Source organism: Macrotis lagotis, chromosome 1 (genome assembly GCF_037893015.1).
Source record: "Macrotis lagotis isolate mMagLag1 chromosome 1, bilby.v1.9.chrom.fasta, whole genome shotgun sequence".
In the NCBI taxonomy this organism is placed as follows: domain Eukaryota; kingdom Metazoa; phylum Chordata; class Mammalia; order Peramelemorphia; family Peramelidae; genus Macrotis; species Macrotis lagotis.
In genome coordinates this window covers 842,025,473-842,089,444 of record NC_133658.1, presented here as the reverse complement: position 1 = coordinate 842,089,444, position 63,972 = coordinate 842,025,473, and the positions used below count along the sequence as shown (strand labels likewise).

The 63,972-nt window shown below is 34.3% G+C and overlaps 2 protein-coding genes across 2 annotated transcripts; both read left to right on the top strand.

Annotated features, from left to right (window-relative positions):
* The first annotated feature begins 18,769 nt into the window (after positions 1–18,769).
* On the top strand, positions 18,770–63,587 carry LOC141507858 (olfactory receptor 52B2-like). The gene is made up of 5 exons (XM_074215925.1): positions 18,770–18,838; positions 51,300–51,446; positions 52,616–52,694; positions 59,853–59,990; positions 62,578–63,587. Exon 5 carries the CDS (start codon positions 62,637–62,639, stop codon positions 63,585–63,587), a length of 951 nt encoding a protein of 316 aa, XP_074072026.1. The 5' UTR covers positions 18,770–18,838; positions 51,300–51,446; positions 52,616–52,694; positions 59,853–59,990; positions 62,578–62,636.
* Positions 35,038–35,991, top strand: LOC141507863 (olfactory receptor 52Z1P-like). The gene has a single exon (XM_074215937.1). It carries the CDS (start codon positions 35,038–35,040, stop codon positions 35,989–35,991), a length of 954 nt encoding a protein of 317 aa, XP_074072038.1.
* Positions 63,588–63,972: the final 385 nt, after the last annotated feature.

The following is a 63,972-nucleotide window of genomic DNA, read 5'->3' as shown; positions in this document are numbered from 1 at the left end:
TCTGAATGTGTATTTTGGTCCTCCATAGAACCAAAGGATGTTTGGATTTTTTGCTCTTGCTTGCTTATTTCTCCAGTCCATGACTTAATTTTAACTCTTTGTTTCTAGGGTGGAGGATGCACTGTTCCAAACTTTTGAGGGTTTTTGCAGGTGGGACAATCCCTGGGGAGCTCAGTTCCTCCAAGATCTTAGGAGAAGCTCTGTTATCCACACTTGTGCTCTGGTCTGTGGAGGACCACAAGCACTCTACTCAACCCTGGAACCATGAGGAGAGTCTTTACTCTGACATAGTAGTAAAGCTCCTCTTCCTGAATCTGGGGACTCTGACTGCTGGATAAATCTGAGTACGAGCAAAGCAAAAGAGTTCTCCCTCAGGGAGAACAAAGAGATCATAGCAATCTCCACCATCCCATTATTGTCCATGGACTGAGCATTCTTTTAGCAACTGCTGGTGGTTCCCCAGACCTGTTCCTGGGTCCCTGGGGCCAAGTCTGCACTAAGGCCTGTGCTGAACTGGGCTCCCCTCTCACTCTATTGTGGAAGAGTTTTTTCTGCTGACTTTATAAATTTTCCTTGGGAATCCCTGAGCTGGCAGGTCTGGGAACTGCCACCATCACCATGAGTCCATGTGCCCCCAGGGACTCAGGAGCCCTTTGGGTTGTTCTTGGATGTTTGGAGTTGGTTCCCTCCTGTGTGGCCCTCACTGTCCTAGGGTGCCTTTCTAACTCCATTGTAACAGATCCTTCCTGTGGATTTCTAAGTTGACTTGGATTGGAAAATGTTTCACTCAGTCTTTTTGTAGATTCTGTCACTCTAGAATTTGTTTATAATCATTATTTAAAGGTATTTGAAGGGCTCTGGGGAGACCTTGACAGAGATTCTATCTCCATTTGCTATCTTGGCTCTGCCTCCCTGGAAGGTTCTCTTAAATAGTACTCATTGATAGGAAATAATGCCTTAAATCTAATCTTGTATCCCAGCATGATAGTAACCTTTCATTTTTCTTCTGAATTCAAAAGGATGGTACCTGAGTTTTATTATTCTCTGCTCAAGGAGTTGGGGACAGGGGTAGCTAGCTGGTACAGTAGATAGAGCAATGGCCCTGGAATCAGGAGTACCTGAGTTCAGATCTGGCCTCAGACACTTAGTAATTGCCTAGCTGTGTGACCTTGGGCAAATAACTTAACCCCACTGTCTTGCAAAAAAAAAAAGTTGGGGACAGTGAACAAATGCAAAGGTATTGTGATGTGAGAAGCATTGAAAGTTTCTCCCTTTCCCATACTCCATCATGATCACAAGTCTGAATTTGACCCCTTTGTAGTGCTTTGAAACTGCTTTTCTGTGTTAATCACAGCTTTTTTCAGGTCAGGGTAATAAATGATTAGGATAATATATTCTCTGGAGGATCTCTGTGAAAATAAATGGTACCTAGAAAAGGAGGAATGGAGAGAACCCTCTGGCTATTTCTTATAGTATTTCTCCATCAATATAGTCTGCTCTATTACTATATAGAGGCAGAAAAACCCAAGAGACCATCTGTCTAGTCCCAAACCTTCACTTTAAAGATGAAGATCCAAAAGAAGTGATATAGTCAAATAATCAATTAGTGTCAAAATGAAATAAAATTATGATCTGTGTCTCTTTGTCAAGAATGTTTTTCTGCATTTGATGAATTAGTTTATTATGAAATCTGAGAATCTTGGTGTTTCAGGGAACTGTAAGGGTCATTTACTTCATTAAGTTCCTGAACAAAAATCCCATTTACTAAATACTCAATAACTGGCAGATTATTGAGATAGTCTAGATAGTGATTGAGGGGATTTTTTAGAGTGGAACCTTTGGACCAGAGTGAGGAGATGGAAGAGCATATTGCTAAGGGGCATAGAATGAACAGAACTCACTGTTTCAGCATCACTCTTTATTTTTCATAACTCTGGTTCATTTGGCTACAGTAGATCCACCCAGACACCTTTCCACTATATAGGTATCTTTCTTTTACTTCCCTAAGTCAATGAAACTCACATCAGGAAATTTCTTCAAGAACAAAAGGACATAGAAACCTGAGGATTCTGGAAAACAAATGTAAATGCATTAATTAGCTTTACTGACTCTCCTGCTTTTGCATCACTTCTTAAAGGAGTTGAAAAAAGACTGGTTACATTGGGAAAACTTAACAAACTAAATCCAGAACTTCTGGTCAAGATGGCAAAAAGAAGCCAGTGCTAAGGTCTCCTGGTTTTCCCTCAGAACTAATATGAATCAAGCCTTTTAACAAAATTCAAATACATGAAATATAGAGAGGAACAAAGGAGAGGCACAGATACCAGCAAGGTCTGTCTCAGGGGAAATTGGGTAGACCAGGGGCAGAGAGCAGAAAGCCAGCACAGGAGCAGCAGGGTGAGACCTGGGACTAACCTGAGAACAGCCTCAGAAATGTTGGCTTTGTGAACAGGCAGGAGAGCTCCAGAAAGATTAGAGGAAGAGTTCCAGTGCAGCAGTTAGACATCAATCAACTCAGCTCCACTGGTCTGGAAGAACAGGGGAGCCCGGTATTTTCAGTGGAGGCCCCTGTTCCAGTTGAATCTCCTCCCCTATCATTGAGGGAAAAAGGGTCTCTTCCCAGAATAAGCACAGCAACAACCCCCCAACCTCAGCCCTCAGGCTCAGATGTGGTCAGCAGATCTCTCTCAGGACTGAGTAAATAATGAGATGACTATACAGCCAGAGGGCCCAGCACAGATTGTTTCAGGTTAATACAGACCCTGCTGCTCCCAACACTCCCTCAGATCTAGGGAGTGGTTTGCAAATCAAGGTCACAGACACTTCAGAGAAAGCCTCTAGCACTCCCCCCCAACTGGAAGGCCCACTTGGAATGTCTAAGCCCAGTGACTTAAACCTCTAGGCATTTCAACTCAAAAGTTCTGTGAACCAGCCCGCCCCCCACAACACAAGATCCTAGGAAAATGAAGAAATGTAAGGAGAAGGGGGGTCCATTGAAAGCTACCTCAAAGACAAAGACCTTAACTCAGAGAGAGAAAGAACTTCTGAGGAGAATATGAATTGTTCTCCAGCCAGAAAAAATTCTTAGAAGAGATCAGGAAGAAGTTTAAAAAATCAATTGGGAAAATTGGGAAAAGCAACCCAAGAGAAAATTAACAGTTTGCAACAAGAAAATAAATCTTTGAAAAATAAAATTGGGCAAATGGAAAACTTCAAAAAAATAGAACTGACCAATTGGAAAAGGAGTTGAAAAAGGTAAATAAAGAAAATTCTTCTCTACAAAAATGAATGTAATCCACAGAAGCTAATGACTTCATAAGACAACAATAATCTGTTAAACAAATCCAAAGAATAGAAAAAAATAGAAGAAAACATAGAATACTTCAATGGCAAGACTACTGACCTAGAGAATAAATACAGGAGAAAAAACTTAAGAATCATTGGGTTTGTGGCGGCTAAGTGGTACAGTGGATGGAGCACTGGCCCTGGAGTCAGGAGGACCTGAGTTCAATTCCGGACTCAGACACATAATGATTACATAGCTGTGTGGCCTTGGACAAGTCACTTTATCCCTTTGCCTTGCAAAAGCCTAAAAAAAAGAATCATTGGACTTCCCGAACACATTGAGAATTTAAAAAAGCTTGGACTCAATATTTCAGGATCTTTTGAAAGAAAATTGCCCTGATATAATGGAATCAGAGAGCAAAATAGTTATTGAAGGAATACATCAATCCCCTCCTGAAATGATTCCCAAAGTGAAAACACAAAGGAATATTGTAGAAAAATTCCAGTATCCTCAGACCAGGTGGAAAATTCTGGAAGTGGCCAGAAAGAAACCATTCAATATCATGTTAGGATATCACAGAACCTGGCTGCATCAACATTAAGGGATTGAAGGACCTGGAATATGGTTTTCCAAAGAGCAAGGGAGCTTTGAATGCAGCCATAATTCACTACCCTGCAAAACTGAGCCTTTTCTTCAGGGGGAAAAAAGATGAATATTTAATGAAATAGGAGATTTCCAAATTTTGGTAACAAAAAGACAAGAGCTAAATAGAAAATTTGGATATCAAATGGGATTCAAGAGACACATAAAAAAGGTAAAAATAGGAAAAGAAAAACAATTGCTATCCAATAAGATGAAACTGGCTATACACCTACCTGGGTGAAAGATTCTCATAACTCTTGAGAATTGTAACTATGTTATAAAGAATACACTTAGCCAGAAGTAATGGACATTCATGACTTGTTTGTCACTCCTGTAGAATGATTTAAAAGCAATATCTCCTTAAGAGGGGACGGTAAAGAGGGGACAGTAAAGATATGGGAGGATGGAGGAGACTCAATGAGGCAAATCACATTACATGAAGAGGTACAAACAACCTATTGCAATAGAGGAGAAGGGAGGAGGTGAGAACTGCCTGAATCTTACTCTTATCATATTTAGCTCAAGGAAGGATAACATATACACACTCAGATGAGTTAAGAAATTTATCTTACCTTTCAAATATTAAAAGGGGGGGGGGGGGGGGCGGCTAGGTGACAGTGGATAAAGCACTGGCCTTGGAGTCAGGAGTACCTGGGTTCAAATCCGGTCTCAGACATTTATTAATTACCTAGCTGTGTGGCCTTGGGCAAGCCACTTAACCCCATCTGCCTTGTAAAAAAAAAAAACCTAAAAAACATATTAAAAGGGGAAAGGAGGAAAAGGGAGGAGAGGAACTAACAAAAGGAAGGGAGGGAAGAAGTGGCAAATGGAAATGGGAAAGATAGGGAAGGGGTGGATATAAGGGGAAAACACACTGAGGGAAGAGGTATTCAGAATTAAAATACTGGGGAATATGGATAAAATGAAAAAAGGGGAAAAATACAGAGGGAAGATAGCATGGAAGGCAATAAAGATTTAGTAATTTTAACTTTGAATGGGAATGGGATGAACTCCTCCATAAAATGAATAGCAGAATGAAATAAAAACAAGAATCCTATAATATGCTGCTTACAAGAAATCCATTTGAAGCAGTAAAGGTAAAAGATTGGAGCAGAATATATTTTGCTTTAGTCAAAGTGAAAAAGGCAGGGATAGCTATCCTTATCTAAGATAAAGCATCAGCTAAAATAGATCTCATTAAAAGAGGTAAGAAAGGAAATGACATCCTCTTTAAAAAACTACATTCATAGACAAAAAATCAATTTCAATACTAAATATGTATGCACTATGTGGTACAGCATCCAAATTCTTAGAAGAGAAGCTGAATGAGTTGCAGGAAGACATAGACAGTAAAACTCTACTGGTGGAAGATCTCAACCTTCCTCTCTCATATTTAAATAAATATAACCATAAATTAAACAAAAAGAAAGTTAAGGAAACCTAGACATGATAGACCTTTGGAGAAAATTGAATGGAGGGGGTAGAAAGGAATATATCTTTTTTTTCTGCAGTGCATGACACTTACACCAAAAAACTGACTACATATTAGGACATAGAAAACCTCATAATCAAATGCAGAAAAGCAGAAATAGTGAATGCATCCTTATCAGATCATAATGCAATAAAAATAACATGCAATAATAGGCCATGGAGAAAGAGAGACCTAAAACTAATTGGAAACTAAATAACCTCATTTTAAAGAAGGAGTGGATCAAACAACAAATTATAGACAGAATTAATGATTTTATCCTAGATAATGACAATAATGAGGCAACATAATAATGATACAGCCAAGGCTTTTATTACGAGATATATCTTTAACTGCTTACATGAATAAATTAGAGAAAGAGGAAATCAATGAATTAAGCATGCAACTAAAAAATTAAAGAATAAATTAAAACCCCCAATTAAATACCAAATTTTACATTATAAAAATGAAAGGAGAAATTAATAAAATTGAAAGCAAGGAAACTACTGAACTAATAAATCAAACCAAGTATTGGTTTTATGAAAAAACCAATGAAATTGACAAATTTTTGGCTAACACGATAGAAAAGAAAGAAGGAAATCAAATTACTAGCATCATAAATGAAAAAGGTGAACTAACCACCAATGAGGAGGAAAATAAAATAATAATTAAGAATTATTTTGCCCAACTGTATGCCAATAAATTTGATAATCTAAGTCAAATGGATGAATATTTACAAAAAAATAAAAGTTGCCTGGGTGAAATGAAGAGGAAATTAAATACCTAAATTATACCATATTTAAGAAAAAGAAATTCAATAAGCTATCATGGAACTCCCAAAGAAAAAATCTCCAGAGATAGATGGATTCACAAATGAATTCTATCAAAATTTTAAGGAACATTTTATTCCAATTTTATATAAACTCTTTGGAAAAATAGGTGAAGATGGAATTTTGCCTAATTCCTTCTGTGACACCATTATGGTACTGATACCTAAACCAGGGAGAGTCAAAACAGAGAAAGAAAATTATAGTCCTATCTCCCTAATGAAGATATTTGCAAAAATCTCAAATAAAATCTTACCAAAGTGATTACAGCAAGTTATCATTAGGCTAATAATACACTATGACCAAGCAGATTTAACAAATCTAACAGAAATCATATGATTATCTCAATAGATGCTGGACAAACCTTTGACAAAATACAGCACCCATTCCAACTAAAAACACTAGAGAGCATAGGAATCAATGGATTGTGCCTCAGAATGATAAGCAGTATCTATCTGGAACTATCAAGAGGCAATATATGCAATGGGAATAAGATAGAGGCATTCCCAATAAGATCAGGGATGAAACATGGATGCTCATTATCCTCACTACTATCCAATATTGTATTAGAAATATTAGCTTCAGCAATGAGAGAAGAAAAAGAAATAGAAGGAATTAGAACTGGAAGGAAAGAACTAAAACTCTCACTCTTTGAGGATGACATGATGGTATACCTAGATAATTCTAAAAAATCATCTAAAAAACTATTAGAAATAATTAGCAACTTTAGCAGGATATAAAATAAACCCACATAAATCTTCAGCATTTCTACATATTACTAGCAAGATACAGCAGCAAGAGCTAGAAAGAGAAATTCCATTTAAATAACTTTAGATAATATAAAATATTTGGGAGTCTATCTGCCAAAGCAGACTCAGAAAACAACTATAAAACATGAAATGAAAACAACTATTAAAATGCTTTTCACACAAATAAAATTAGATTTAAATAACTGCGCATATAACTGCTCATGGATAGACCAGACTAACATAATAAAAATGACAATTCTACCTAGGTTAAACTACTTATTTAGTGTCTTACCAATAAAACTTCCAAAAAATTACTTTAATGAGCTAGAAAAAATTATAACTAAATTCATATGGAGAAACAAAAAGTCAAGACCATACAGGAATTTAATGAAAAAAGTACAAAAGAAGGTGGCTTAGCCATACCAGATCTAAAATTATATTATAAAGCAACAGTCATAAAAACTGTTTGATATTTGCTAAGAAGCAGAATGGTGGATCAGTGGAATAGATTGGATGCAAAAGAGACAGCAGAAAATGATTATAGTAATCCATTGTTTGATAAACCCAGAGTCCAACTTCTGGGATAAGAACTCTCTCTTTGATAAAAATTGTTGGGAAAATTGAAAATTAGTATGGCAGAAACTTGGATTAACCAACATCTCACACCCTATAGCAAGATACGATCAAAATGGGTACAGGATATAGATATAAAAGACAATATTATAAGAAAACTAGGAGATCAAGGAATAGTTTACCTACCAGATCTTTGGAAAGGGAAGCAGTTTATGACAGAGAACATCATTAAAAGCAAATTAGGTAATTTTGATTACATTAACTTAAAAAGTTTTTGCCAAACTAAACCACTGTAATCAAGATCAAAAGAAATGTAATAAATTGGGAAAAAAATTTAGAGCTAGTATTTCTGACAAAGGACTCATTTCTAAAATTTATAGAGAACTAAATCAGATTTATAAAAAAAAAAGCCCTTCCCCAATTGACAAATGGTCAAAGGATATGTAAAGGAAATTTTCAGATGAGAAAATCAAAACTATCCATAATCATATGAAAAATTACTCTAAATCATTACTGATTAGAGAAATGCAAATTAAAGCAGCTCTGGGGTATCATCTCATAACTATCAGTTTGGACAATATGACCAGAAAGGACAATATTCAGTGTTGGAAGGGATGTGGGAAATCTGGGACACTAATACATTTTTGGTGGAGCTGTGAACTCATCCAACCTTTCTGGAAAGCAATCTGGAATTATGCCCAAAGGTCAATAAAAATGTGCATGCCCTTTGATCCAGTAATACCACCACTGGGTCTATACTCTGAAGAGATCATGAAAAAAGGTACAAACATCACTTGTACAAAAATATTCATAGCAGCACTATTTGTGGTAGAAAAGAATTGGAAATCAAGTGAATGTCCATCAATGCCCATCAGTTTGGGGAATGACTGAACAAGTTATGGTATAGGTATGCTATGGAACACTATTGTTCTATTAGAAATCAAAAGGAGGGTAGCTAGGTGGTGCAATGGATAGAAGTCAGGAGGACCTAAGTTCAAATCCAACCTCAGACACTTAATAACTACCTTGCTCTATGAAGTTCAGCAAGTCACTTAATCCCATTACCTTGCAAAAAAAAAGAAAGAAAAAAGAGATACAAAGAGGGATGGAATTTCAGAGAAGCCTGGAAAGACTTGCATGAACTGAAATTGGGCAAGAGGAGCAGAGCCAAAAGAGCATTGTACATCCTAACAGCAACATGGGGGTGATTATCAACCTTAATGGACTTACTCATTTCATCAAGGCAATAATCAGGGACCCGGATAATATCATCTGTATCCAGAGGAAGAACTGCGGAGTTTAAACAAAGACCAAAGTCTATTACCTTTAATTTAAAACAAAGTGTTTTATTACTACATAATTTTGCTATCTCTAATATTTTATTTTCTCCTCAAGGATATGATTTCTTGCTCAACACATTAAATTTTGATCAGCGTATAATATGGAAACAATGCAAAGATTATCAAACTTCCTTCTATAGATGGGGAGTGGGGTGGAAGGAAGGGGGGAAGTGTAAAATTCAAAACCTTACAGAAAAGGATGGGTAGAAACTACTATTGCATATAATTGGAAAACAAATAAAATATTAAAAAAACTAAATCCAGTTGCCACAACATACAGTATTCTGCTTTTGGAAGAAGGGCTAGATGTAATTCAATCCAATCACATCATTTTATAAGGAAGAATGAAAATAAATGACTCCCAAAGTCACACAAATGGTAAAGAATAGGCTATGGGATTTGCATTTAGTTTTCCTGACTCTGAATTCTTTATATTCCCCAGACATAGCACAGTGCATGGAGTTTTGACTTCCAACTTAGTGATCCTTCTGGACAAAATACACCATACTGGGATATCCCCAAGATTTGGAAAGTTGTAAGGGACATGCAAAAAATTCAATACATAGGTCTATATATTTAAGGAATTTGCAACATCATTAATTAACTGTTAATTCTGAGCTGTTGAAATAGTATTCTATTTAAGAAATTCCTCCATTATCAAGACCTTTTCTGATTACTCTTCTCTCTTGGTTTCAGTTTATTACTGCAATAGTGGCATGTAAATATTCCACTATCTGCCATTAGGTGGCTGCAACGGGTAAAAGTTACAAGAACACAGCAACAAATGTGCTTGGGCATCATGTTTGGGGAACTTGCAGTGGCTAATTCAGACAACTCAGGTTTAGAAATAAACTCTCATCAATTTCTTTCTATCAAAGAATATAGATTTCAGGGAAGTTAAATTTTCCACATACATAGTGATGGTGACAGAAAGAATCAGCATCACACTAAAGGCTTCAAGACAGCCTTACAAGAAAAGAAACCTCAAGCAACAATTAAACTTAATAGAAGACATAAATGGGTTTCAATCAGGGCTGGGTGAGGGGCACACATCATGCATCCTTTGAACCTCAAAACTGCGAAATGACATCAACCTGACATTTGAAGGGACTTCAAGGACTATCCAGTCTATTTTATCTTTGAGCAGCAATCATCTCTATCAACAATCATTCCCAAAAAGTATCACAATCTCTATGAAAAAGTTGACAGTAATTATGTGTCTTACTCTACCTACACTGCAGCAAGTCAGTTCCACTTGACAACACCTCCCATTGTTTTTTTTTCCCCTTTTGTAGAATCCAAATCTACTTCTTTAGAATTTCCATCCATTTCTATTTATTCTGGTTTCTGATGCCAGCTTTTTTTTAAGTTACATCAAACATAGAACTCTTCATTAAAACAATTGAACTTACTCAAATAAATCTAAAACAAAAAAAATTTGGTTCAACATATACTTGAATATGAAAGGCAGAGTGAATGGTACAATAAAATAAGTTGACCTCAGTGTAGAAAAGTCCAGGAGTCAAGTCTTGTCTCTGATATATATATATATATATATATATATATATATATATATATATATATATATATATATATGTATGTATTATGTATTATGTATGTATAACTGACTTTGTGACCCTGAGCAAGTCATTTAAGCAAAGATCAATTTTTTTCTCATTCATTCATTCACCTATTTATTCATTTATTCATTCATTTGTTCTTTTGTTTTTCAATTACATATAATAATAGTTTTTAACATGTATACTTTTGCAAGCTTTTGAGTTCCATATTGTTTCATCACTCTCCCTTTCCACACTTCTCACCATGGTAGTAAACGATTTGGTATAGATTGTACATGCAAAATCTCATTTAACATCTTTCTCTATTAGTCATGCTGTGAAAGAATAATAAGAACTAAGGAGAAAAATGATGAGAAATAAAAAAAGAATTTTTAGAAAGTCTGCATAATATGCTTTACCTTGCATTCAGAATCCATGGGTCCCCCATCCCCACCCCACCCCTGCCCCGGATGTGAATGGCATTTTCCTTAACATGTCTTTCAGGATTGTCCTTTATCACTGAATATCTGAGAGGAACTACATCCATCATAGTTAATCATCACACAATGTTGCTGGTAATGTGTACACTATTCTCTTGGTTCTGCTCCCTTTATTCAGAATCAGTTCTCACAAGTCATTCCATGCTTTTCTGCAGTCAGTTTGCTCATGATTTTTTATTTAACTCCCAATAAATTTTTACTCTATCTTTCCATGGCTTTCATTACACATGACTTTTACTCCATCGTGATCTGAAAATGAATCATTTAATATTTCTACCTTTCTGCATTTTGTTTATTTTTTGGTTAGATTTATCTAATTCTGAGACAGGAAGTTTGTGGTCCCTCACCTGTATAGTTTTGCTGTCTATATCTTCTTTTAACATATTTAGCTTCTAGTCTAAGAATTTGGATACTATATTATTTGATACTATATGTTTAATATTCATATTATTTCAATGCCTATGGTACCTTTTAGAAAGATGCGGTTTCTTTTCTTATCCCTTTTAATGAGTCCTATTTTTTTGCTTTTGCTTTGTCTGATATGAGACTTGCTACTCCTACTTTTTTCACTTCTGCTGAAACATAATTTATGCAGCTCCAGCCTTTTATCTTTACTCTCTGTGTTTCTCTCTCCTCTAAATGTGTTTTGTCTGAACAACATATTGTAGGATTCTGCTATTCATTTCTGTTTTGTGGAGAGTTCATACCATTATCATTCACAGTTATAATTACTAACTTTTTTTGTAGGTTTTTTGCTAGGCAAATGGGGTTAAGTGGCTTGCCCAAGGCCACACAGCTAGGTAATTATTAAGTGTCTGAGACCGGATTTGAACCCAGGTACTCCTGACTCCAGGGCCAGTGCTTTATCCACTGCGCCACCTAGCCGCCCTATAATTACTAACTTTATTATCCTCCACTCTAACTACCTCCATTTCTACTTTTCTTTCTCTTCTCACACTTTCCCTCCTCAATAATGTATAACTTCTTCAATTTGCCCCACTTCTATCAGTTCCTATTGTTTTTCATTTGCCATTCATCTTCTACTTTTCTCCTTTCTTCTCTCTTTATTTCAGTCCCTTTTCCCTTTCTCCCCTTTTACTCTACTACTTCCCTGAAGGGTAAGATAAAATTCTAAACCCAGATGAATGTGTACATTATTCCTTCTCTGAGGCAATTTCAATACTAGTAAGGTACCCTCACTCACCCTCCCCTTCCTCCCCCACTGCAATGCAAAAAGCTTGTTTACACTTTCCCTTTTTCCTAGGACATTTCTCTATCACCCCTTAACTCCACCTTTTAAAAATATTATCCCTTTATATTCAACTTCCACTGGTGCCTTTCCTATGGAGGTTTCTTCCAACTGTCCTAATAAATTAGAAAGTTCATATGAGTTATCAATATCATCTTCCCATGAAGGAATATAAGCAGTTCAACTTCATTAAGTTCCCTTACCTTTTTATGCTTCACTTGAATCTCATATTTGAGGAACAAATTTTCTTTTCAGTTCTGCTCTTTTCAGCAAGAAAGTTTTAAACTCTTCTATTTCAATTAATGTCCATTTTCTCCTGAAAGAATATGTTCAGTTTTTTTGATTAGTTGATTCTTTTTTAAAAGAAAGATTTTATTTATTTTGAGTTTTACAGTTTTTTCCCTCTAATCTTGCTTCCCACCCCCCCACCCCCACAGAAGGCAGTCTGTTAGTCTTTACATTGCTTCCATGGTATATACATTGATCTGAGTTGAATGTGATAAGAGAAATCATATCCTTAAGGAAGAAAAATGCTGTATAAGAGATAGCAAAATTACATAATAAGAAACAGGGTTTTTTTTTTAAAATTAAAGATAATAGTCTTTGCTCTTTGTTCAAACTCCACAATTCTTTCTTTGGATACAGATGGTATTCTCCATCACAGATACCCCAAAATTGTGCCTGATTGTTGCACTGATGGAAGAAGCAATTTAATTAAGGTTGATCATCACCCCCATGTTGCTGTTAGGGTGCACAGTGTTCTTCTGGTTTGGCTCATCTCATTCAGCATCAGTTCATGCAAATCCTTCCAGGCTTCCCTGAATTCCCATCCCTCCTGGTTTCTAATAGAACAATAGTGTTCCATGACATACATATACCACAGTTTGTTCAGCCATTCCTCAATTAAAGGACATTCACTTATTTTCCAATTCTTTGCCACCACAAACAGAACTATTATGAATATTTTTGTATAAGTGATGTTTTTATACTTTTTTTTCATAATCTCTTCAGTGTATAGACCCAGTAGGGGTATTGATATATCAAAAGGTATGGCCCATTTTTGTTGTCCTTTGGGAATAATTCCAAATTGCTCTCCAGAAATGTTGAATCAATTCACAGCTCCATCAACAATGTATTAGTGTACCAGATCTCCCACATTCCTTCCAACATTGATCATTGTCCTTTCTGGTCATATTGGCCAGTCTGAGAGGTATGAGGTGGCACCTCAGAGTTGCTTTAATTTGCATTTCTCTATTAAGTAGTGATTTAGAGCAATTTTTCATGTGACTAAGGATAGCTTTTATTTACTCATCTGTAAATTGCCTTTGTATAGCATTTGACCATTTGTCAATTGGGTAATGGCTTGTTTTTTTGTTTTTTTGAAAATTTGACTCAGTTCACTGTATATTTTAGAAATGAGTCTTTTGTCAGAAATATTAGTTGTAAAAATTGTTTCCCAATTTCCTACATTTCTTTTGATCTTGGTTTCAATGCTTTTGTCTGTGCAAATGCTTTTTAATTTAATGTAATGAAAATTGTCTAGTTGTTTTTAATGATGTTCTCCCTCTCTTTCTTGGTCATAAATTGTTTTACTTTCCATAGATGATCTGACAGGTAAACTATTCCTTGATCTTTTAGTTTGCTTATAATATTGTTTTTTATGTCTAAATCCTATATCTGTTTTGATATTTTCTTGTTATAGAGTGTGAGGTGCTGGTCTAACACAATTTTTTCTTTGATAATGACTTCCAATTTTCACAACAGATTTCATTGAAAAGAGAGTTCTTAGTCTAGAAGTTAGATTCTGGGTTTATCAAGCAGCAGATTACTATAATCATTTCCTGCTATTGCACCTAGTCTATTGCACTGATCCACCACCCTATTTCTTAGCCAATACCAGACAGTTTTGATGCCTGATGCTTTATAATATAATTTTAGATCTGGTAAGGCTAAGTCACCTTTTGTACTTTTTTTCATTGAATCCCTAGAAATTCTTGACTTTTTTTTTCTCCATATGTATTTACTTACTATTTTTTCTAACTCATTAAAGCAATTTTTTGAAATTTTCATTGGTAGGGCACTAAACAAGTACTTTAGTTTTGGCAGAATTATTATTTTTATTATATTAGCTCAACCTATCAATGAGCAGTTGATATTTGTCCAGTTATTTAAATCTGATTTTATTTGGAAGAAAAGTGTTTTGTAATTGTTTTCAAAAAGTTTCTGAGTCTGCCTTGGAAGGTAAACTCCCAGGTTTTTTATCTTGTCTGAGGTTACTTTTGAATGGGATTCCTTTTTCTAGATCTTTCTGTTGCACCTTGCTAGTCATATATAGGAATGTTGAGGATTTATTTTATATTCTGTGACTTTGCTAAAGTTGCTAATTATTTCTAGTAGTGTTTTAGATGATTTGGGATTCTATACTATCATGTCACCTGCAAAGGGTGAGAGTTTTGTCTCTTCTTTCCAAATTCTAATTCCTTCAATTTCTTTTTCGTCTCTTATTGATGAAGCTAACATTTCTAATACAATATTGAACAGTAGTGGTGATAATGGGCATCCTTGTTTCACCCCTGATCTTATTGGGAATTCCTCTACCCTATCCCTGTTGCATATAATGTTTATTGATGGTTTCAGATAGATAACTCTTATTATTCTAAGGAACAATCCATTAATTCCTAAATTCTCTATTGTTTTTGGTAGGAATGGGTGCTACATATTGTCAAAAGCTTTTTCAGCATCTATTGATATAATCATATAAACCTAACAGTTTTCCTAATATTGAACCAACCCTGCATTCATGAGATAAATTATACTTGGTCATAATTTATTATCCTAGTGATAACTTGTTGTAATCATTTTGCTAAGATTTTATTTAAGATTTTTGGATCCATATTCATTAAGGAAATTGGTCTATAATTTAATTTCTCTTTTTAAACTTTCTGGTTTAGGTATCAGCACCATAGTGGTGTCATAGAAAGAGCTGGGCAGAATTCCAGCTTCACATATTTTTCCAAAGAGTTTATGTAGAATTAGAAAAAATTGTTCAGTAAATGTTTGATAGAATTCACCTGTGAATCCATTTGACCCTGGATATTTTTCTTAAAGAGTTCAATATGGTTTTTTAAAATTTCTTTTTCTGAGATAGCATTATTTAGGTATTTAATTTCCTCTTTATTTAACCTGGAAAACTTACCTTTTTGCAAATATTCATTCATTTCATTTAGATTATCAAATTTATCGGCATAGAGTTGGACAAAATAATTCTGAATTATTTAATTTTTCTCCTTATTGGTGGCAAGTTTACCTTTTTCATTTATGATACTAGAAATTTGGTATTCTTCTTTTTTAAAATCAAATTGACTACAGGTTATAAATTATATTTTTTTTCATAAAACCAATCATTGGTTTTATTGATTAGTTCAATAGTTTTCTTACTTTAGATGTAATTAATTTCTCCTTAAATTTTTAGAATTTCTAATTTGGTATTTAATTGGGGGGTTTTAATTTGTTCTTTAATTTTTAATCGCATGTTTAGTTCATTGATTTCCTCTTTCTCTAATTTATTCATGTAAGCATTCAAAGATATATCACCTGACAGTCACCTTGAGTGAATCCCACAGGTTTTTGGTATGTTGTTTCATTATTGTCACTATCTAGAATGAAATAATTAATTCTTTCCATAATTTTTGGTTTGATCCTCTCATTCTTTAAAATGAGGTTATTTAGTTTCCAATTAGTTTTGGGTTTAGATCTTCCTAGTCCAATATTGCATATGATTTTTATTACATTATGATTTGAGAAAAATGTATTCACTATTTCTACCATTCTGCAATTGATCATTAGGTTTTTATGTCCTGGTACATAGTCAATTTTTGTGTAAGTGCCATGTATTGTAGAAACAATACCTATATTCCTTTGTATCCCCATTCATTCTTCCATAAGTCTATCATATCTAGGTTTTCAAACAACCTATTTACCTCCTTAACTTCCTTCTTGTCTATTTTATGATTAGATTTATCTAAATCTGAGAGTGGGAGGATGAGGTCTCCCACTGGCAGAGTTTTGCTTTCTATGTCTTCCCATTACTCCTTCAACTTTTCCTCTAATCACTGGGTGCAGACATGTTTGCTATTGAAATTACTTTATTGTCTATGGTACCTTTTAGGAGAATATAATTTCCTTCCTTATCCCTTTTAATAATATCTATTTTTGAAGCTATTTTGTTTGAAATATGGATTGTTACTCTTGTTTTTTCACTTCAGCTGAAACAAAATATATTTTGCTCCAACCTTTTACTTTTACTCTATATGTATCTCTCTGCTTCAAATGAGTTTCTTGTAAGCAACATATCAAAGGATTCTGGTTTTTCATCCCCTCTGCTATTTGCTTATGTTTTAAGGGAGAGTTCATCCTATTCATATTCAAAGTAATAATTACTAATTCTTTATTGCCTTTCATGTTATCTTCACTCTGTTTGTATTTTCCCCTTTTCCCCCTTTATCCATATTCCCCAGTGTTTTGTTTCTGAAAATTACTACCTTCAGTGTTTTTGCCTTCCTATATCCAAACCCTTCCCTTTTTCCTCCCTTTGGCCCTTCTTCCTTCCCTTCCTTCTGTTGATTCCCCATTTTCTCCCCCTCTCCTTTTCCCCTTTTAACACTTTAAAGGTAAGAAAAGTTTCTTAACTTAAATGAGTGTGTGTATGTTAACATTAAGCCAATATGATGAGAGTAAGATCCAGGTGGTTTTCACTTCCTCCCTTCTTCCCCTCTATTGCAATAAGAGGTTTGTACCTCTTACTGTAATGAGATTTACTCCATTCAGTTCCTCCCCCCATCATCCCATCTCTTTACTGTCCTCCTTTCTAAGGAGGTATTGTTTTTAAATCATTCTCTCTTGAGTCACAGAAAGGTCATGAGTGTCCATCCCTTCTGGCTCTTTTCTCTACTAGAATTAAAATTACTGAGGGTTATTAAAATCTTTCTCCCAGGTGAGAACATACCCAGTTTCATCTTATTAGATAACAGTTTCTCAAATAAGTCATGTGCATCCATCTCTTCTGTATAATTAAATTCTCTCTAATAGAGTTCTAGTTCTCAAGAGTTGTTAAAGTCTTTCTTCCAGGTAGGCATATTGCCAGATTCATCTTATTTGATAAGTTTTTATTTCCCTTCCCCCCACTCCCTTTATTTTTTTAATTTTACCTTTTCATGTGTCTCTTGAGTCTCCTGTTTGAAGTCCAAATTTTCTATTAAGCTCTGGTCTTTTCATCAGGAAAAGTTGGAAGTCTCCTATTTCATTAAATGTCCATCTTTTTCCCTGGAAAAGAAGGCTCAGTTTTGCCAGCTAATGTATTCTTGGCTGCATTCCAAGATCCCTTGATTTTTGGAATATTTCATTCCAGACATTTCAATCACTCAATATTGATGCTGCCAGTTCCTGTGTAATCCTTATTGTGGCTCCTTGGTATTTAAATTGTTTCTTTCTAGTTGCTTTTGGGATTTTCTCTTTTATCTGATAGTTCTGGAATTTGGCTACAATATTCCTTGGTGTTTTCATTTTAGGATCCCTTTCCAGAGGGGACCAATGTATTTTTTCAATAACATTTTGTCCTCTGGTTCCATGATATCAGGATAGTTTTCCATCACTAAATTGTATAGTATTGACTCCAAGATTTTTTTCTCTTCAATGTTTTAAGGAAGATCAATAAGTTTCAGGTCATCTTTTCTCAATCTATTCTTGAGGTCAGTGGTTTTGCTGTCGAGGTATTTAGCATTTTCTTCTTTTTTTTTTCAATTTTGGGTTTTTTTTTTAACAAATTCTTTTTTGTCTCATGAAGTCATTGGTTTCCATAAAATCCATTCTTTTTTATGGAAGAATTTTCTTCATTTACCTTTTGCAACTCCTTTTCCAATTGGTCAATTTTATTTTTGTAAGAGTTTTCCCTTTGATCAATTGAGGTTTTGAGAGAATTATTTTCTTTTTACATTTGTCCAATTGTATTTTCCAAGGATGTATTTTCTTGTAAGGTGTTAATCTTCTCTTGGGCTTCTTTTCCCAAATTTTCCAGTTGATTTTTAAACTCCTTACTGATTTCTTCAAGGAAGTCTTTCTGTGCTGGTGACCAAATCATATTCTCTTCAGGAGTTCTACATCTCTCTGAATTAAGGTCTTTTCCTTCTGGGAATTTTTCTATGATCTCCCCCTTTCAACATCCTTTCTTCATTCTCCTAATATCTTGTGTTGGGGGGGAGGGACTGGTTCACAGAGGTTTAGTACTGAGATCCCTAGAGGCTTTACTCACTGGAGACTTTACTCCAACTGGCCAGTAGGGAGTGCTGGAGGTTTTGCTCACTGAGTGGCTAGTAGAGGGTGTTCGAGGCTTTTCTCACTGGATGTAATATCTCCTTCCAGCCAGGTGGTAGAGGCTGGAACCTACCCTCCAGCCTTTCCTGTAAATCCCAGACTGTCAGTCCTATGTCCATGCCTCCACTACCCAGTTGTTTCTCAGAGTGAATTGGTTCCCACAGTGAAAGCCCCCAAGGCTGATCTTAGATTAGTCCTGCTCTTGCCCCTCCCCCACTGACTGTTGGCACTCTGCACTCATCACCCTGCCCCCCCATCCCAAAGACAGACCTTGAGGTAAATATTCTTCTCTTGGTTTCTCTTTCTGGGTTTTGTGTATAGGACTTCCATTAAGAGGTTTGTTTCATATTGTTTATGAAGGAAGATCAGGAGACCTTAGCACAGAACTTAGCTTCTCTCCGCCATCTTGGTCAAAAGACTATTAATAGATGCTTAATAAATTATTTAATACTGTCTTCTCCAGAGGACTCCTACGAAAAATAGATGACCTAGAAAAGGAGGAATGGAGAGAGGCCTTAGGTTATTTCCCACAGTAATCTTCCATGAGTCATTCTGCTCTCTCACTATAATAGAGGTAGAAAAGACCCTAGAGATCATTTAGTCCCAGACCTTCCCTTTGTAGATGAAGAAATAGACACAAGAAATGGCTCATAAACAATCAAATAATAAATTGATACCAAAGCATGGAACAGACCCAGGTCTAAATCCTGTGCCCCTTTGAGAAGAGGTTTTCCCTACATTTGAATGAATGACTTTATTATAGAATCTGGGAATCTCAGCATTTCAGGGAAGCAAAGGATACATTTATTTCCCCTTGCATTCAATTATCTGCCTGTCACAAATCATAATTGAGATGGAGAATGCAGGTGTGGAAAGAAAACAGAGATTTATTAAAGCAGTTACAATACAAAAGAAAGTGATAGGAAAGTTAAGCAAAGATTAAGTAGTCTGGAAAGGTAAGCTTGAGCCTCGTCCCCAAATCTCCTCAAATTCTCCTTCAGGGTCCATGAGAGGGGTGGTGACCTAAGAGTGACACAAGTCCAGCATTCGAATTTTTGCCTTTTGGGGAGGGGTCTCTCATGAGTGGTCTTAGACTTGTTTCCAGCCTACCCTGGCTGCAGCACTAAAAAAGAATGCAATACAGATCAGACTGAATGTCAGAACCTCAGGCCATGGCCTAAAATAGATGATAAAGGAAGGAGGAAGATTTCCTTTAAAATGGAACTAAAAGATTTATAAAATTTGTCTCCAAATGAACTCAACATTCCTTATGCCCATGGTTCCCTGCATCATATTTAGTTTAGTGAGCTCCTGAACAAAATTCCCTACTATAACATACCCAATAAGTGATCATTCATGCTTTGCTTGAATCCCTTTGGTGAGAGGTGATCTCCATGACTTCACAGAATCATAGGATTTTAGAGCTACAAGGGACCTGAGTGGAACCCTAATTTAAGTCTTGTCTACATCTCAAAACACTTCTGGATATCTCTGAATTGTAGGAAGTGTATTGTTGTTTCTAGGCTCAGTTTGCTCCTTGCTCTCTAGGGCATGGAATAGAGACTGAACTGATTTCTTTGGTACAGAAACCTCCTGGGCAAGAAAACTCCTCTGCTCTTTCAAATTGGCACCTTCTCTACAATTTCTAGTTTTAGAGAGTCAAATTAGGGTCACACAGATATATCAGAGTCAGCACTTGAACCCAGGCAAGGGTTGGCTATTAAATTTTCACTGTGAGCATTGACACCTAAGAAATCAATAAATCAACAAATTAGGGCTCTAACTAGTGTTTTTATGATTTCCTAGAGTTTAGAAAGTGATGAAGAAAATGTTAGTGCAGATTACACTTAAACGTATGTTATATGTACATATCATTTCCCCCAGAGAGCCAGTTGTTAAGCATTTCAGCCTGCAAGCCATAAAAGGTTAGAGCTGCCAAGGCAACTGGGGAAAGTCTTGAAATTCAATCTAAGCTTTTCAGGGTAAATGAATGATATGTTTGATCAAATAGAGCTCATAAATGGTGTTATAAATACCCAAATTACCCCTGTCATAAAAAAAATTGACACCCCCAATTTCCAACCTTAAATAAAACTTCCTGACCAGTTGATCATATCCCAATCCCCTTCAAATCTAATCCCTGTTTCATGAAATAACTCTTCTGATACCTAAGGATAAGTATTATATACATGGCAAATTAAGTGACAGTGAATAGAGCAACATATCTGGAGTCAGGAAGACTAGAGTTTCAAAGCATATAACCCTGGGCAAGTCACTTAATCCTGTTTGCCTCAATTCCCTCCTCTGTAAAATGGAGGACAACGTAAATCATACATTATCTTTGCCAAGAAAATTCCAAAGTGGGGTCACAAAGAGTCAGTTATAACAAAAAAGTCTCAATATCAACATTATATCTCTATTCCAACCTCTCTCCTCCCAAGTAGTCTCATCCCCAAGCTAAACATGTCCAGTATCATTTCTTAATGCTTTGAGTTAGTGCATTAGATTAAAAAACAAAAACTTGTTATTTTGGGAAGGATGAATAGCTTGGTCCTGAGGGGACATGAGAGCTGCTATGTCATTTGAAAGACTATAATATGAAAGAGAGATTAGTTGTGTTTTGATTGACTCCAGTGGCAGTAAATGGAATCACAGTAAAGGGAATGGGAACAAGAATTCAAAGAGTACCTACTAAACATCAAATACTTTGCTAAATATTATCTTGCCCAGAATCACAAAACTAGGATGTCTCAGAGACCAAATTTGACTGCACTCTAACTACTATGCAGCTAGGAAATTCCTCCTTTTATAAGAAAAAAGAATGTTTCTAATATACACAACCACACAAAAGTAGACTGCATTTGGAATCTAAGGATGTCTTTAGATGCTGTGTTACCACTTAATGGTTTAATGGGGATATAGTTAGAAGGATTCCTTTTGTAATTGAAAATGTTCTGATGATCAGATCCTTTTAAACTCTGAGATTCTGGAATTCTGACAGGGTCAGAGAGGTTCCTTGAACAAATTCTTCCCTATAGGAAGGGGTTTGGGATATTTCACTACCTAGTTTGTGGGACAAATGCCACTTAAATAAATTTCAGAGATCTCTCATGGTATGAAGAGAAAGCTTTATTCCTTTCTGGAGGAATGGGCCACAATCAATTAGAGAGATTGAGGGAAAAGAAAAAGTTCCAAGAATCACATTTTTCCTAATGCAACCCACCCCCCACTGACCCGCCCTCATTAATGAAGAACATAGTCTTACAATCTAAACACAAAAGCTACCCTAGGGAAAAGAGCATAAAATTCAAAACAAAACTAGATTATCTCTTTAGCCCCAGGAATTGAATGATTCTCAGTACATCAACAGATAAGGAGATAAGGTGAGGTCAGTTGACTCTTCACCAATATCCCAGAAGTTTGCTTTGTCAAGGAAGGAGGGGCACATAGTTAACCAAATTCAATCTATATTTTTACTGATGAAATCTCAGACTTTATCCCACTTACTAGTGATTGTAGGACCAGAAAGGAGTGAATAAGAGACTGAGCAAAGGGAAACAGTGTATTTCTCTTGCATACCATACAGACTGGTGAACCCAGGAGTGGACTCTATCTGCATCCACAATTTTTTAACATAATAGTAGCTAAGAAACACCTGTTTTATTTGAATTCCCAGAGCTGTCTCCACCCTCTAGCTCCTACAACTCATTCACCTCCCTCCATTCTCTTTATTTTTAAACACCACAGATTAATGTACAAGGGAGCAACAGAGACCCCAGACCTGTTTTGTATTGAGTGAAGTACTATTTATCCTTTCCAGAAGTCTTAAGGAAGATTTCTGAATGCCTAGGATCTGGAAATATCTTCCCTAGTTAAAAATCCCCCCAGGGGGAGCATCTAGGTGGTAGGGAGCAGCTAGGTGGCACAGTGGATAAAGCACCAGCCCTGGAGTCAGGAATACCTGAGTTCAAAATCTGACCTCAGACACTTAATAATTATCTAGCTGTGTGGCCTTGGGCAAGCCACTTAACCCCATTGCCTTGCAAAAAAACCCTAAAAAAAAAACCCAAGGACAATTCAATAGAACTCAATTCAACCATCTCTGGAAAACAGCCTTAGAGAGTTTTCCATGTAATTTTCATTTTAATTCTTGCTTTTGGGTCCCCTGATGATCTCTGAAGCTGTTTATGCATGGAAAGTAAGTAGAATGAATAGAAAATCATGAGGTTACCATTCACCCCAGTACTCAAATTCTCAATTAGAGTTCTCTTGTTCTTAAGGAGCCAAAGCTTTAATTCAGTGAAACTCCCAATGCACAAAATTATATTGTGTTTTCTCACAGGAAGATCTTGTTAAAAAATCAGCCAGAGCCTATTAAAAAAAAGTTCACTACTTTTATTAGCACACTATAGGTTTTTTCCTCTCTAAGCAGCTTAACTACACATCTCCCTTGTTTTTCTAATTGGCTCCCACTGACTTTTGACTTTTCAGTATTTTAGATGCTTTTCGAAGTCTTTTATGATATTAACTCATTGTATTTTCACAAAACTTTAGGAGATAGGCATTTTGCAAATAAAGATACTGTGGCATAAAGGAATTAAGTGATTTACCCAGGGTTACAGTGCTTGCAAGTGTCTAAAACAGGATTTGAATTTGAATATTCCTGATTCAGCCCCAATGCTACCTAATTAAATATATTTCCTATCTCACAATCCCTCCAAAGAGAAGAAATATCTATCTACATTAAGCAGATTGCATTGGACATTGCACAAATTCTGAGAAATAACATCAAAGAGAAATTTTACTTTTAGTTCTAAGTCACATGACTCAGTGAGTTCATAAATATTTTAAGGCAAAGTTTGCCAAATTGAAATAAGTGAAGACTTTCAACAGGATTAAGGGATATAATTAGGGGTGTGCTGGAGTTTTCAAAAATCACTATAATTCAGAGTTTAATTTTTTCATCTTATTCTCTAAACTTGTGTTAATAATTCAGATTAAACTTAAAAGTTTGTGTGTATATAATTTTTGAGAGATTGATTGTTAAGCATTTCCTCAGTTTGGGCTATAAATATTACTTGGTTTCAGCAGGAATACAGCAGAAATAGAATGGAGTGATCACCAGTCTGGAATTCTGGAGAATATAAGTTAATAATAATAATAATAGTAAATATTAATATTAATAACAGCATTTATGTAGCTTTGAAAAGTTTGCAAAGTACTTTATATCTATTATCTCGTTTGAGATTCACCATACTGCTTGACACAACCCTTATGAATATTAGTGTTTTGAGAAATTTTTTTAAGCAATCAGTTCATTAGCATAGAAACAGAACTCTTATCAAAAAATAGTCTGGCCAGTTTAGAGATGAAAATGCAATCTAGGCTTTTATAAGAAAAAAAGATCTCCTTTACCAACTTTATCTTCAATACAATCTCAACTCCATCTTCAAAATCTGTATTATCTTATTGACTGCCATATTGTCACCCTAATTGTTCTCATTATCATTATTTTCAATATTGCCACCCTTATTTTATCACTATCATCACTGATATCACCATTAGAATAAAGATTTCACAGGGGCAGCTAGGTGGCACAGTGCAGTGAATTGAGCACCAACCCTGGAGTCAGGAGTACCTGAGTTCAAATCAGGTCTCAGACACTTAAAAATTACTTAGCTGTGTGGCCTTGGGCAGTCACTTAGCCCCATTTGCCTTGCAAAAACCTAAAAGAACCCAACAGAATAAAGATTTAGCTAATGAAACCACACCTTCATGTTTTATCTCAAATCCTTTGCCTACTTTTGTCAATACCAAACCCATTTCTAGTAACCTTCAAAGCATACGTCAGGCAACACCTTCTACAACTTTCTTTACTCTTTGCCCCTCCCCCCATCTTTCTCTACAGTTTTTAGTGTGATCACCCTCTTGAAATTATTTTGTATATGTTCCATATTTACTCAATTGTTTGCCCTTTGCATCCTCCTAGAATTAGAGTTTGGTGACATCTGGTTATTTATTTTTATCTTTTTGTCTCTAGTGTTTTGAATATTATCTTGTGCAAAGTAGGGTCTTAAGTGTTTGAGGAGTTGAACTGCTGAATTTTAAAATTCTATTAATTTTTGGTAGGGTTGAAAACAGGATTTTTAGCATTGTATTTTTCTGTTACATTATTAAAGTTCGACACAGTTTGACAAAGAACTGCAGTCATACCGCATACTGTTTACCTTGAGGAATTATAGGAAATTTTTTTTCCTACAAGAAATTTTAATGCTTTTAAGAAAGTCAAAAATAAGCTCCTTCCCTTGATTGCAATCTCTTTTCTTTTCAAAAATGTTACTTTTATCCTAGAATACTTTGTATTAGTATTGATTTGCCTTCCAACTCTATGCCTCCTTCAATCATGCTTTAAATTCTTAGTCAATCTGATATATATATATATATATATACATATATGTGTGTGTGTGTGTGTGTGTGTGTGTGTGTGTGTGTGTATGTGTATGTATAGTATGAAAATATTTGTGTCATCAGGCAGCTAGATATCACAGTGGATAGAGCACCTGCCTTGGAGTCAGGAGGATGAGAGTTCATATCCACGTCAGATACTTGACACTTACTAGCTATGTGACCTTGGGTAAGTCACTTAACCCCGATTGCCTCTCATCAGGGAAACTACAAGTTGTCCTGATTCTTATCTGGTCACTAGATTCAGGTGTCTCTGGAGGAAAAAGTAAGGCTGGTGACAACACAGCATCCCCTCATCAAAATTCAATTACTCTACTTCTCATGGCACCATCTTCCCTCATGTCATGGTCTTCTTCAAGAATGAAGGACAAACACCATCATTCATATCACCAAACATCTCTTTTCATTTTTTAAATATTTATTTATTTATTTTGATGGACGTTATTTTTTAAATTGTGTTTTAAGTTCTGCACTGGAAAAGATGACATATGGGTACGTAAGAAAAGAGAGATCTGCAACTATGCAACTTGTTCTTCTATAAAATGCTTAGAGATATAAATATTTCCTTTTATATGAAAACAAATATCCCCCCTGGAGCTTTAGCTATTCTGATCAATACAATGATCCAGGGCAATTCCAAAAGTCTCACGATGAAAAAATGTTATTCACCTCTAGAGAGAGAACTGATGAGCTCTGAGTTCCAAATTGAAGTATAAATTTTCTCATCTTTTATTTTTCTTATTATTTTTTTAATTATGGCTCATTTGGAAACCTGTTTTCATGGATTCCTATGTATAACTGATATCATATTGCTTGTCTTCACAGTGGATGGGAGACAGTGGACAGAGGAAGAGAATATGGAACTCAAAATACAAAAAGAAAAGAATGTTAAAAGTAAATGAATATTAGATTGGCTAAAACGTTAGAGGAGGGAAATGACAGATATTGGAGGAGACGTGGAAAAATTGGAACACTACTGGTATAATTGTGCACTGATCCAATCAGTTCAGAGCTATCTTTAATTAAACTGAAAGCGTTATTAGCATTAATTAGAATAGCCCAGTCTTTTGTAGTTGATGCTTGTGACAATATTACTCTTACTGTTCACAGTGCTCTCTGGGTTATTTCACTTTATTTGCATCAGTTACAATAGACTTGACCTGGGTGTTTTTGTTTATTTTTGAGTTGTATTTTTTTTTCTGGAAACCACCTTCTCATTATTTCCCATAGCTCAATAGCCCTCTACCACAATCACATACCTCAGCTTTCATCATGCATTTGTTAAGTGCTTATTATATTGAAGTCACTCTGAAATGTTCTAAAAGTACCAAAAATAAAAGACACTCTCCCTTGTCCTTATTAAAGACACTAGAAACAAAATTTTTGAATAGCTATGTTTTTCTTTGTCTCCTATTATCATTGTTTCATTTATCCAAAGGGGCTGACATGTCATTCTTTGATCCTATCCTGTATTTAATTTCAATTGACTCCAACTTTAGTTTTTAAATCTCCTTTTAAACTTTGTATTTAAAATTCAGGACAAGGTTCAGTTCATTTTGGTCTTTAGAATTCCTGATTTTTTTCTTAAAATAACATTTTATTTACATGCAATGACACATAAAAGCCATTTTTAACATTCAGTTTTTAAAAAAGTTTTAAATTCTCTCCTCCTCCTTTCCTTTCTCTGAGACAGCCATCTATTTGATATAGGTAACATCTGTAATCATGAGAAATATGTTTTTATGTTAATCATGTTGTGAAAGAAAAACAAACCTTACACCAGTCCCCAGAAAAGGGGAAAAAAGGGAAAAATAGTATGCTTCAATTTGCATTCAGATGCTATCAATTCATTCTCTGGAGGTAGACAGCATTTTTTACCGAAAATATTTTCAAATTCTCTTGTGTCATTATGGTGCATCATTTTATGATATTGTATTACTTGGGAGACTGCTCTTTTGGTTCTTCTCACTTTACTTTGTATCAGTTTCTGTAAGCCTTCCTAGGTTTTTCTGAAATCATCTTACTCATCATGTTTTACAGTAAAATTATATCCCATTATAATCATATAACACAACTTATCCACTAATTCCTCATTTGATGGACAGTTCTTCAATTTCCAAATCTTTGCTACTACAAAAAGAGCTGCTATAAACAATTTTTGTAAAAATAGTCTTCCTTTTTAAAATCTTTTTAGTATACAGACTAAGTAGGAATATGCACAGATTTATAACTCTTTGGGATTAGTTCCATCTTGTCTTTCAGAATAATTTAATCAGCTTAATGTAGGTGCTATCATGGGGTTCCTATAATTATCCCAATTTTGCAGATGAGGCAACTGAGGCAGACAAAGGTGACTTGACTTACCTGATATCACATAGCAAGGAAATATCTCAGACAAAGATTTGAACTCAGGTCTTCTTGACTCCAGTCAGGCCTCATCTCTAGCTACCAAACTTGCCTACCTACTTACTTCCTAATCAAAACAATGTGGAGAATATCTTCCTGAATTAGTGTGGATAGTTTCTATGGTATATATGGAGACAGAAGACAGTAACCATTTAATTGTATCACAATTCCCTGAAACTTAAAATCCTTTTTAGCATCCCTCTTGGTAATCCCTCTTCCTACTCCCTCTCCATTCTCTTTCCAAATTCTCTCACATTAACAACACACACACACACACACACACACACACACACACACACACACACACACACATATTCTCGCAACTAAATGGCTAGGTAATGCTATGGACAGAACACCAGACCTAGTCAGGAAGATCTGAGTTCACATATGATTCTGGACACTTACTAATTACTAATTGTATGACACTAAACGTGTCTCAACTTTTATCTGCCTTAGTTTCTTCATCTGCAAAATAGAGATAATAATAAAAACATCAATCTTTTGTGGTTTGTAAGGGGAAAAGTACATAGTATTTGTAAAGTACTTTAAAGTACTATATAACTGTTAATTGCTTTTATTAACAGATAAGCATAATAAAGTCAGGGCAATAAACATTAATCAAATTCTTACTTCAGAGAAACAAATCCACACATTATCCTTATTCAAAAATATTTATCTTAATCAGCACTTCTAATTCTTCACCTTTCTGTCAGGTGGTGAGGCAGCCTCTCTGAGAGCTGGTAGAGGGAAGGAAATCCAAAGAGAATGATGCCATGATAATGGTACATCATCAGAGCGGGTAGTAGAGGATGGTAAATTGAAGTCTGGAGATAATGGTTACCATAGAGAAGTATGACTCCATCCACAGAAGTATTAAAGTTCAATAGAGCACACATTTATCCTTTATCAAATGTATTAGATTGAAACTATTATGTTCCTACTAAGACTGGACTTTTCCATACCAAATATACCAAATTTTTTCCATTAATATTTATGTGAAATAATGTCCAGTCTCCTCATCATCCTACTTAATTTCCTTGGATATTCCTTGAGGGAGCATTATATATTAGGCAAGTTTTTCTCAATAGTAAGGATCTTGATTCTATCACCTGTTTCCTTTGAATTAATTAGACCTATATTTGCCTAATCTGTCTTAATGTGGCATTAATTTCTTTAGCTATCTTATAATATTGTTAGTTAACATTGATCTTTCAGTCTTCTAAAACCTTAAGGTTGGGGTTTTTTCCTCCCAGATTAAAGATTACCTGACCATATTTTTCTAATCTCTCACTTAAACATTTACTTTATTAAAGTCAAATATAATATTTATATTACATTTTTCCTTATTTAATTTCCTTTTATTAGACAGAGTTCAATATTCTACTTATTAGTTTGGGTTAAGATATCAATTTTCCCACCGGAAAAGGTAGTCTTCTATCCTTAATAAATGATTAATGGGGAAGACCAACCTGACAAGAAAATTGACTGTCCCGCAAGGAAGTGAATTTACCATCAGTTATTTATTCACTGTGTGATTCTGAGACTAACCATTTTATGTCTTCATTTGTAAAACTGATATAATAATTGCAAAAACAACATAGGGTTGTTGTGATGACAAACTGAAATAATGTAAAACATTTTGAAAACCTCAAAGCACTATATAAATGTTAATTATTTCTATTATTAAATGGCATAGAATTAGCTAAACACAAGAACTGGAGTGCCAGATTCCTTCTTTGCCCCACACTATTCCTTATTACATATTTTTTCCCAGTGTATTCATGCAACTGAAGATATCCAGGGCATACAATGCTTCATAATAAGTCACAACAGGGAAAAAGATCCTGACTAGTTTTCTGAGTCATGAGAGAAAGTAACTACTAAGACTCTAGTCCCATTGGGACTACTAAGCTTGAAGTATAAAGGATAGAGAGATCAAGCTCCTTTGGACAGAGGTACAAATCCAAGAAGGTTAGGAGTGAGGTGAGTAATGCATCTTTCTTCAACTAAAAGAGAGCTTGGAGCTCATATGGGCAAGGGCAAATTACTGATAGGTATAAATTAAATGAATGGGTAGGAATAGAAATAAGGAGGAGAAGACAATGGGGGGAAGAGTTACTGAAGAATATTAAAAGATAGAGCTGGAAAATGGAAAATAGTGATGGGACTTGGGAAAGTAATAGGGATCACAAAAAATGATGATGAGCCCCTGAGACTCATCAGAGGCGTTATCGTGCCATTATCAAGTGGTGGAGGCAATATTTAAACTTGAGTTTTTTGAATCCAGGTTCTGAGAATTTTTAATTACATTGCCTGCCACAAATTATGATTTCTGGTGTCAAAATTAATTTAAAAATCTAACTGGTAAATAAACCTGATTCCAGTGAAAATATAAATAAAAATATCATGCTTAACATGGTGTTGTAAGATTGCTTTTGGAATTCTCATATAAATTATGATTCATATACTTCTTCTTATGCTATGCCATCCTATTCCATGCCTTCCCACATTTCTTTCATACCAGATATATCCAACATGCTGAATTGAGTCATTTTTACTAGTTTATGGCAAGTTTGGGTAACTCACATTGTCTATTTTTTTACCATTTATTCTAATATATGAAAAGTATTTTGAAAGTTTAAACAATGACTTCTGTTGTTAAACTTGCCCAGCATCCTTTCTACATTATATATACGGCTTATATTTCCAATACCTTAGTGACTTGTATTTTTCAGGTCATACCCCATCTTTGAGAATTGCTGCTGCTAAACATTTCATTACCCTGTAGCAAATCTAGACATTTCTATAAGAAGTAAACAACTATTGTCCCTATATTATATTGTGTTATACTATGCGTTATTTTATAATCATTACAAGACACCAAGTGATTTTCTTAGTACTTGGTTGATTCCACTAATAATCAGGAGGGATGTTAATTGCTATGAAGGGCAGAGTAGGGATAGAGTATTATTCAGTATATAGCTGACCTGAGGACTTGGCAGTGAAGATAAAAGTTCTGCTCCATTCGGTAACAAGCAAACAAGAAATGCTATTTATATAGAATAAAGTCATGCTGCAATGCCCAACTTTAGTTTGTCACCTTCAAATCCTAAGTCAGAAGAGGAAAGAAATTGGAATAAGGAATCCAGAGCTGTAACATGAAAGATAGAAAAACCAATGAACTTTTATGTATGATCATCATTATTTATATTTTATCTATAACCTACTTAGGTCTAGATAATCTGCAAAAAAAAAAAGTCTTGATTTGTAACATCTGTCAATTTCCAAAGTAGAGGCAAATCTTGGAAATATTGAAAATTTGTAATTAGAAAACTAATATTCATAATTAATTATATTAAATCACAATAAAATAAATATCACAATAGAGTGAGGAACAATTTTTTTGTTTCTCAGTGCATATAAAAGTTAAGTTCACACTTTAAAGTAGCCTTTTAATTGTGCAATATTATATCTATAAAAACAACGTACAAACCTTACTTAAAAATACTTTATTGCTAAAAACAGCTAGCCATCATCCGAGCCTTCAGAAATTCAAAATCTTTTTGCTGGTAGAGGGTTTTGCCATGATGTTGATGCCTGCTGACTGCCCAGGGTAGTGATTGCTGAAAGTTGGCTATGCCAGTTTCTTAAAAGAAGACAATAATGAAGTTTGCCACATGAATTCATTCCTCCTTTCTCTTAAAATTTAGAGGCCATAACTTAGCATACCTTTGATCCAGCAACACCAATACCAGGACTATATCCTACAGAAATCATAAAAAATGGGAAAAGTCCCACATGTTTCAGATTATTCATAGCAGCTCTTTTTGAATTGGCAAAGAATTGGAAATTAAGGGGTTGCCCATCAATTAGGGAACAATTTATGATATATGAATGTTATGGAGTATAGTTCTATAAGAAATCATGAATGGTTGGGCCCTGGAGAAGCATGGAACAAATTACAGGAACTGATGTTGAGGGAAGGGAGCAGAATCAAGAGAACCTTGTACACATTAACAACAACCTTGTGAGCTAATCAACTTTGATAGATGCAGCTCCTCTCAGCAGTTCAAAGCTAGGGCAACCCTAGGAGACCTGCTATGGACATTGCTATCCCCATCTAGAGGAATAAAAAAAATCAAAAAAATCCTACAGAATCTAAACACTACATTCACTTTTTTTAAATTTCTCATGTTTTTCTTTCCTATCTCATGGTTTTCTTTTTCCTTAATTCTAATTCCTCATAAGAAAATGACTAATCTGTAAATATGTTAAACACAAATGTGTATGTACAATATTCACCAGACTATTCACCACTGAGGGGAGGGGGGTGGAAGGAAATTATGTAACTTAAAAATATGTATGTGGATGAATGAATGTTGAAAATTTTTTATAATATGCAATTGGAAAAATAAAATATCAATTGGGAAAAAATTCTTCCCACATTTGAGGCCATGGTAGGCTTATTAGTCTGATTTAAATATTGTGCATGTCAGAATATTGAGACTTGAGGAGAGGGAGACATGGGAAGGGTGAGTTAAGGGATGAGTCAGATGACCCACATTTATTGTTTGCCATATTATAGGGGCACAATTCATGGTATCCCAAAATAATCACAGTAGTAATATCAAGATCATTGATCAGAGATTACACTGACAGGATAATAAAAAAGTTTGAAATATTGTGACACAGATGAGCCCATGTCAAAAAACCTGGTGCCCATAAAATTGTTTGATGCATGCAGGGTTGCCTATACATCTTCAATTTGTAAAAAAAAGTGCAATGTCTGCAATGAGTAATAAAGTGAAGTGCAATAAAATGAGCTATTCCTATATTAAGGTTCACATTGAGAATTTAACAATTGGCTCTCACCATTTAGTTTGAACTGGCACCAGCATATAAATGTGGTCATATTCCCTTTTCCTGGGTTCATAATACTCATTGGGGATTACTGTATTACTTTAGTCTGCAGAATACAGACTCTGACCATGCCTCATATTTAGGAATCATGCCAGTGATATCATGATAGTTCAATATAAAGTAAGATACTTCAGTGACAAGTGGATTTCTTAGAAGGATGAACTTCTAGCTAAAGAGGAAACTATAAGTATAATTGACTCTGAGTTTCACATATCTATTGAAATATACTTGATTCATGACTGGTATCCCTTAGAATATTATTTCTTATCTACAGAAGTTTACATTCATGACTGTAACAGTGCTTTAAATAAACATCCTATGATATCAAATTCCCAATGTGGATTCATTTTATCCAATATTCAACAATATTCACTTAGTCATTATGAAACTGATGTATTATATTCAAAGAAAATGTAAGATAGTGAAATTCCTCTAAGACCTTTACTTGAAACTCTCATACAAAAATAGGAGGAATCTGTTATCTCCCATCTGCAAATGAAGTTAAATTCTTCTGAGTGATACAGTCAAGTTAATTAGAATGACATCACACAACCACTTCCAGCATTTCAACTTTGAAGTCATTGATTAAGTACTTTTTATATGAATTTACTTTTGTAAATTATGTGAGTTGATAGAAAAATTAAAGCATAATAAAGGGTAAATTGGGGGATAAATTATTCAAGTTATATATTTGAAATGAAGATTTGAGTTATTTGCCATAACCCAAAGAAATTTTGTAAATTTTTGCCCTAGAATATTGGCTTGATGTGTTGATGTAAAAACAATCTAACATAATGCCTAATATATGTTGGTAAGTAATAGGTACGGCATTTAAAAAAGAATATGAACAAATTTGGATATATACAGAAAAGATCAAAAGTAGGATAGAAACTGCAGGATCACAGACTTAAAGCTGAGTCTCATTTTAGAGATGATATTATAATTACATTAAAGATCATCTTTTTTTAATCCTTTAATTTACAGACCATGTAACTAAGGTCATATAAGTGGCAAAGCAGGAATTCTTAGACTCTAAATCTGTATTTCTCTCTATCATATCATAGTATCTCTTCCTGTAGTCCATTACCATCATTTTCTAAAGGAAAACATCAAAACCCAGAGTAGCTAAGTGAATTATCTAAGATAGCAGAGGTAGTTGGTATAACAATAAGTATGCAATCCCACATTACAGAATTACAGAATTTCAGAATTGTAGGACATCTCATTTAACCTTATCCTTACTGAAAAAGCATTCTCACTCTACCTACCATACTCAACCAACTTCATCCAACTGGTTCTTGAACAGAGATCTGTACACAATGTTCATCTACTGACCAAGGCCTTTGATACTGTAAGTTTTGAGCACTTTTGTAAATTATGACAAAATCTGTGTTTGAAAATGTAACTTTCATGATAAACTCATGCTTTTTCAGTCATCAGTGCAGTGAAACAGGGTTCTGTGTTTGCTCCCATAATGTCTGACATGGTGCTTTCAGTAATGTTGTCAGGCACCTTCAAAATGGATGAAAATCAGGTCAGATACCAACTGATGGTAAATTATTTAACTTGGAAAGTTTCCAAGCCAAAACTAAGGTGAAGGAATAGTTAATGCAATATATTTTGTTCACAACTTATTGTGAACTCAATGAAGCCTCTGAAGCAAAGGTGACAGAAAATATGGAAGGATTCTCTGCTGCCTGAGCTAATTTTGGCCTGACAATTAACATCAACAAAACAAAGGTTCTCCACCAGGCATCACCACACCATAACTATGTGGAATCATTGATAATAGCAAATGGAGAAATACAGAATGTTATGAAAAAGTTCATTTACTTTGCTTTCCTGGGATGTATACATGGATGGTCAGATTGAGGTTTGCATTGACAGAACTAGCTCGGTATTTGAGAAGTTGTGAAAGAAATGGTGGGAGAAAAGTGCATATATACATACATATATGTGTGTGTGTATGTGTGTGCATGTGTAAATGTGTGTGTGTATATATATATATATGCATTTATTGGCAATTTTATATATATATATATCATTTATTGGCAATATTTTACAATGGATTTCTGTTCAGCTTTTGGATTAGATCACGACTTGTCCTTTTCTCTTTTGAAAGGTTTACTGGAAAAAATGCTAACCAATTTTGGTCCACTTTTACTTTTTATGAAGTTCAATTTCTTTTCCTATTTTATTAAGGTTATGTTTTTATCTCATCCATTAGGACCATGAGTCCCTTGATTATTAGTTACCATTTTTCAATACCAAAACTTGCTTGTCTCATATCTGCTCACCCTAACACATAATGGGATGACTGAATATTTTCCTATTTCACAGCCAATGTCCTGAGTTTGACTGACCCTAAGTCTTGAGTTTTCTCTGGTCATTACAGAGCAGAGATGAGAGAGCATAAGGAAAGTACAAATTTCTTCTACCTGCAATGATCAACTCCAGTCACTTTGCAGATTTCTCCCAGGTGACACATTGAAACATGCTTTCTCCCTTCCTACCTATCTTTCAGGCAGGTCTAGTCAGGACCACAGAAAAAAGTTTTCCCACATTATTGTCTATAGCTTTTGGATATCAGGATTATTACTAAACCTGAGATCATTATTTTTTAGGTGACAAAGCCTGGGAGTGAGAGGAATAAGCAAATCCTCATCTGTTCCCTGATGGCTGTCATGGATTACACTAATTACACCTTCCACCCAGCTGTCTTCATTTTTAAGGCCATTCCAGGACTGGAGAAAATTCAGTTTTGGTTTTCCATCCCCTTCTGCACCATGTATGTGGTGGCACTTGGAGGTAACTCCTTGTTGATCATACTTATCTGGATGGAGCACAGTCTCCATGAACCTATGTATCTCTTCCTGGCCATGTTGGCTATGACAGACTTCTTGCTCTCCAACACCATTATGCCCAAGATGCTGACTCTCTTCTGGTTTCATGCTGAATCTATTACTTTCCAGGCCTGCATTGCCCAGATGTTTTTTGTCATTTTCATCTTTGTCATGGAATCAACAATCCTTTTGGCCATGGCATTTGACCGCTTTGTGGCCATTTGCTTTCCATTGAGATACACCATAATACTGACCCCCTCTGTGATCAGGAAAATAATGGGATTTTCGGTAGCCAGAGGCCTGGTCATCACCTCCCCTTTTGTCTTTCTGGTGGAACGACTGCCATTCTGTGGAAACAACATCATTACTGACACTTACTGTGAACTAACTAAGATTTCCAGACTGGCCTGTGCAGATATAACTGCCAATAACATTTATACTCTGGTGATATCATTCTTGTCCACAGGTTTAGATGTCTTTCTCATTTCTATTTCATACGTGTTTATTCTTCGAGCTGTCTTGCAACTCCCATCCCGTGATGCCCAGTTGAAGGCTCTGGGAACTTGTAGTTCACATGTGTGTGTCATCCTCATGTTCTACCTACCAGCCTACCTAACAGTGCTAATTAGCAATCTTGATTGTGGGATCCTACTGGGAAATCTTTATGTCGTTGTGCCTCCTGCATTGAATCCCATTATATATGGTGTCAGGACCAAGCAGATTCGATGTTTGGTCACATCGAGGCTCTCCAGGCTGGGCCTGTGGTGTGGTAAAGAAGAAGTTCAGGAATACTAGGCAAATTAAAATATTCTATGTGTGCTACTCTGGACTAGAGAGGCTAAAAAGTTATCCCCAATTTTTGTAAAGATTGTAGTATCAAAGTTTATTCCTTTTGTGTGTGTAATTAATCTTATAGACTAGATCTAATCACAATAAATAATGTTAATTATAAAGAGGAAAATTTTGACAGAAAAGGCAAAAATGAGAATGGTACCAAGCTCCTGATTCAGAAACCTCCAAAGTTTCTCTTTGCCTAATAGAATTATGAAGCATTCAATATCTTTCATGATTTTTACCCTGAATTTCTCTTCAATCTGGCATCATATTCTTACTCTAGTAATTTGCATAAATATAGTGAAAAGATTCACTTGTTTTTCCATGAGTATACACCATAATTTGCTTTTTTATTTGTTCATACTTTTCTCTATTTTTAGAATTACCTTCCTTCTTTGCCAAAGCATTCGAGTTATACCCATCCTTCAAAATTGGATCAAATGTCACTTCTTCTATGATGTTTTGTTTTTTTATGATTCTTTTGCTTCACAGTCATCTTATCCTTCTCAGAACAACCACAAACCTTGGTATATTCTTCATGCATGTATAAAACTCACTCAAATTTGTTTTTGTATGTGTCTTATGTCACCTCCTGGGTTATACCAACTCCTTAAGACCAGATCATTTCTTGATTTTCCTTACATTCTCTACTTTGCCTAGCTTGGTACCTGATTGATAGTAACACATTAAATAAACAAGCAAACAAACAAACAAACAAATAAATAAATAAATGTATACATAGATAAGCAGAATCATAGAATTACTAGGAAACCCATTAAACCCAAACTGGGTAGGGGCAGAAAAGATATAACATTCCCTTTCCACCATCACTAGATTTCAGTTACTTTTGGAGAAGAAACCTATCTTCTGTAAATATTTATTTCTAGATCTTCAAGGTTCTTTTTTACTTTATCCCTGAACAGTTTATTTAAGCTCCAATCATCTATTTAATAAAACAAAATAGATATTGATTATCTAGTATTTTGTTGAGATATCTGAGAACTCTGCTTTAGCTAGTTGCTATCCAGGAACATGCATGTAAGCTAAAGAAGTAAGGAAAGACAAGTCTCATTCATGGTCTGAAAGATAGGGATTTATGGGAGATAAAGAGTTAAGCAGTCCTAGTATAGTGGAAAGAGTACTAGCTCTGGAGCTGAGGATCTAGTTCAATTCTTTTCTCTGAGCCTTACTACCTGTATGACCTTGAATAAGTTATATGATCTCCATGAGCCTTTAAAATGAAGGGGTTAAACTAGGTGGCTTCTGATGTCTCTTCCAACTTAATCTCTGAGTCTATGCCCCTCATAGAAAATATGAGAAAATATTTGGCATTTCTAAAATGCTCTGAAGATGACTGTCCTTGGTCTTCAATGAATTATGAAGAGATGAAACTATTTAATAATTATATAACTGAAGTTCATATCATACTTTAAGACAGACAAAGAACTTTACAGATATTCTATCATTTGATCTTCACAATCTCATTTTATGGATAAGGAAACAAAGGCTGATTGAAATTTAAAGGATATACAGCTAGGAAGGTGGAGTCCTTCAATGATTCTGAGGATCTCCTTTATAAATCTGTTAAACTGACTTTTTATTTTCTGGGTGTAATGCTTGTGATTTTATGGAATATCATAGGTGGAATGAATAAGACCACAAATATTAATAGTGTCAATGGTGAGGCAATAGAGAAACAATATATATATATATATATATATATATATATATATATATATATATATATACATATATTTGTGTGTTGTCACACATGCTATTTATATATATACACATACATATTTGTGTTTATTGTATATATATATATATGCATATATATATATATATATATATATATATGCAATTCTTTAGAAGAAACCCCAGGAGAATATTTTGTCAACAAATTATTTCACACAAGATAGTTGAGCTCATTCTTTGATGTTTCTTTCATAAGAGCTCCTTTGTTTCTCCTTTATGTGATTACTCTGGTACCTTGAAATTAATCCTTTTCTCCTAATTATAAGGAGACTGGTGGATTCAATTAGAGTTGTTGAAGGAATTGTCTAATTGAGTTTTGATTGATGCTCAATTATAGAACTGGAAGGGAGGAGGCAGCCACTGATAACTGCAGCTTTCTATTTTTGTCCATCTTCTGTGCCATATTTGAAACATCTGCATGCAGTTGACTATCATGAACCATTGAGGCACAATATTTCTCCAGCAAGGTCTGAGCTGGAGAACCTATCACTAGGTAGATTTTTCTTGAGGGAACCATCAAGTGGACCTCAAATCTTGAGCCATAGCAGCTTACAGCAAATTGAGCATGCAGATGCCTCATAGACCTCTCAGCATTTCTGATTTTCTCAAATTTACAATTCATTCTGAGGGTAGGCATTAATCCCTCCAAATTATAATTTCAAACACCTCAATCCTTAAGCAGCTCAACTCTTATTAAGTGCCTTCTATTTTCCAGGTACTATACTAGATACTGAGTATGAAAGTTCAAAAACAAAATGGGTCTTGCAATTAGGTACTTATATTTTACTTAGAGAAATATATATATATATATATATATGTATATATGTAATGTTAAAAATAATAAAAGTAAATAAAAACTTTTTCAATGGGGATAGACAGGAAATAGGAAAGAAGAGGTAGCACTTGAACTAAATTTAGTAGGGAAAGTGAGAAACAGGGAAGGATGGGGGGGCAGATGTAGAGAGACATAAGCAGAATCAAAGGCAGAGAGAGATACAGTGAGAAAATAATAGATAATCAGAAATAAAAAAGGGAAAGAAGATGAGAGAGACTAAGAACGAGAGAGAGACAGAAACAGCGCAAGATCTGTCAAATAATTTTTGTGTTCATTCCAGTACCATCCAGGTACTCTGTTAGATATGAAATTGTTATTGTTGTTGTTGTTTGTGCTCTGTTTTTTGAACAGAACCATTGTATCAAGGAGGTAACACTATGACATGAAAGCAAATTGGATTTAAGTGAGGAAGGGTTGTGCCAAGTGACCAACCTTACTTTATTCTCTAGAGTCATCTCCATCATTCTCCATCTAGAGGAAAAAAATAAATTAGGATGATTGGAGATGACCCTGGTTGTAGTGGGAGACCTTGATCTTTTTAAGCATAGGTCTTCAACAGGTTTCAATTTGACTGAGACAATGCCCGTTAAGTGATTAAATCAAAGCATATGAGAAAAATGAAGAAGAAGAGCAAGCAAATGTTAACCATTTGGAGCCTGACATACCAGTAATTGAGGTCTCCAGGGTTCTCAACACAGAAGGTCTGTGAACAAACCCCTCCCCCAACATAAGACCCTAGGAAAAACTAACAAATCCCAAAATGATGAAAAAAAATAGCACAAAGCAGTCTATTGAATGTTACCTTGGAAATAAGGATACTACATAAGAAAAGGAGAAAAGAAAGTGTGTTATTATGTGAAGCTTCAGAGAGAATATGAATTGGTCTCCATCCCAGAAATAGTTCTTAGAAGAGATCAGAAAGAAGTTTGAAAACCAAACAGAAAAAAATGGGAAAAGGTACGTAAGAGAAAATTAACATCTTACAGATCCTTTGAATGATTCCATTGTGAATTCCATTGTGAATCTATTTGGACCAGGACATTTTTTCTTAGGTAGTTCATTCTTGATTTGCTCAATTTCTTTTTCTGAGATCTTCTTACAGAAGAAGACAAATCCTGTAAATATACAAATGGACAAATGCAAAATAAAAAATAATTCCCTCAAAAACACAATTGGGCAGATGGAAAAAGAAAACAACTCCTTTAAAAAATAGGATTGACCAATTGGAAAAGGAGATACAAAAGTTAAAGGGAGAAAATATCTCCCTGAAAAATAGATTGGGACTAATAGAAGATAATGATTTCATGAAATACTAAGAATCTGTTAAACTGATTCAAAACAAGGGAAAAAATAGAACAAAATGTAAAATACCTCATTGAAGGGGTGGAATTTCAGAAAAATCTGGAAAAGACATGCATGAATTGATGTGGAATGAAATAAGAGGAACTAGAAGAACATTATACACACTAACAATAATGTGGGGTGATGATCAACCATGATAGACTTGTTCATTTCAACAGTATAATAATCAAAGACAATTTTAAAAGACTTATAATGAAAACTGCCATCCATATTCAAAGAGCAAACTATAGAGTTTAAATGAATCCTAAAGCTTATTATCTTCAATTTTTGAAAGTTGTCTTTTATATTATGTCATTTTCTTTCTCTCTAATGTTCTCTTCCACTAGGATTTGATTCTTCTTTCAAAATGTGATCAATATGGATCTATTTTTTATCATCATTATAAATGTAGAGCCCCCCTGCTTTCTGTCAGGAGGAGGAGGGAGAAAATGTAAAATTCAAAACCTTGAAAAAAATGATTGATTAAAAATATTGTTGCATATAGTTGGAAAAATAAATAAAACATTTTTTAAATCTTTGAATAAAAACTCATTTTATGCTTTTTTTCTTTTTTTCAATTTTATTCTTTAATTCTGATTCTTCTTTTGCACATGACTGATATGGAAATGTATTGAATGCAATTGTATGTGGGTATCAGATTACTTACTGCTCTGGGGAAAGAGGAAAGAAGCAAAGGAAATAGAAAAATGGGGAAGTCAAAAACATTTTTAAAAAGATGTATGTTGGAAACCATATATGCATGATTTAAAATTAAAATAATATTTTATAAAGTTTATACAAAATAAAATAAAATACATCATTAGTAAAACAAGTGCATCATAGTTGATCATCATCCCATGTTGCTGGGTAGGAAGGACTAGGTGAAAGGAGGAGAAAAATGCAAATAGAGTGGAGATATCATGGAGGTATCAAGGAGCTAATAATTATTCTAAAAATGGGAATGGGATGAACTATCCCATAAAGCAGAATTGGATAGCAAAGTGAATTAAAAACCAAAATCCTACAATGCACTGTTTATAAGAAACACATTTGTAGCAGAGATACACACAGAGTAAAGGCAAAAAGGCTGGAACAGAATATATTATACTTCAGCTGAAATGAAAAATGCAGGGGAAGCAATCCTTATCTCAGAAAAAGCAAATGAAGAAACAAACCTTTTGAAGAAATAAGGAAGGAAACTACATCCTCCAAAAGGTACCATAGACAATAAAACAAACAGTATTAAATGTGAATGCATTAAATGGTATAGCATCTAAATTATTAGAAGAGAAGCTGAATGAGTTATAAGAACATATAGACAGCAAAACTTTACTGGTGGGGTCCTCATCCTCCTTCTCTCATGATTAGATAAATCTAACAATGACATAAACAAGAAGAAGGTTAAGGAGGTGAATAGAATGTTAGAAAACTAAGATATGATAGCCCTCTGGAGAAAATTGAATGAGGAAATAAAGGAATATATCCTTTTTTATCTGTGGCACATGTCCCACAAAAATTTACTGAAATATTGAATGCATCATTTACAAATCATGATGCAATAGAAAACTTGTGCAATAAAGGGCCATGAGAGATAGACCTAAAACTAATTGAAAACTAAAGAACTTGATTTTAAAGGATGAGAGGATCAAACAACAAATCATCAAAAGAATTGATAATTTCATCCAAGGCAATGACAATAATGAGAAAACATTCTAAAACTTATGAAATACAGCCAAAGTAGTTATTAGGAGAATTATTATATTTCTAAATGCTTACTTGACTAAAATAGAGATCAATAAATGGAGCATGCATCTAAATAAAGGAGAACAAATTAAAAATACTTAATTAAATACCACATTAGAAATTCTGAAAATTAAAGGTGTAAATAAAACCAAGAGTTAGTTTATGAAAAAGTCAATAAAATAGATAAACCTTTGGTCAATTTGATTAATTACAAGAAAGAAGAAAATCAAATTACTAGTATGGTATCAGAAATGAAAAAGGTGAATTCACCACCAATGAATAAGAAATTAAAACAATAATTTGGAATTATTTTTCCCAAATGCATGCCAGTAAATTTGACAATCTAAGTGAAATGGATGAATATGTGCAATGACATAAAGTACCCTGGGCAAAAGAAGAGGAAATTAGATACTTAAATAACCCAATCTCAGAAAAAGAAATTGAACAAGTCAAGAATGAACTACCTATGAAAAAATATCCTGGTCCAAATAGATTCATAATGGAATTCACAATGGAATTATTCAAAGAGCAAATGGTTCCAATTCTATATGAACTATTTGAAAAAATAGATGAAGGATGTCTGTCAAATTCCTTCTGTGTTACCAGTGTGATACTGATACCTGAACTAGGAAGAGTCAAAATGAAGAAAGTACATTATAAATGAATTTCCCTAATGAATATGAATGCAAAAATTTAAATAAAATATTATCAAAGCAGTTACAACAAATTATCACTAGGATAAAACACTATGATAAAACACCAGTAATGCAGAGTTGGTTCAATATCAGCATAATGACCATATCAATAACAACAGAAATCATATGATTATCTCAATAGATGCTGGAAAAGGTTTTAAAAAAATACAGCACTCATTCCTATTAAAACACTAAGAAAGAATAGAAATAAATGCCATGTTTCTTAAAATAATAAGCAGAATCTAACTAAAACAATCAGCAAGCATTATATGCAATGGGGATAATAAGCTAGAAGTATTCCCAATAAGATCAGGGGTGAAACAAGGAGGCACTACTACCATCAATATTGTATTAGAAATGTTATCTCTAGCAGTAAGAAAAGAAAAAGAAATTGAATGAATTAGAATTGGTAATTAAGAAACATTTATATTTTATAATTTTATTTTTATGGTTGCATTTTGTCTTTTTCATTTCATACAGTTTATCCTAAAATCCCTTCTCCTGCCAAGGAACTATACATATAAAATATAGTATTTTATTAAAGGCAGAAAAAGAAAAGGAAGAGTAAAAAATCAGCATAAGTGATCAACACATAGAAAAAGTCTGAAAATATGTGCAATGTACAATACTTGAGGGCCTCTCACCTCTGCAAAGGAGTGTTTATTTCCCATATATTTTGTTTCCCATATATTTTGTTTAAAGTCATGTATGGTCTTTATAATTTTGCAACATTCACTTTTGATTTTGTGTGTGTGGCTGTCCTTTTTGTTTACATTGTTGTAATTATAGTGTATGTTGTTGTTTTGACTGCTTATTTCATTCTTCATCAGTTCATATAGATTTCTACATTATTTCCTTGTAATCATCATATTCAGCCTTCCCTATAGTTCAGTATTGTTACATTACAGCAAATCACCAATTTGGGGATGTTTATTTTCTTTCCTGTAATAAATATTTTGCTGTGTGTCTTTAGAAAAAAAAGGAAATTTTCAGAAGAAGAAATTAAAGATATCTATACTCTAAATGTTCTGAATCATTATTGGGAGAAATGCAAATTGAAATAACTCTGAAATACCCCCTCACATTTATTAGATTGGTTAATATGACTAAAAGGGGAAAATGACCAATGTTGGAGGGATGTGAGAAAACTGGGACACTGATACATTGTTGATGGAGTTTTCAACTGATTCAATCTTTCTGGAGAGCAATTTGAAATTATGCCCAAAGGACAATAAAAGTTGTGCATACAATTTGACCCAGCAATTTCATTACTAGGTCTGTATCCCAAAGAGATCATAAAAAATGATAAAAAAAATGCCTACAAATACAAAAACATTTATAGCAGTTCTTTTTTGTACTGACAAAGAACTGAAAATTGAAGGGATGTCCATCAATTGGTAAATGGTTGAGCAAATTGTAGAGGAAGAATGTGATGAAACATTATTGTTTTATAAGAAATCAGAGGGATGGGACTTCAGAATATCATGGAAGGCCTTGCAAGAACTGATGCTGAGTGAAGTAAGCAGAGCCAGAAGAACATTACACAACACTAATAGCAACATTGAGTAAAGATCAACTATGATGGACTTGTTCATTTCAGCAGAACAATAATCAAAGACAATTCACAAAGACTTGTGATGGAAAACACTATCCATATTCAGAGAAGGATCTGTGGATTTTAAATGCAGACAAAAACTTACTATTCTCAATTTTTTAAATGTCATCTTATATATTGTCTTTTTTCTTTCTATCATTTATCTCCCTTTTGATTTTTTTCTTCTCCCCAAACATAACTAACATGGATCTATGTTTAACACATTTATGACCTTTGGTAGATTGCTTACTGAAGTTAGGGAGAAGGGAGAGCAAAGGGTGGGAGGGAGAAAAATGTAAAACTCAAACCCTTGCAAAAAAAGATTGTTGAAAATTACCATCCTGTGTTTTTTTAAAAATAAATGAAATATTTCTTTTTTTTTAAAAATAAAAGAAAATGAAGGACAAACAACCACAACAGATATCATCCTGTGATATTATTGGTTCTCTTTGAAAATGAAGGACAAGCAGCAACAAAATGTGTGGGGGGAGATAATTAAAAGATTGCTTTCATCTATCTATCTGGATTTCTACCAGTTTGAGGATATGGTGCAAGGCATAACAGCAATTCTAGCCACTTTCCAATGGTTGATGGAGCAAATAGTTGGAGTGATATGCCTGAAACTGTTAGTGTACCTAGAAGACTTCATAATGTTTGGTATGACACTAGAAAGAAGAGAAGTAATTGATGAAACTCTTAGATTGGTTGTAAGAAGCTAGCCTGAAGCTGTCAATTAAAAAATGCCAATTTTTTGAAGCTTCTATTAAAGATAGAGAAGATATTCTCACAAGGTAGAAACCTTGATTCATAAAATTTTGAAGGGAAGAACTTTTCTGAAATTTGGTTATGATTGAATTTGCTATTAGTACTAAAACTTTGAATAAATTTGCTCATTCACTGATGATTAAAAACACTCAAAATTATAAAGACAAGGGGGGCGAAAGGAAAAAAGGAAATAATGATGAAATTGTAATAAAGGAAGAATTATGCAAATGAGTGGAGCAAAAGAAGAGTGTGGAAGCAGTAATGGGGTTGAATTTGGGTAGGTAGGATAAAATAATGGTCCTAGGTTAAAGGATAAATCATTAGGAGATAGAAAGACAAGACTCCTTCAATTTATAATCAATTGATCAACATTTATCTTGAATACCAGTTAAGAACCTAATCTTGTACCCTGTAGTTTTGAGAAAGAATAGAAGTAATTTAAGACCCAGATCTAGGTATCCCAAAACTTACAGGCTAGTAGATAACATATGTCCTAACCATGAGAAATGACAAACAATGATTTCATCTGTGATCTTATCCACATGTATATTTGCTCCACTTGTGCAAAGTACACATCCTTTTTGGTTATTTCCTTCCATAAAGCCTCCCTAAAAGAATTACCTAATAGAGGGGTGCATCCTTTAGGCCTTTGAGTGTCCATCTATTTATTCCTTTCTGTCATCAAATATCTGGCTGACATCACACCAGATATTTATATGAGAAGTGAAAAAAGTCATTTTAATAAATGGTTTGCTGAAACAGCATATAGTTGATTCCTTAGAGAGTGGAAAGGATGGTTAAGTCTTTTTTAGTACAGTACAATAGCAGGCTAGTGTGATGCAAGGTGACTGTGAGTACTTCTCAAGGGTAATAGGTAGTGGTCCATCGATGATCTTTCTACTATGGAATCTTTTCGATGAGAAAAATAGAAATCCTAGGTGGAGACTATAGTTGTGCAGTAACTGCTAAACCACAGGCTAGAACTTCTATAAAGCCAGGGAGAAGGATCTTGCAAACCAATTAAAGAAAGGAGGACAAAAGAACAAGAGAACAAGTTGGAAATAGCTCTGACCATTATTTTGAACATTTTTATAGCATATTGCCTTCTAAAAGGAGGCAACATCAAAACCCTATAAAGAACAAAATACATTACAAGGATTACTTTTTGTTTTTCACGTGAGTAAAATAATGAGATTGAAGAACTGACTTGAACTTTTTCATTGAATCCTAGGTCTTCTCAAAGTCCAGTACATTATCCAGTCAGTAAATAAACATTTATTAAACCCTTAGTATTTTCCAACAATTCTGCTAAAAACTATAGATTGAAAGAAAGGCAAAAACATGGTCTCTCCCCTCAAGGAGCTAATATTCTAACTGGGGAGGCTATGTATCAAAAATAATACATATTATATATACCATATAAATGGAAGGGAATTTCAGAGGAAGGCACTGGCATTGGGGGAAAGGAACATCTAATGATCTTAAGAGTGTATAATATATATTATGTATATTTTATATTACATATAATATGTGTTCAATATATAATAGGTATATATATTATGTATATAATTTTCAGGTAAAAGGTTTCTGAGAAATATATAAATCATTGGACTCACATTTCTGAACCATTCCCCAAAAGTTTTTATTGTCTTCATTTTTACTTTATAATGAAATCACTAAATACTGAGGTAAATGAAATCAGAAAGAATTTAAGTTTTTGCCATGTGTCTGGCACAATGCTAAGGGTTAAAGATAAAGGAAAATAAAAAATGTCTTATGCCTTCAAGGAGCTCACATTCTATGGCATAGGCAACAATTATGTTTTTTATAAGATATATGAAGATAAATCACAGGTGATCAGAGAGAAAAAGCATTAACACTAAAGGAGACTAGAAACTCAGTTTGCAGAAACGATATTTGAGCTGGGATCTGAACAGCACAATAGGAGCTAGAAAATGGAGATGAGGAGGGAGAGTTTTCTGGATATGAGTGACAATCAATGAAAATGCAAAGATATTAAAGAGCTTTATTTGAGGAATGGTAAGGAGCAGAGTGTTACTAGAATGTAAAGTATGTGAAGTAAACTATAAGGAACCTGGGAAAATAGGGATGGGCTAGGTTGTGAAGAGCTTTAAAGTCAAATATCAGATTTTTATGTGATCTTGTATAGAATACGGAGTCCCTAGAGTTTATTGAATGGGAGAGGGTGATGACAGACAGGATTGGGAAAGAGTTTTGAGGAAGGCAAATCAGTCAACTAGTAGGTTATTTCAATAGTCTAAGCATAAGGTACTTAGTTTAGAAATTATTCTCAGTTCTCCAAAGAATTCTTCACAATTCAGATTGTCTCCTTATTAACTAGGTTTGAGGTTTATAATCACAAATAGACATCACTGTTTACTTCCCACCTAAGCACATGATTTTGAAGTCATTCACCGATTTAAGGCCTACTTCAGTCTTGGATATTTATTCTTTACCAATTCTTTGTTAATCACATGTCTCACCAGCAACAATGCCAGACATTAGCATGACTACAGCAGCAGGTTATCATGACCAATTAGTTCAATTTTGAGGGGGAGTAAGTAGACTGTGCATGTAAAGTACTACAACTTTCACAGACTCTATGACAAATCAATAGTTGTATATACAACTTTATATTTTGTTTCTTTTGTTGGCCATAACGTTTGACAATAGCATTTTGAATTTTCTAAGTAAAATGAACAACATGCTCTAGATTATGCATTATTTTATATATTCTGTGTTTTCAAGTTTTATTGAACATGATTTAAGAAAAGACTGAGTCAACCTGAGATTGGTTGGACTAGTCATTCGTAGCTTATATATAAGAAATAAAGAGTAATAACACATGTTTTGCACAATAATAAATAAATATTCAGTTCGAGATAAAACTGAAATTCTCCAGGAATAGTACTAGTCCTTCCTTTATATAACCTGCAAAAGATAGTCTTTAAGGAAATACCCAACATGGAGATGGAGTCTTACTTTCTTAATGATCCAAGAACATGCCAATGTGTTGAGGAAAAAACAAAAATTAAAGGCAAAACAAAAACCTATATATTTGAATTGAATGCTTGAGGTTAATTGTAATTACCACAAATTGTATTTGAATTGAATGCTTGAGGTGATTTGGGTAGTCATTACCCAAAAAGAGGACTAAAAACCATGTTACATTTTTTTGTTTGTTTATTTTTCTTTAGGATCTTGACTTGATGGTAGGGGTGTGAGGAGTCAGATTAAACTTGTTTTGTTGATTGTCTAGACTTATGAAAGTGATGGATAAAATATTAATAATAAACATTAAATTTAAAATTCATCAGCACACTCTTTTTAATACATTTTTGAGTTCAAATAGATTAACAGAATTTTCTGGCAAATGGAAACAACAAAAAATGTTCTCCTGCATTCATCTACAGGATACTTATGGATCCTCTTTCAAACATAAGGAAATTATGTTTTGCATCCTCTTCTGCAGACTAGAGAGTCCTTGTTTGCTTTCCATGGCAATATATATAGAGGACTTTGAAGTGGTAGAGAATTCAAGAGATCTGTGACATAGGTAAAATATGTTTAAAAACGATGTGATTGATGCCTGGATGGAAATAGTTTTGGAAGATATCCATAGGACTAGTGGATACTAATCATACTTAAAGAATCACTAATAAGTAATTGTCAGCTTGGGGAGTTGTCTGTCCTTTAACTTCTCAGGGATTAAATATCCTTTATTTATTTAAAATGCTATTTAACATTTTTATCAAGGAAATTTGTGAAAACATAGATGGTATACTTAGCAACTTCAGAGATGACACAAGGCTGAGAGAGGACTGTTGTGTTGGGTGACAAAGTTGAGATCCAGAAAACTGCATCCAATTAGATTAAATTTAATAGTGGAAATAAAGAATCAAGGTTTAAAAAAATCAAATGCACTAAGCACCTAGGAGAAAAGAATTTGGAAATAATTTGCTGACAAAGGGATTATTAATTCCCCAAAACCAAGAGGAGGGTTTTTTATTCAGTCCTGAATTGAATGTAGTTTCTGAAGTTCCTGTCAACTCTAAAAAGTGGTCGTTTTTTGCTTACTTTCCTTTAGCTAAAGAAATGTTCGTGTTTTTGTTTTAGAAAATCCTGTCTAAATATTTATAACTTTAGTATTCAATACTATCAGAAAAATATTTTTGAAGTATTAGAACATACAGAGAGTAAAACTAACAACAAATTGAGTTGTTTGATTACAGAATAAAAGTAATGGGAAAGGGAAAATATTTCTAGTCAGAGGGCATGGGTTCAGCTCCCTGTGTGACCTGGTACAAGTCAGTGAACAACTCTGAATCAGGTTTCTCATCTATAAAATGAAGAGATGCATTAACCTCCAAAGGGTCTCCAGCTCTAAATCTATAATGATACTCAGAGCAATAAGGCACATAGTGGAATAGTTAAGTGAATATAGGTTGGATTTTTTTTTCCTTTTTTCTAGATGATCATTAAAAAATGGTAGAGGAGAGAACAAAATATAGTGTCATATCCATGGATATAACCAATTGAATCACTTTCCACCCAGTTTTCATCATTTTGATGGGTATTTCAGGCTTTAAGAAACTTCAAATGTAGATCTCCATTCCTTTCTGCTTTATGTACGTTGTGCAATATGTGAATAACTTCTTGCTAACCATTCTTCTCTGCTTAGAGCAACGTCTCCATGAGCCCATATATCTTTGCCTGGCCATGATCACTATGACAGAGTTCTTACTCTTCAAATCATGCTAAAGATGCTGGCTCTTTTCTGGTTCCAGACTAGATCTATTTATTTCTAGATTTGCTTCACCATTCTTATTTTCAATTTTACCATAGAGTCAATGTTTTGTTGGCCAGGGCATTTGATTACTATCTGGCCATCTGCTTTCCACTGAGGTACACAATGACCTTGATTCTCTCAGAGATCAGGAACATTGGAATATTTTCTTTGACCAGGGGGCCTGGTCCTTACCTTTTCTTTTGTCTTCTTAGATGATCTACTACCATTTTGTGGAAAAACACTATTTCTTTTTGTTTTTTGTTTTTTAGGGGTCTTTTTGCAAGGCAAATGGGGTTAAGTGGCTTGCCCAAGGCCACACAGCTAGGTAATTATTTAGTGTCTGAGACTGGATTTGAACCCAGGTACTCCTGACTCCAGGGCCACTGCTCCACCTAGCCATCCAAAAAACATTAGTTCTAGTACTTATTGTAAACAAACTAAGGTCTCTAGGTTGGCCTGTGGAAATATTATTTCCAATATCATTTACACCCTGGTGTTATCATTCTTGTTTACAGACTTAGGTGTCTTTTTCATTTCTGTCTCATATACATTTATTCTCCTAAGTCTTTCAACTCCTATCCCAATTTGCCCAGTTGAAAGTGTTAGATAATATTGATGATTAGCCCATTGAGAGACAGACCAGGATATACCTAGGATACTTTTTGTCACTACATGGTTCAGGTTACTGCTTGCATGGCATTGATGATATTCTTCATCTATAGGGAAGCAATAGAAGCCTATTTAAGTTTGAAATTCCTGTAGCAGCTAAATTATCTACAATAGTCATATTTCCTATAAATCATACCCTAGAATGGAAAAGTGTGAAGGTTTCCTTGCACAGCATAGTCTTCACTATAATCAACATGATTATGCAACCCATACCTCTAAATCATTTGGTTAACTGGTGTGGTCCTCCTAGAATGTTGAATTCTATTATTTAAACTCTATGTGGTTGTGTCCCTGCATCAAAACGCACCATATATGGTATCAAGACCAATAGATCTGGGATACTGTCATATTCAGGCTCTCAAGGCTGGATTTGGATTACTGAGTTAAAGTTTTCCAAGAAAATTATGCAGATTAAAATATTCTATATGAATCACTATAACGTATAAATACTGATTGTTTTCAATTTAAGTGATGATTGTAAATTGAAAGCATTTCTTCTCATTTATATAAATGATCTTAATAATATTTAACATTTATATATAGATCAATGGTTTAAAAACTACTTTGTATATTTGATTCTTACAGCATCTAATTCAATTATATTCAATAATTCTAACATGTTAAATAATGTTATTATTCCCATTTAATAGATGAACAAGCCAAGACTAAGGTAGCTGAAGTGACTTGCACGGTGTCACAAAACCAGTAATTGCTTGAGTCAGGATTCAAACTCAGATCTTCCTCCCTCCAAGGGCAACATTCTATCTATTATGACATCCAGTCACCTTTGGAAGTATTTTAGGTGAAATTAGTGCTATTTATTATAAATCCAGTTATCCACTCAGAAATATTTCAGTTATAGAAGAGTCTAGGAAGTACTGGCAGTATCTAACTAAATGTCTGTGTGATGACCTTGCATCTGGGAATGTGAGAATTTTCCAAAGTTGTATTAAGAAAATTATAAGCAAAAGATACTAGTCCAATTAATAACCACATTTGAGTTTTGTCCATAGAAGATATGGATCCAGTTTCATAAATATCATGATTATGTTGATACCTTAGGCTACAAGATTGCCTGTGACATCTCTTGTCGGGGGGAAGGAGGTCTAAGGAGTTTCATCAACTCATAAAATTAGTTATATCCATGTTATGCAAGAGATTGGGGCCTCTGGGGACCTTTCGCTACTCATGTGTTTCTACATTTCAGAGGTAAGCAGAGTATATTGTATAATTACTGTGTAGCAGCAACAAGTGCCAAAGTTCAAGAATTCAGAAAGAACAAAAGAAATAGAGACATATTCTAAAGGACAAATCTGAGTTCAGCATTGTGAAATGACTCCAATTCTAACTCTCCCTTCTGGGGATTTTTCTGTCACAGATAATGATAGGAAAAAGTAAAAACTGACAATTATAACAACATATGTATAATGAAAATGATAATAATATTTATGTTATTATAATAATATATCATATATGCTAGATCACTAAATTATACATAGAATGTATATATAACTGACACAGAACCTCATTGTCCCTTATACCAGAGATGCTGTCACTATAACCAATATAAAATTGTATGTATACTACATTATAGTAATATCATGTAATTATATAATAGAGTTTACAACATGCTTTTGCATATTATTTAAGTCATGAATTTATGTTTTTATTGAAGGTACTTTTGGGGAAGCATGGTTTAGCTTAAACAGAAGTACATATAATCAGGAAGATCTGGATTTTAGTTCTGATAATACTTTTTAATTGCATAACCTAGGAAAGTGATTTAATCTTTTTCAGACTCAATTTCCTCCTCTGTAAAATGAAGACAGTAACAATATATCCCTCACAAATTTGGTATGAGGTTCAAATGACATAATACATTTGAAGTGTTTTGCAAATGTGCATTTAAAGTGTTTTACAAACATTAAAAGCTTCTCTCTCTTCACATTTTCAAGATGGGAAGTTTGAAGTTCAGAGAAGATAAATGATTGGTTATGGTCACACAGAGACACTTTGAAATTTTCCAAAGTTCATTGATTCTATTACTTTTTAATTTTTTTGTTTTTGTAAGGTTATGTGACTTGTTCAAGGTCACACAGCTGGTAATTATTAGGTGTCTGAGACTGGATTTGAACTCAGGTCTTCCTGACTCCAGGGTTGGTGTTCTATCCATTGCACCACCTAGATTTTCCCCCTGTAATACTTTTAAGGTAATTTTTAAGGTCCATAATGATGAGAATTTCTGAAATTCATTGAAATGAGAATGGACATGTCATTTTAATAGATATTATTAGATCTTTGTGTGCTTTTTCCACTTGGCACTTTTTGAGTACAGTATCACCGATTCCACTCTTTTTATTTTTATTTCCTGGGCCTAGAACCTATGAGTCCACATCTCTACCTCAGAAAAGAGAACAGAGTGGGGCAAAGACAACCATGGCTCTTAATGCAAAGAAGGTGATTGTCTTTTTCTTGTCAATATTATGCTTTTATTAATGCTTTCATTAACTTTTTTTCTATATCACATTATCAATTTCTACTGAACCTGAAGCTCACCCAAATAGTTTCACATAATTATTTTACAATCCCCAATATTATATTTCCATAGGTGAACTTTTCAATGTAAATGTGGGACTCTATAATTATTTTCATGCCACCTGGTATCGTATTACATTCAGGTCACTATTCTAGCCTGTTAAGATAGTTTGGGGATCTTGATTCTGTCATATAAATTAGTGTATTCTGCCTAAACTAATGAACAAATGAAAGAACAATACAAAACAAATGTCCAGTGATGAGATAAATTGTGAATTCTCCACACTTAGAGTCATTAAATCAGTAACCAAATATATTCTTGTCAGGTTTGTTGGGGGAGAAGACTCTTGATTCCAGTAAGTATTAAAGCTGATATCATTTTCTATCCCATAAAACTCATCAAATGATCACTGAATTGCTCACTCATCAAATGATCACTGAATTGCTCATTCCAATATTTAATGTAATGGAAATGGTAAAACCATCTCATAACAAATCTCAATTATACCATGCCTACTGTTTGCAACATCCTCACCAAACTGAAGGGAGATTCTGATCAAATTGCTTCTCTCCTCCCTGCCCTGCAATAATAAGATAGGAAACTGTTAATTGCTTGATTTCACTTCTTTTGAATCAGAGGTGGGAGGGATTCCCATTCCTATGGGAAATGTTAAGCATTGCTATAACTGACACAGAGCTTCATTGTCCCTTATACCAAAGATCCTGTCAGTATAATCAAGATAATATCACCATATCAGCCAGTGAGGTGAGTGATACTTCTTTCTGTAGGAAAAAAGAGGACTTCTAATGGGGATGAATGAGTTATAGCCAAACAAAAAGAAAATATGGGAAGAATAGTGAAAGGGTAATGGCAGAGTGAAGGAAAATAATTGGCATGGAGAGGAAGGCTGGAAATGGAGAAAGCATGGGAAAATAAAGAGAACATCTGAGAGATATAGATGGGGATGAAAGATAATAAAAAGAATGGGAAATAGTTCTGGGGATATGGGATTTTTTTAATAGATTGAGGAAGATGAGGCAGAATGGGAGAGAATCAGTGAAGTGAGGAAATGTTGACTGGATTGTGGTGACGATAGATAGATGTAAAAACAGATAGAATCAAGATGAAAGAAAAAAGTATAAGAAGAGAAAAGTGAGGTAAAATAAAAGATGGGAAAACAACAAGTTGGAACAAGAGATTATGTAAATACAATGACCAATTAATTAATCATCAATTTATCATCTAGAAATTTGGCAACAGTCATGTCCTGTGCTTATTGTTGGAGTAGGAAAACATATTAATATAAGGATACTTTCCCTTTCCCAGAACTTACAGTCTAGTCAGTTAGGTAATGTGTAACCATGAAAACAGAAAAATAAGCAATATTTTGACACAGATGAATCTATGATGTCATGCACAAGGGAACTTTTCCACTATGGAAGCTCAAACCCATCCATACCTATGTGTTCTATGCAAAATAAGTACATTTCCTGTCATAGATTTCTGGAGGAAAAAACTACTCCAAGTGGGAGACTCCTCTTCTAGGTTTTCTAATATCCCATCTAATATCCCATGCCATTTATGCATACAACATTTGACCTGCCTGTCTCTGCTCCTTTTCAATGACTGGCCCCATCTCCTATTCCAAATATCAGTCAATCAATCAAAAATTATCAAGTTCCTGTCATGTACCAGTATGGAGATGCCAAAAATAAAATAAGACTGTACTTGCCATAAAAAAACTTTATCCACTCTCTGGGGAAACAACACAAGTATAGGAACATAGAAATGTAAAGAAAAGATATTCAAAATAATTTGGGGAGGAATCACTAGCAGCTAAGAAACAGAAAAAGGTCTCCAATAATAAACTTCAAATGAAACAAGAAATATTAAGAAGCAGAGAAGGATAAAGTTAATTGCAGGCTTTAAGGATATACTACATGAGAATAGTGAGAAGACCAGATTTATTCCATTAAAATTATTCATGGACCAAAGTATAAGAATTGGTTGTTTATAATAAAGATGTAAAAGGACTTTAATGCTAAACAGAAGATTTTGCATTTGATCTTAGTCTCTTGAGTAAAGGAATAATATTATCAGACCTGTTCATTAATAGTATTATATGACATATCTCATTTATATGTATGTATATACACTAAAAAGGACAAGATGTATATAATTATGACAGGGATGATGATGATGATGATGATGATGGTGATGTTTGGATGTGAATTCAGGTCTTCCTGACTCCAACTCTATGTTCCATCCATTTGTACCAACTATCTGCCAGGTAAGAGGTGAAGAATAGTGACTTTCTGACATATCACACAGTTGAATTCTCTGATAGTGTAGTAAAGAAGGATAAGTGATAGGAAAGGTTATTTCAAGAGCAGGTCATCATAAAATGGACAGGTTTAATCCTTAACTGCACTAAGTAAGCTCAACCATTTAAGTATTTTTAAAAGGTTATTGCCTCCCCCAAAAAATGAAGGAAATTTTCTTTCCTACTGCCCTGCAGAACAGGTTCCTGTCATTTCTAAGTGTGGATACCACATTGTTCATTATTTCAAATGATGGCAAACTTTGCCCACAGACAACCTCTATCTGGATAAACATTATTTGCATAGATTTTCTTTGCATGTTCTTCCCTATGGAAATTTTGTTCATTAAAGTCTATATAAATTTTTGACTCTTAAAGCACAAATGGATGTTTTCTTTTGTGTCTTTCAATTACTAGAATTCCCCCTTTCCTAAAACACAAGGAGCAAGAATATTTTATTACATACCCAAATAATTGTTCCATACTGGACACTGTTTTTCAGTCTCCTAATGACCATTCTTATTTTCTTTTCTCTCATATTTCCCCTCTTCTTAAGTGAATAAATTTGATATCAATACAAGTCCTATGACCACTAGTGCCTTTTAGTTTCCCTCAAAACTTTCTATTATGAGAACTTTAAATTAAACCTTCTATTAGTGTGGAGAGGGGGGAATGGAGGGGAAAGAAAATCACAACATTATATCCCTACAAGAAGTTTAGAGGTTACCCATATTCTGAACCAGATTTTTCCTTCCCTTTATATAATATGTAATTGTGGTTGAAAGTGAGACAGAAACTCTGAAATAGTTTTTCAATAATCACTCAGGGACACATTCTTAGGAATAATGAAGATTCATTTTAAATGGTTTTAGAACTTGTCATTAAAATAATCTCAAATTACTCACAAACATATTACAACCTATACTGAATTCTGGAAGGTTAACAAAACCTGAAGGCCTAGCTGCAATTTATGTATATTTTTTAGTTGAAACACAATCAGTTTTCTTAATAACCATAATCTAAATTTCAATTACATAAGAAAATTAAGGCCTCTTTTATGCATAGGTTATTGTAGACTGTGGATCAGAAACTCATTTATAGATATCCAGTGTTATCAGTGACTAGAATCAGTACACTGCTTAAGGATATTCCTTTTTGGTAGCATTTAATTATGGCACCCAGGACGATGAAGAAAGTTATGATTTCTTATAATATCTCTTTAAAAGGAAGATGGCTATGAAATGTATGAGAAAGGAACTGTAGAATCTGTCACTTCTTCAAATGTATAAATATTTTACATAAAAGGACAAAAATATAATTCTACTATATTCTTAAAAACAAAAGACAAGGTAGTTCAAACCCTATGTATTATATCTCCAAGAATCTAAATAATAATATTTTGATTATTAGTCATCAACAATGACAACTCAAAATTAAAATATATAGAGGGTAGGATCATGAAATGGAAGCATGAAATCATGCTCAAATACCTGCATCCAGGTTAGTTTAGGAGGATTGACTTATATAAAGATGTCCACTCAACTGTAAGACTGGGACTAGCCACTGATAATGATTCCAAAAGCAGGCAAGGTGTTTGCAGAAAATTGGATGAAAATAAATCACATCAAACCTTTCAGGTTAATTAAAGAACAAAAGACTAGATGGGATTTAAGGACTTCTCTGATATCTTACAAGCATATATATACATACATATATATATATATATATATATATATATATATATATATATATATACCAAAAATAATTAATGCCACTAGTAATCAGCAGTAGATAGGGTAAACTTGAAGGACAATAAATCCACTCCTCAGCAAAAGCAACCAAAAAAAGGAAAAGATGCTTAACTCAAAAATACTGAGACCAGGCATGTAATACTTTTCACTCCCTTTCAAGGATTAGGAGGAAATATTTCCTTTTTTAAAAAAAGGATCAATCTTAAAAATAAATATATTAATACAGTGTTAACAATACTCCAAACTTCTGAGAACTATCTGAAAAGGAATGAAGATAGGAGTATAAGGCAATATTTCAGGAGATTAACGATCTCACATATATTTTTAAATCACCAACAAAACTTGTATGTGAATTAGAAGTCAAGATATTGCTATTTTGAGGGGGGAAGAAAAGAGAAATGCACAAACAATTTTGTTAATATCTGCCCTTCAGTAAGAAAGCAGGACCAAAAAAATCACTTAGAAGTGAATCTGAAATGAAAAAAATCTGAAATGGTGATATCCATTTTTTAAAGGCTCCTACTTCCTCTTGTTTAAAACTAAAGGGATAGGACACTTTCCACCCTTTACCCACTCTACACTAAAAAAGATAAATTAAAATTTTAGGAAATAATTTTAAAAACCCATGATTAATTGTACTGTCCTTGGAAGAAGGATTGATGATGATGATGATGCTTATCCTTCATTCTGGAAGAGCATGATATCAAGGAAGTGATGCCATGGTAAGAAAGATTAAAAATTATGGAGAGAAAGGAACAAAGAAGAAGAAAAATGAGGTCAAATAAAGAAGGGAAACTTCTAAAAAGGGGGAGGGAAGTAAAATGAAAGGGTGGCTTTAATTGTGACAAGCAAGAGCTTTTCATTTGTCAGTTATTTGTTTAGTTGTCAGTGTTTTCTGGCCAAGAGAAATGACTTATAATAGTCTTTCTTTATCTCAATGATCTCAAAGCAAAATTTCCCGTAGAAGTCAACTGCTGACTCATTGATGATCTGGAAGTGTGGCTAGATGGCATCAAAAGGGTCATCTAGTTTATGGATATTTAAAAGATGATTCAACATTTCAGTTCTTATTCTTAGCCATCCTTAAGGTGCCAGAAATCTTAATATCAGGATGTCAAGTCTCTTCTGATGCCATGAATGAAGGATCCACCCTGCAGGCCATGGCACCTGTTGATATATCACTGAAATAGGCATGTTTTGCTAATTCACCAGCCTCCAGCACCACTTTTGCATGGTGTCCTATCTCTAAACTCCATCTGGCTACCTTTCATCTTCATTCTCACTTCCATTGCCACCAGGGAGTGACCTTACTAGCTCTTTTGCATTCTTCCTCCTCAGTCACCACTACCACCACCTCCAGGCTGGAGACCTGGCATGATTCAATTCAATTCATGAGGAACCAATGAGGCCTTCAGGTGTCTCACAGACCGTTGCCCTGGGGCTGGAATAGCTGTCTCTTCTTCACAGGTACTCCAACCTGCTGGTACACTAGTCAGTCAATCAAAAATAGCTTTTTAAAAGTTTGAAGAGAAGAAGAAAAATGCTTTACATAAATTACTACATTTCCCCCTCATGACAATTTTGTGAAGTAAGGGCTATTTTTACCCTTATTTTGCACATGGAAAAATTGAGAAATAGAGAGGTTAAGTGACTTACCTAGGGTTGTGCAGCTAATATCTGAGGCAAGATTAAAACTCAGTTTTTCCTAACTCCAGGCACAGTACTTGTCAAGATCTAAGAAGTTCCAGAATTTGATTTTCCACTGTCAAGCTGAAATATACATAGAAAATTCAGTCACAAATAGAAATTAATCATTTTGTTTTTGACACTTTTTTCTGTGCCACTTAGCTTCCCCAGTAGCTAGCTACCATTGAGCATGTAAATTCACTGCGTCTGATCTAAGGTCACTCTTCTTCCTGCTCTATCAGATTTCCTCTTTGTAAACTGAGCCTGAAGTTTGTGACCACACAGACACTTGTTACTGGCTTTTCACCTTAGCACATAGCTAATATTCACCAACCTGGAGACTTTAGCTGAGAAAATCTAGCCTCCTCCTTCCATAGTTCTCTTTGTGAGCAGCCATCTAATTCCTCTCTAATCATTATACCATAAAGAACCAGAATTTCTTCAGAGAAAAAAAATTCCCAATTAATTACATAAATTTATTTGAGAATATAAATGAATACATAAAGAAAATATACAGCAATGTTCACTAAAAGGTCATTGTCTCAATATTGATATCTTTTACATTATTACTTTTTGTCATAAGGCAAATTTATAGTCCTTTGTGTTTTCTACATATATCTGACAAAAGGAAATTGAGTAAACTAGTGTGTAATTTGATCAAACCAATAACTTTAGGAGATAGTTTTGATTAAATAATTTAACATTCAATGGAAAAGCATTTGATTTCCCATGAGCCTGTATTTGGCCATGGATTAGAAAGAGAAAATGAAAAGATAAAATTTTTGAATTGAAAGAGACTTCAGAGGTGATGCGGTTTCATTCATAACTGCATAAGAAAGGAAAGCAATATAGACATGGAGTCAGGAAGACTTGAGTTTCTATTTGACCTTTGACACTTTATCACCATGGATAAGTCACTAACTTCTTGTGACTATTTCTTCAACAGCAAGGTTATTGTGGGGATTAAATGAGGTAAAATGCCCCCTGATTCATGTCTGACAAGTGATCATTTGTTGGTTCAGAAGGAATCCCATCTATGAAAGGGGGAAACTGATCCTGCCTCTTAATCAATCCATCTAATCCATCTTTTGTACAGTTCTCATTGTTAAAAATTAGTACATTACTTTAAACCTATTTTGTAACTTCTACTCATATCCCAAAGATCTGTCCTCTAGTGGTCAATCCTAACAAACATAACTTCTCTTGCATCAGAAAGTCTTTCAAGTATTTGTTGACAATTATTGTTCTTCTCCTCTCTACATCTTTCCCTTGTCACCCAGGTCTGAATAACAAAACACAGACATAATTGTTCACTTTTCTAGATGCAGATAAGAAGTAGTAAAGTTTCATTAAATTCAGCACCAGTTCTGGGAGACTCATATTTGACAAGACAAGAAACATGAAATATATTCACCTATCAATGAAATCAAACTTTTCTTGGCCTGAAGATTAAAGATAAGGTAAAAAAAAAAATAAAAGACTCTCTTATAAATGAGTAACTCAAAGATTTGAGATGAGCAGGCATAACCAAATGCATTTCACCCATTTTGGAATAATTAATTCAAGTTATACTTTTGAATTGATTGACTGAAATGTAAGGATCCATGAAAATTACCCAGGAGTTCCTAGATTTTTTCCCTGATTGGCAATTATTTATAAATTTCCAAATTGAAAGAGGTCAATACAATAGTGAACATTTTCAAGGAAAAGGCTTGGGAGCAAAGCAACAAATCTTTACCTTAATCTGCTATAGAAGATTCTACTTTGTGTTCCTGGTTGGGTCATGGATTCCAACAAAGATATCATGAATCAGAGAGTCCTTAATAGCATACTTTGTCTAATCACACTATAAGCTAGTGAGGAAAAAGAATGTAGAAAGGGGCAATTTGAGTTTAGGGAAAAGTGTCCAGGATAAGGGAAAGAGAAATGAGAAGAAATAAGTATTGTTCTAGCACTTTCTATGATCCAGAGACTCAACTAAGCTCTTTACAAATATTATCTCATTTAATCCTCACAGCAGTGCTGTGAGGCAAGTCCTATTATGATCACCATTTCAGTTGAGGAAACTGAGACGGGGTCACACAATTAGGCAGTGTTTTAGGTTGAATAGGAAATCAAGTCTTCGTGACTTTAGGAACAATGTTATATCTAATAATTATATCTAATAATGCAACACTTAGCTACCTTTGAAAAGGGCAGATCTGAGGTTAGCCCAAAAAGGATGAGGAAGAAACAAGACACTGAAAATCTTAAGGTTAGTTGAAAATGAAAGGTAAATTTAGCTATATTAGAACTCTTCTAATCACTGGCTCTGATAATGATTATGTCAGAAGAAAATCTCCACAGATTATTTTCAGTCTTCGAATAATATAACAAGGAGCAGCTAGGTAGTGCAGTGGATAGAGTACCAGTCCTGGAGTCAGGAGTACTTGAGTTTAAATTCGGTCTCAAACACTTAATAACTACCTAGCCTTGCAAAAACCTTAAAAAAAAGAATGATATAACAAAATGGATAGTGGGGTGCTGAAATTCAGTTTGAATTAAGAGGGTAAGTTTTTATCTCTAACATCTTACATTGAATACAAGTCTGAATAGACTGGAAGATGTAATTGCTGAGTTAAAATTGAACAGAGTTGGAGAAATGTTCTAAGAAGGAAAATAAGTACATTTCCCCCATGTTTTAAAGATTAACAAAGAAGTTCCTTCATCCTATGGAACAATGAGTTTGATTTTAATTACCTACAAAATTCTAGAAAATATTATTAAAGGGATGATTTTTGAATGTCTAGTCAAGGAAAAATAAATGAAGAACCATAAAAGTCATCATGACTTCATTAGAAGCAATCTAAGAGAGAGTCATTTCATTTACTTTCCTGAAAGGTTATAATATTGTGAAAAGAATTTTGTAGGTACTATATATCTTAACTTCAATAAAACTTTGCAAAATTTTATCTAATGGATGAGATGGATATATTATATATACACACATATGGATATAGGTATAGATATATCTTAGTTTCCAAGATGTATATATACATACAAAGACAAATTATAAACAAATATATGTATGTATGTATGTATGTACATATGGACAGAGACAGAGACAGAGAGAGAGAGAGAGAGAGAGAGAGAGAGAGAGAGAGAGAGAGAGAGAGACTAGGCTATAATAAAGTTAGATGGATTAAGACATGAGTGCTTAAGTGACCAGGACTAAAGGAAAGTAATATCAATTTAATTTTTCAAGATTCATTTTTATAAGATTTTTGATTTTCAAGTTTTGGCTCCCTCCTTTTCTCCTTTCCTCTTCCACAAGATAGCAAACAATTAATAAAGGTTGGAAGTGCGCAATCCTATAAATCTATCTCCACATGAGTCATGTTGTGAAAGAAGAAACAAAAGGGCAAAGCTATTAAAAATAGAAAAGGAAAAGCCAAGGTGAAAATAGTGTGCTTAAATTTACATTCACACTCTACTTCTTTCTTTGGATGTGGATAGTGTTTTCCATCATAAATCTTTTGGAATTGCCTTGAATCATTACATTGCTGAAAAGAGCGATATACTTGGGTTCATAAAATCAAAAGCATCTCTAGATTAAAGGTTTTACAGATATTTGTCTAGAGATTTACAACATTAACCTTATTTTATTCAAATAATAATCATAAAAATTAATAAGTATTTGTCAAGTGCTTGTTTTGTGTCAAGTATTTTCTTTTCCAAAACTCCTCAATTCTATAGCCTTCCCTCCTTGAATAATTCCTATTTATCTTTGATCTAGCTTATTGTATATATTTGTCTCCTTGCTATCTCCCCATTAGACTGTGAACTCCTTGAGGGAAAGGAGTGTTTGCTTACCTCTTTTTTATCTCCTTTATGGTGCTCAATAAATACTTATTGACTGAGTAAGCTAAAAGGAAGGTGTATAAAGGCACTACTCTAGTGTAAATAGAATAGTTTCTCTCAGATCATATATTCCCAGGGGAAGTAATTGTTGAAAAGAGCATGGTGATTTCTTTGGGCCATATTCTTCTCCTCTGTCCATTTTTACAGGTGAGCAAATTAAGGAATGAAAAGGGAAAAACCACATTCTCAGTTCGCAGTGTGAAGTCATGACTGCCACAAACCATACCTTCCACCCAGCTTTCTTTCTCCTTTGGGGCATCCCAGGTCTAGAGGAATTACACATCTGGATCTCCATTCCCTTCTGTACCATGTATGCAGTGGCCCTTGGAGGTAACTCTTTGTTGATCATAATCATCTGGTTGGAACACAGTCTACATGAACCCATGTACCTCTTCCTGGCCATGTTGGCCCTATCAGACCTTTTGCTCTCTAGTACTATCATGCCTAAGATGTTAACCATTTTTTGGTTTCAGGATAAAGTCATTTCTTTCCAGGCTTGTATGACACAAATGTTCTCTGTCATTGCCATCTTTGTCATGGAGTCAACAGTACTTCTGGCCATGGCATTTGACCGCTATGTGGCCATTTGTTTTCCATTGAGATATACCATGATCCTGACCCCTTCTGTGATCAGGAAAATTGTGGGATTTTCTGTGACCAGGGGTCTACTTATCACTTCCCCCTTTATCTTCCTAGTTGAGCGACTACCATTCTGTGGAAACAACATCATTGCTGATACTTACTGTGTGCAAACTAAGATTTCCAAACTGGCCTGTGCAGATATAACTGCCAATAACATTTACACTCTAGTTTTATCTTTCTTGTCCACAGGTTTAGATGTCATACTCATTTCTATTTCCTATACTTTCATTCTCCGAGCTGTCTTCCGACTTCCATCTCGTGATGCCCAGCTCAAGTCTTTGGGCACCTGCAGTTCACATGTGTGTGTCATCCTCATGTTCTACCTACCAGCCTATATGACAGTACTGATTAACCACATGTATTATGGAGTCCTACTGACTAATCTCTACCTTATAGTCCCCCCTGCACTGAATCCCATTATTTATGGTGTCAGAACTAAACAAATACGGGATCATATCATACACAAGTTCTCCAAATTAGGCCTGGGAAGCTCAGCTGATAGTCTCAGGGGATAATTGGGTAGATTAAGGTACTCTGTATTAGTCACTGTGACTTAGAAATATTATGAAACTATATCTACTTTCAATGATGATTGTGACAATGAATGTAACATCAAAGGTGATTTCATTCTGTCAATTAGTCAGTTAGGTGGTACAGTGGTAGAGCACTGGACCTAGAGTAAGGAAAATCTCAATTTGCTTTTATTTTTATTTTTTTGGCAAGGCAATGGGGTTAAGGTCACACAGCAAGGTAATTATTAGATGTCTGAGGCCAGATTTGAACTTAGGTCCTCCTGACTCCGGGGCTAGTGTTCTGTCTTCTGTGCCACCCCTTCTCATACTTCTAATCTCATGTGTATTATCTTTGGCAAGTTACCTTAATCTCTCCTTGCCTCAATTT

Bases quoted from the DNA above. Each gene is read 5' to 3' on its own strand.
- LOC141507863 (XM_074215937.1), top strand. From the start codon at position 35,038: ATGGATTACACTAATTACACCTTCCACCCAGCTGTCTTCATTTTTAAG.
- LOC141507858 (XM_074215925.1), top strand. From the start codon at position 62,637: ATGACTGCCACAAACCATACCTTCCACCCAGCTTTCTTTCTCCTTTGG.